General features: G+C 34.4%; 7 protein-coding genes and 1 pseudogene across 11 annotated transcripts; 3 read left to right on the top strand and 5 right to left on the bottom strand.

The window, feature by feature from the left end:
• The first annotated feature begins 8,281 nt into the window (after positions 1-8,281).
• Positions 8,282-14,758, top strand: LOC140835621 (ATP-dependent zinc metalloprotease FTSH 3, mitochondrial-like). Its single transcript, XM_073201050.1, has 8 exons — positions 8,282-8,466; positions 8,572-8,827; positions 8,923-8,994; positions 9,560-9,693; positions 10,798-11,292; positions 11,408-12,175; positions 13,676-13,903; positions 14,008-14,758. Exons 1-8 carry the CDS (start codon positions 8,416-8,418, stop codon positions 14,485-14,487), a joined length of 2,484 nt encoding a protein of 827 aa, XP_073057151.1. The 5' UTR covers positions 8,282-8,415; the 3' UTR covers positions 14,488-14,758.
• Positions 14,759-17,667: 2,909 nt separating this feature from the next.
• Positions 17,668-20,254, bottom strand: LOC140835541 (scarecrow-like protein 33). Its single transcript, XM_073201030.1, has one exon. The coding sequence runs from the start codon at positions 20,034-20,036 to the stop codon at positions 17,868-17,870; it is 2,169 nt and encodes a 722-aa protein (XP_073057131.1). The 5' UTR covers positions 20,037-20,254; the 3' UTR covers positions 17,668-17,867.
• An 8,035-nt stretch (positions 20,255-28,289) lies between these two features.
• LOC140835495 (scarecrow-like protein 14) lies at positions 28,290-31,652 on the bottom strand. 4 transcript variants are annotated; one of them, XM_073200999.1, is made up of 2 exons: positions 31,352-31,652; positions 28,290-30,834 (listed from the first exon to the last, which is right to left on the bottom strand). In XM_073200999.1, the coding sequence occupies exon 2, from the start codon at positions 30,813-30,815 to the stop codon at positions 28,575-28,577; it is 2,241 nt and encodes a 746-aa protein (XP_073057100.1). In that variant the 5' UTR covers positions 30,816-30,834; positions 31,352-31,652; the 3' UTR covers positions 28,290-28,574. The 4 variants fall into 4 exon arrangements, with proteins under 4 accessions (XP_073057100.1, XP_073057095.1, XP_073057090.1 ...); XM_073200994.1 differs by having other exon boundaries at positions 31,447-31,651; XM_073200989.1 differs by having other exon boundaries at positions 31,479-31,650.
• Positions 31,653-33,413: 1,761 nt separating this feature from the next.
• Positions 33,414-38,574, bottom strand: LOC140835557 (telomere repeat-binding protein 5-like). Its single transcript, XM_073201043.1, has 10 exons — positions 37,966-38,574; positions 36,632-36,729; positions 35,734-36,529; positions 35,443-35,649; positions 35,310-35,372; positions 35,135-35,214; positions 34,801-35,045; positions 34,392-34,709; positions 34,001-34,064; positions 33,414-33,791 (listed from the first exon to the last, which is right to left on the bottom strand). The coding sequence occupies exons 2-10, from the start codon at positions 36,710-36,712 to the stop codon at positions 33,597-33,599; spliced, it is 2,049 nt and encodes a 682-aa protein (XP_073057144.1). The 5' UTR covers positions 36,713-36,729; positions 37,966-38,574; the 3' UTR covers positions 33,414-33,596.
• Positions 38,575-40,287: 1,713 nt separating this feature from the next.
• LOC140835564 (oxysterol-binding protein-related protein 3C-like) lies at positions 40,288-46,868 on the bottom strand. The gene is made up of 10 exons (XM_073201046.1): positions 46,606-46,868; positions 45,463-45,556; positions 43,900-44,016; positions 43,739-43,811; positions 43,518-43,636; positions 43,162-43,283; positions 42,893-43,069; positions 42,314-42,458; positions 41,691-41,869; positions 40,288-40,722 (listed from the first exon to the last, which is right to left on the bottom strand). The coding sequence occupies exons 1-10, from the start codon at positions 46,704-46,706 to the stop codon at positions 40,476-40,478; spliced, it is 1,374 nt and encodes a 457-aa protein (XP_073057147.1). The 5' UTR covers positions 46,707-46,868; the 3' UTR covers positions 40,288-40,475.
• Positions 46,869-49,196: 2,328 nt separating this feature from the next.
• LOC140835605 (uncharacterized) lies at positions 49,197-52,266 on the top strand. Its single transcript, XM_073201049.1, has 4 exons — positions 49,197-49,595; positions 50,975-51,078; positions 51,645-51,774; positions 51,872-52,266. Exons 1-4 carry the CDS (start codon positions 49,473-49,475, stop codon positions 51,908-51,910), a joined length of 396 nt encoding a protein of 131 aa, XP_073057150.1. The 5' UTR covers positions 49,197-49,472; the 3' UTR covers positions 51,911-52,266.
• A 1,256-nt stretch (positions 52,267-53,522) lies between these two features.
• On the bottom strand, positions 53,523-54,234 carry LOC140809107 (probable xyloglucan galactosyltransferase GT11; annotated as a pseudogene).
• A 3,713-nt stretch (positions 54,235-57,947) lies between these two features.
• On the top strand, positions 57,948-60,195 carry LOC140835579 (RHOMBOID-like protein 1). Of its 2 annotated transcripts, none has more exons than XM_073201047.1 (6): positions 57,948-58,404; positions 58,849-59,012; positions 59,106-59,269; positions 59,355-59,614; positions 59,778-59,895; positions 60,024-60,195. In XM_073201047.1, the coding sequence occupies exons 1-6, from the start codon at positions 58,079-58,081 to the stop codon at positions 60,150-60,152; spliced, it is 1,161 nt and encodes a 386-aa protein (XP_073057148.1). In that variant the 5' UTR covers positions 57,948-58,078; the 3' UTR covers positions 60,153-60,195. The 2 variants fall into 2 exon arrangements, with proteins under 2 accessions (XP_073057148.1, XP_073057149.1); XM_073201048.1 differs by having other exon boundaries at positions 58,190-58,427.
• The last annotated feature ends 3,741 nt before the right edge of the window (positions 60,196-63,936 follow it).

The raw sequence follows: 63,936 nt of genomic DNA, 5'->3' as shown, positions 1-63,936 counted from the left end.
GTCTGGCCAATAACAAATTTATGGATTTGAGTTCCGACACATCACAATCTAAAGTGATAATATTATATTATTTATTTATGACAAAACTTGTTTAAGACGGTCTCACGGATTGTATTTCATTAGACAGATATCTTATTTATGTCATCCATATAAAAGTATTACTTTTTATGCTAAAGGTGTGTTTGGTTGAGTGGATTAAATAAGGATAGATTAACAGTCAAATATTTATCGTTAAAATTTTAAGATGTTTTAAAAATCATTTTGACCCGATTTAAGACGATATCACGGATTGTAATTTATTAGACAGATCTCTTATTTAGGTCATCCATATAAAAGTATTACTTTTTATGCTAAGGGTGTGTTTGGTTGAGTGGATTAAATAAGGATAGATTAATAGTCAAATATTTATCGTTAAAATTTTAAGATGTTTTAATAATCATTTTGACCCGATTTAAGATCTAATTTTATTAATCAAATAGTTATCCATAAAATTGGATCTTAAACCAGGTCAAAATGATTATTAAAACAACTTAAAATTTTAACGATAAATATTTGACTATTAATCTATCTTTATTTAAATAACTCAACCAAACACACCCTAAGAGTGTTATTTTTATTGTGAATATCGGTAAGTTTGACCTGTCTCACATATAAAAATTCGTACGACCGTCTCACAAGAAACCTACTCATTATTTAAATATATGAGTAATATATATGAGTAGTAATAGCGTCACGCAATTGTTAAATAATATGCGTCTTCAGGCCATCTCCAACTCATAAATCTATTTTGGCACCAAATATAACATTCATCTCTCACTCATTTACTTCAAATCTTACATTAAAAAATATATTTGTAGAATATTCTTTTTGTTTACTATTTATTTATAAATTTAACAATATAATTATAATTAATCTTAATATCAGTATTATAATTATAATTTTATTTTTATTAATAATTAAATTTATTTATTTGATTTTTATATATATTAAATCTAATATTTATAATACGAATTAATATAAATGTTTCATTATTAAAATAGACATAATTTTAATACAGATAAATTATTTTTAGAATTTAATATAAATATAATATTTATCTCCAACTCATCTATTTTTAATCTTATTTTAAAAAAAATATTATCAAAATATTCTTTTTAATTTGATTTATTTAATTATTTAAAGATATTATTGAATATATTATTATTTAAAAATATCTAATTATTAAAATAATATGTTATTATTATATAAATAATATTTATAATTTTTAATATTAATATTTTCCCACCTTGCACTAAAATGACTTTTCCAGGGTTGGAGACGCCCTCACAGTTCACATTAGGTGTGTTTATCCGCCGATTGATGCTCGACCGCCTCTTGCAGATCGGGTTTAGCCTCTGGAACCGACGTGAAAACCCGTCGGCGAGCAAGAAGGCAGTTGAATCCTACAGGTGGTGAAAATTCTCTCGACCCAAGTGAGTTCAGTTTCACACTGCGCCATTTGCACAGAAGCTGTCTCAATCGGATCCGAGGCCCGCGAAATTCCTTGCAAACATATTTATCATCCGGAGTGCATTCTCCCATGGCTGAGTTTCTGCAATTCCTGCCATTCTTCCAGTACCAGTTGCCCATGGATTGCCATGACGCAATTCCGAGTCACACGGTGGGGCTGATTATATGGAGGCTGCCCGATTGTGGTTTTGTGGTGAGGGAGGAGAAGTCGATATGCCGACGGGTTTTCCTAAAATGGACGGTAGTTTGAGTCTCAATGGTGGTGCACGGAGGGAAAATAAGCTAGGTCCGTGGATAAGGTGGCGGACAGAGGGTGGTAAAATTCGGAGGTTCTTCTATAACTAAGGAACCTTTTTTAGGAGGACAAGGTTCGATTCTTCATCGGGTTCGATTTCGGGTCCGGGTTATTCTATTTTAGAAGATAATTTTTGAGGAGGCGAAAATTGGTTTTCTTGGAGTAGAGTAGGGGTGTTCATCGGTCGGTTCGTTCGAATTTCGGTTTTCAGTTTTAGAAGTAAATAATCTGACATCCGAACCATTTTTCTTCGGTTCGGTTCGGTTCGGTTTTTTATCAAACCAGTTCGGTTATTTCGGTCGGTTATTTCGGTTTGGTACAATTATTTAAATTAATAATGTAAATATATTGTAAAATATAATATGTTAACTTTCTATATGTTTTCTTAGTAAAATATTTAAATATAATGTCTAAATTAATTAAACAATCAACCAAAAATTGTTCAAAATGTTTTTTCATTCACTAAATATCATATCAAAATATATAATATAAATAAAAATATAAAAAAAAGTTATTAATTTAATGAAATTTCGGTTTTTCGGTTTGTTCGTTTTGACATATATAATCCAAAACCGAACCAAATAAACTTCGGTTTTAACATTTATATCCGAATTACAAAATTCCGCTTTCGATTCGGTTTGGTGTTTGATTTTTTCGGTTGAATTTTCGATTTTTTTGATTTTATTCGAAATTTGAACATCCATAGAGTAGACAATTGTAGAATGGAAGGGCAAGATAATAATTGTACATGCTACTACTATTATAGTTATTGGAGTATTTTTTTTTTTATTTTCATTTTTTTAATACGGCTTTGTAACATATAGTTTAACGCAGTGTCTTCATAAACATATTAGTGATTGAATCAGACAAGGACATAACCACCTAATATATTCAAGATTTTAAGAAATTTTAACTAAAGATTCTAATATTATTTGTTGGTATCAGATACGACATCTTGAATATTAAAAATAAAAATAAAATTAGACACCGACTTAGATGAATTTTTTTTAAAATTATTTTAATAAAAATAATAGACAAAAGTTTAAAAAAATTATATTATAATATTTTGTAGATTATAATATGTAGTTGTGTTTCGATTATCATTCAAATAGTCAACTGTTCAAATCATAGATGGCTACGGTAGGTGGCTCCGAGTTGAAGGTGGATGGTGCTTTGTGGGTCCAAGAAGCAGCGTGGAAAAGTGCAGGGTCTGTGGGTCACAGATGACTGCAATTCAAATATATAGGCACGTAAAAATTGCCGCCTAAAGTTTACCCCTAATCTGACGGTTCCAATACTGCCAGATGTGCTCTGCACGTGGGACAATTCCCCTTCCATCCGAACACGTGGACTCAAAAGCCCCACCCATCTGTCTCCTCCATTATCCGCCACATATTCGAGGCACCTCCCAGAATAAACCCCCAGCTCCAATTCCTACCCTCTTTCACAGTGTCCATTTCAAACCACCCGGTCTCGGTGCTCTCTGTGTAACGCAGCTTTTTCCGAGAAACATACCAGAAAGCGAAGATGATTGTTGCCTGTGGTACTGAGATGGTGGCGGTTGAAGAAGGTTGCTGTACCCCGAAACGCAGGATCCCGTCGAGGAAAGAGCCTCCGCCTCCGCCGAGGAAAAAGTCTCCGAAGGTACTGTGCGCTGGGAAGAGACTAGAGCCTCCGAAGAACGGGTACTTTCACCCGCCGGAACTGGAGTTGCTCTTCTCTTTGTGGTCTCGGCGCGAGACTTGCGCTTAGACAAGAGTTGATGCAGATGGCTTTTGCTTAGTTCTTCTGCTCCCGCCATGTAACTGTAATTTTTGTTATATATTCTGTTCAAATTGTGGTGTGTTTTTGTAGCATTTTAAGGATTTTGCATACACAAATGGTGAACCACATTTAAAAGATTTATTAAATCACATTAATCTTACTCCCGGCATTCAAAATGGGACAAAAGAGTAAAAATTGTAGAAGAGAGAAACAGCTACACTGGCACCTTTCGCGGTGGAAGATCTATTATATTACTCACAACAGAATACTATTATGTTACCGTGCACAAATTTGTATTTGTGAGTTGATTAATTTTGTTATAATAAAAATAATTTCTGAAAAAAAATAATTATCTAATAAAATTGATCCATAAAATCATCTAATATAAAATTTTGTTTTTATCTCTAAGAGAGTGTTTGGTAGGGGTGATAAAGTGAGTTTATTTTTTTAACTCATTTTATCTTTCGTTTGGTACGTGTGATTATTTAACTAAGTCAATATCTCCTATGAATGATTAGGTTATATTAGGTGGGTTAAAATAATAACTCATCATCCCTAAGATTATTTATCTAACTCTTAATCATTCTTATTTTTTCAATTTTATCATTTTCTTATATCCAAACTCACCACCACTTTCCGTTACGACCGTCGTCACCGACCACAGACTGCCACCGTACGTTGCCGCCGCCGCGGGAGTGAAAGAAGAAAAAAAGAAAAAAAAACAATTTTTTTTTTTCATCAAAAAATTCAAAATTATCTTAACATACAAATCATACCAAACATAACATCATATATTATGTTTTTATATTAATCATTTTTTTATTATTTATTTATTAATAATTATTTATTTTATCCTTCAAATCAAACGCAACCTAAATGTAAAAAAATGACTAATTTTCTACCATAAAGAGAAGGGAGGGCCTACTACACGTGGTAATTTGGATTTGTATTGGATCGGTCTATTCTTCACGCAATTTAAATGGGTTGAGTTCAACTATTTAAAAGTGGGTCTAGGCATGTCAACTTGTGTTTATTGCGAGCTTAAGCGGGCCTAAGTGAGTCTAGAAAGAAAAGAAAATTTTTTATATTATGAATTTAGTGATATTTATATTTTAATTCAATGAAAGTTGTGGTTTTTTTTTATTAAGAATTATTTTATATTAAATTAGAAGTGTGAAATTAAAAATTAGAAAATTTATCGATATTTTTTTAGAGTAGGTCTCTTGTGAGACGATTTTATGAATCTTTCTGTGAGATGAGTTAACTTTACCGATATTCACAATAAAAAAATAATACTCTTATAATAAAAAGTAATACTTTTTCATGAATGACTTAAATAAAAATCTGTCTCATACAAGTTTTTTGTCATTTTTTAAACATTTATTTATGAAATGAAAATTTTAATTAACTATTATAGTTATTTATATAGTTTTTGTAGACCCACCCGTGCGTTGTTACAACTTACACCTAACTTGCAACTCCTCTTCTTTTGGGTCGAAGATTTTCAACGCGTTCCGCCAAAATTGTGGGTTTTTGATGGGTCGATCCGCAATTGTGGGTTTTGATGGGTCGATCCGCCCCTAGGGGCTTGACCCGTTTTATAGCTGTATATGTAATGCGGTATGTTATATTGCAGGCTATTAAATCCATGTGATTTTGTACGAGATCTTATTTAATTAATCACAAAAAGTAACATATGTACGTTAATTTCCATTTTCTCTATTTACTGTCACTTTGTAATATATAGTTTCTTTATTTATTTTTATTTTTAAAATCGAGTTTAATCACACTTTTTATTTTTATTATATGTTGATTTATATTATAAGGTTGAAACTGTATTTTTATTATATGTTGATTTATATGATAAGGTTGAAACTGGAAAGACGCGCTCTGTTGGCGATAAGTCGTCAAGCAGTCCGGGCTAGTCCGCTAGTGTTTTGACCAGTCAAATGTCGTGTTTCGCAAGCTCATTGGATCACACACAGTTTTCTAATACCGCCAACAGAAAATTAATAACAAATAAATAAAAAAAATATTAATTACTAGTATATAATTTCACATGCTAATCTTCTAAAAACTGAAGGTGCGATAATATACAGGTAAAAATTTGTGTGAGACAGTTTCACAGATATGAGACAGATCTCTTATTTGAGTCATCCATTAAACGTATTACTTTTTATACTAAAAGTATTAATTTTTATTGTGAATATCGGTAGCGTTGACCCGTATCACAGATAAAGATCCGTGATACCGTCTCACAAGAGACCTACTCTAATATATATTCGAGTTTGTTAATGAAACATACCTTCTGTTTTGCCATAAATTACAAATTTTCAGAGTTTAATATATTTAATTGAGCAGGTCTTTTGTGAGACGATTTCACGAATCTTTATCTGTGAGATGTCAGATGAGTCAGCATTATCGATATTCATAATAAAAAATAATACTCTTAGCATTAAAAGTAATAATTTTTCATGCGTGACCTAAATAAGAAATCTGTCTCACAAAATACGATACATGAGACTGTTTCACACAAATTTTTGTTTATTTAATTTAAAAACTAGTGAGTCGTGGTATACACTATACATGTGATCTGTAAAAAAAAATCCATATATTTTTTTAAAAAAAATTGAAGCTTATTAAATTTTTAAGTTGAAATGATATATTCAGTTTTTTTAAGTTGAAAAAAGAAAATAATAAATATGATGAAAATAAATGTTGTTGGAACATTTCATATATGCAATCTTAATTTTGATGTTAACAAAACTTGCTATTTTGTTTCTAATGATTTACTTTAGTGCACAGGTAGCTGATCAGACTTCTAACTGAGCAGTTAAGCGAGGTAAAGCTGAAGCTGTCGAAAGACGCCAACTAAAAGCATCAAGTGATCAATCAAACTGAACCAGTTCAACTGATGTATCGTAAAAGAGTTCAATTGATTGTTCAGTTAATAGGTGGTTCAGCAGAAGAACCTCAGAAGCCCGGCCAGCTGAAGTAGTGTTCAACTGATGAAGAACACAACTGAAGATCAGTTCAACTGAACAATAGTGAAATCAGTTCAACTGACGAGTCAACCGATTTCACTAGCCCAACTGAAGATCAGTTCAGAATATCAGTTTGGAGCAATCAGTTGCAGATCAAGACAATATGCTTTAAGTGGAATCCAGTTGTGCGTGAAGGTACAAAGCCATTGATCAGACAAAGTACATAAATGGTCGTTGCATCAGAGCTTTAAAGACAAAGCGCTTCAGAATGACAGTCAAAAAGACGCGACACAAAGTCCAAATAGTCGATTCAAATGCAACAGATACATTAAATGATTCTCACTGTACGATGAGTCTTCCCGCTTATAAATAAAAGACCAGTGAAGACTCAAACAGGGTGAAGAATACAACACAAATACAAAAGACACGCTTCAAAGTCATATCAGCTTAAGAGAGAAGCATTCAGCCCAGTTGTGAGGGAATACTTCAACGTGTTATCAGCTTAGATTAAAAGCTTATATTCCCTCAGTGTGTGAGAACACCTTTCAGATAGTTTTTTAGAGATCGGTTCTCTCACACACAGACACTCACCATCACTCAAATACAGTCTTGCACAAAGACAATAAACTTGTGTACGTAGTCTTTCTCACATAGACGTTAAAGAAGTGTTGACTGGAAGGTGATACCTTCAGTCTAGTCTAGGAGTTCCGTTAAGGCAGTGGGTAAGTCCTAAGTTGGGTGAGTTTGTACAAGTTGTTGTATAAATCAAAGTCTTCTAGTGAATCCTACCCGAGGTGTTAGAAGGGGTGACATAGGAACAGTTGAAGTCTCCGAACATCCATAAACATATCTTGTATATTTAACTAATTAACTATCGTTTTCAAACTGATTTAAATAGTCAGAGGATCCGTTGGTTCAGTTCTCATCATAACTGAACTAATGAATGCAAAAATTAATCTAGTCTTTTGGTTATTCAGTTACACGAGATATACAAATATATTAGTGTTTCAAAACGAAGGATTATTTCGAGTGTTTTCCGGTTGGTCTTATACCAAACTCGATCTAATTCATCGATGTAAAAATTTTTAGAACACGAGCTATTGCAACTGTTGGAGAATATTTAGTGTTCGGCAGAACATCCAACAAATGTACTAATAAAAGATAATATAATACAATCATGATTATGATTTATTATGATAAAGGGGACTCACAATTATACTATGACCACCTTTTGTTAATATTTCAAATTTAAAATTTTGAAAATTGTTTTTTATAATAAATTTTTACGTTATAGGTGATATTAATTTTTAAAAATTTTCAAATATATATACATATACATAAATATTTATCGAGATATGATAAATATAAATAAGATGTAACACAATGTTTTTGTAATTTGAGAAAATAAGTATTTATGTTTTATAAAAAAATATATAATGATATCAAAATTAGTTATTTTAAACCGTAAATTATAATAACTATTATCTCGTTGCACTCAATGGTTAGATTTTAATAAATTTTTAATTAGTTTGATTTATTCCATGAAGTAGAGATATAGTTGCCAAATTTTAAATAAACAATGGAAAAGAAAAGTCGCCTTTTAATATGTTCGACTTGGCTCCATATTTTGGACGGATCCGGTCTAACAAATAATAAAATAAAATAAAATAAAAAGATTAACTTAAATATTTTTTTTATTATCATTTTTACTGGAAAAAATAATTTTTTATCATTCAATTGATGCTGTTTGGGTTTCAATTGGCTTCGATGAAAAAATATCTGAACGATCGTAAATTACTCAATTAATTACAATAAATTATAAAATTCATCTCTACCACGGGAAATCGATCAGATTGCCCGATAATGATTTATTCCAGAATCGGTCGTTCCTTGTCGCGTGCCTCTCGTTCAAGAGTAAGCCACTTTCGAGCCTCCGCTTTGATCTATATCTTTTGGGTGAAGTTTATAGATGTTTTCATCGGAGTATTTTTATTATTTTGTTTTGTTTTGTGTTTGCAGCATGTGATTAATGGTGTAGATAACGGCGGGTCCTTGTTGTTGAACAAGGAAATTCTTGGAGCTCGGCATGTGTATCATTCGAATTATATTGTGAATAATACGTTTCATGGAAAACTAGGTTTTCTCAGGGGGTATTTAGCTACGAAAGGAGCTAAAAATGGGTTGATCTCTAGATCTTATTCATCAAATTCTAAGAACTTAATTGAAAACGCCCGGATACGTAGATTTTTCTCTAGTGAAGCGCCAAAGAAGAAAAGTAAGAGCTTTTATTTTTAGTTCTATGTTGAAAATTTGGAATTGTGTATCATAGATCGCGACTTTTAATTAGGTTGTTGTGTTTTGTGTTGCTAGACTACGAAAAATTTTATCCCAGACAGAAAAAGGAAATTCCGAAGCAAAATGAGCAGAAATCTGGTTCGAAAGGTTTGTTATTCTTTCCTTATTTTTTGCATAGAAGACAGTCGGTGGAATCAATGAGATGTTTAAAGCTATATTTGTTGCAAGTTAAGTCCTTGCGGAAATTATGACTCAGTTAAAATAAATTATGACAGTTAAAATGCATAAACCTGAGGGCTGAGTCACATGGTTGTTTGTCTTTTTATATTGAACCCTGTGTTGATTAATGAACAAATCTTCATTTGGTGTTTCTTCAAGCAGTATCATGCATCTAGGCATATCTTACTCAAGTTTTCTTCAGATATGTGATTCAATTGGTGCATCACTAAGAATTTTGCTACTGTTTGGAATATGTTTTCGTCAATTGGCTCCATCTGACTATGTTCTCCTTTGTTGTGATGGCTCCACAATAACGGTTGAGTGCTTGGCAAAGTGTCTTCTGTATAACTATACGAGTGCCGTTAAAGTTCCACAAAACGAAATTGAGTTTTGAGATTTTATCTTGGCGCAACATTTGAATGTTAAGACCTTTAGATGTTTTTAAGTTGCCATATCAAATATCTTTCTATGACCTTGGTTTATTCAATCTCAGAGGAAGGAAATACAGATGATCATGGCAATTTTCAAGACACTTTCGCCAAGAATTTGCTAAATATCGTCCCACCAATCTTGGCGCTTGCATTGGTTGTTTCATTATTTCCACACATGCCGCATGAAGAGAAACAGGTAATATTATGCGTACTTACTATTTTGAATACTAAAATGAAGAATTGCGGGACTCTATGCTCTTCTGGACTTTGGCTAGTTAATCTGTGTTGCTTTCTCTGTCTTAAAAATGTAGATGGATAAGTAGTCTATATAAATTTTACAGTGTTACAACTTTTAAAACCCCGTGGATTTATTTACAGCCTCTCTCTTGAATACTAATCCGTTGGTTTCTCCGGGAAAAATAATCATCGTGCTATTTTTTATGTATGCCACGAACTGGTTTGATTTTGTATTGGTATTGATTGCTCGAATTCCAATTCTCATATTCATGTAACTTCAAATGCCATTTGAGTATATATCTATAAGGTTTAGACTTCAAAAGTAATTGGGCAAGTTATAATGTTCTTTATGCTTCTTCCTTCTTGTGGTGGGAGAGCGTACCAGTTCTATAAGATTGTTAATGATAATATCCATTTAAAGGCCAAAAGGCCAATAATCAAATATTATATGCAGCGCAATTCAAATAATTTGACTTTCTGAATCAGCACTTGTTGGTACTTGGTAATTACTTGTTGAACTGTCACAATTTAATTTACTTTATGCAGTGGATGTTCACATTCATGGAATAAAAGAAGAGGAAAATGAGAAAATTAGTATAGATTGGTTTTCTGTTATGGATAGATACATAATGTCAGGTTTTAAGAAATAATTTTAAAGAGGAAAAAAGGCAAAAAAATTGCTACGCTTTAATGTGAGGAGTATTGGATTAAGCTATTGGATTAAGCAACAGTATACACATACTATTCCGGACGCCATTTATGAGGAACTTCCAAGAGCTTTAATTTCATCATATATTTAAATAACTCTGATATTAAGGTCATTTTAAAAAATGTCCTGGCACTGAAATGTTAAAACATATGTTTTTAGACTAATGTCTGCCTTGGATAACATTTGATTGCTTATTGACATAGCAAGATGGAAATTATTGTTTATGTGGTCGGGCCTGGTTGATTTGGGACTAAGGCTTGCAATGATATGGTGATGATTGTTGATGTCAATGACACTTGTATAATTTTTCTACTTTAGTCTTTTGAAATAAACTTATTGACTGTAACCTAGCAGATTAGTTTTCAAGAGTTCAAAAACAAGCTGCTGGAACCAGGTTTAGTGGACCAAATTGTTGTGTCTAATAAGTCAGTGGCTAAAATTTATGTAAGAAGCTCACCACGAAGTCAAAATAGCAATGATACAACTGAAGAATCTAAATTTGAAGATCCTGTTGGTGGCGCCCTTGCAAGTGAGAAAACAAGCCAATATAAATATTATTTTAATATTGGGAGTGTTGATTCGTTTGAAGAAAAGTTGGAGGAAGCCCAGGTAGCATTGGGGATTGACCGACATGATTATGTACCTGTTACTTATGTTTCTGAAATGGTTTGGTTCCAAGAATTAATGAGATTTGCTCCTACGGTTTTGTTATTGGGATTCCTCTTTTACATGGGTCGGAAAATGCAAGGGGGAATCGGTGTTGGAGGTACTGGTGGAAAGGGCGCACGTGGGATTTTCAACATCGGAAAAGCGCACATTACGAAGGTGGACAAAAATGCAAAAAATAAGGTTTGTCATCAAATCCCACCATCTTGAACCAAAATTTTTGAGCCATTTTCCATTCTATGGATATGAGTCTCCGAGGCTAAAGGTCTTTGTCCTCTCCCTTTTCCTTTTGTTTCAGATTTATTTTAAAGATGTTGCCGGCTGTGATGAAGCAAAGCAGGAGATTATGGAGTTTGTTCACTTCCTAAAGAACCCTAAGAAGTATGAGGAGCTGGGAGCCAAAATTCCTAAAGGTGCTCTGCTGGTCGGACCTCCAGGGACGGGTAAAACGCTTCTGGCAAAAGCGACTGCTGGTGAATCTGGTGTGCCTTTTTTGTCCATATCTGGTTCTGATTTCATGGAAATGTTTGTTGGTGTTGGGCCGTCAAGAGTTAGAAACTTGTTTCAAGAGGCAAGGCAATGTGCACCTAGTATCATATTCATTGATGAGATTGATGCAATTGGAAGAGCAAGAGGACGTGGGGGTTTTGCTGGTTCTAATGATGAGCGTGAAAGCACCCTTAACCAGTTGCTTGTAGAAATGGATGGATTTGGAACTACATCTGGTGTGGTTGTTATTGCTGGCACCAACAGACCTGATATTTTAGACAAGGCCTTGTTGAGGCCTGGTCGATTTGATCGTCAAATCAGCTTAGATAAACCGGATATCAAAGGCCGTGAACAGATATTTCAGATCTACTTGAAGAAGCTTAAACTAGATCATGAACCTCCTTATTATTCTCAGAGACTAGCGGCCCTCACTCCTGGATTTGCTGGTGCTGATATTGCAAATGTTTGCAATGAAGCTGCATTGATAGCTGCCAGATTTGATGAAACTCTAGTGAAAATGGAACATTTTGATGGAGCAATAGACAGAATCATAGGTGGTCTTGAGAAGAAAAATAAGGTATGTCATTATGAATTGGGATCTTCTTGTTTATTTGGGTATAATTGTTTCTAGTTTTTCTACTGCTTGCGGAAGCTCTGGTCCGAGGCAAATGAGTTTATTTTATGGGATTTTAGCCTCTCATCACCATGGCTAATTTTAAACAACTGTTTAGGAATTTAAGTCTTAAAGTTATATTTAACATAAGCAACAAATTGAGGACTGCTCGACACTCCTACTTTAGTGACCACTGATAAGTTGCTGCGATGTCAATCTTCATCTATTATGCACTGTTTTCAAAATCATGAGGCGGGAGTACAATTATTGATTGGGATGATGAAAATAAGAAGAAAATGCCAAATTCAGAATATACTGGTCTCCGTCTTTTCCTTTAAAAATTTAGTATATCTTAAATTTAATATATTGGTTGAGTATCATGTAAAACTTGAAGAAAGCATTCTCTGTTGTCACTGTTTGTACGTGTATTTGCTTCACATTTTCATCCAAACAAAATATTGGCAATATTATCTTCATGGCAATTTACAATCTAAATTTAGCTTAATATGACACAAGTTTTCTGGAGTTGGATGGTTGAGTGATGATTTTACAGTTTAGTTGGATGTCTTGGAGGGGTGACTTCATATATAGCCGAAGTTAGCATGTTCAAAAGTTGATAACAATGCAACATTCATTTCCAGACAGTTGAACGATGATATAAATCTTACATTTTCTCCAAGTAAAGTTGACAGTTGCCCACATCTAACTGCTTCTGGATTCCTTTCGAAGTTCTAAAATATGTTTGAATTTTGTCCCTTAATTTTCTAGCGATATTTCAATCACGTCAAACTTGTTGGCTAGGATTTTGGTTATTGGCTCATAAAACATGATGTGTAATTGACATTATATATGTTCTTATTTCTTTAGTTATGAATGCCACTTGCTTGCCACAATAAGTGGATTTCTATTCTTTCCTTTTCCCTCTCAAAGGTCTCTGATACAAGGGGCTGAGTTGCCAGTTGGATCTAGAGGGGATTATGCCTATTATCTTTTGCGACTTTCTGCAGTTTGTGATATAGAAATTGGTGTCCTTTTCCCTCTCAAAGGTCTGATATAAGGGGTTGAGTTGCGAGTTGGGCTTGTATCAAGAGATCTAGAGGGGCTTATGTCTATTATCTTTCTCGACTTTCTGCAGTTTGTGATATAGAAATGGGCGTCAGCACGGAAGTGCTTTTCTGAAGTCATTCTGTTTTTCTCTTTGATGGAACTTGGGATAAGTTCCCGGAGAAGTAGTTTCCATAGGTCTCATTATCATTTAAACAGTCTTTCATATGTGGTGCCATGTACTCATAGGAGTCAAACTCTATTCCCGATGATATATTACTGCATTTAAAATTATATTCTTTAGATCGACTGGTGCGTAATGTATTTATGATTTCATAGTAACGTAATTGATTTTCTGCAGACTTTGTGACCCCTTTCTTTTCAATTAAGCACTACATTTTTCTGCTTTTCTCTCAACAGGTTATAAGTAAACTCGAAAGGCGGACTGTAGCCTACCATGAATCAGGCCATGCTGTAGTCGGTTGGTTTCTGGAACATGCAGAACCCTTGTTGAAGGTGACTATCGTTCCTCGTGGTTCAGCAGCACTCGGCTTCGCCCAATATGTTCCCAGTGAGAACCTTCTCATGACTAAAGAACAGCTTTTTGATATGACTTGCATGACCCTTGGTGGGCGTGCTGCAGAACAGGTTGCTAAGTATTTTAATTGACTTTGAAAATGTCTTTGAAATTCTTAATTCCATCTTATCTATGTATAAAATCTTTCTTACGTTTATGCCATTTTTTGGTTCAGGTATTACTGGGGAAAATTTCAACTGGAGCTCAGAATGATTTGGAGAAAGTGACGAAAATGACTTATGCCCAGGTTGCGGTCTACGGTTTTAGCGAGAAAGTAGGCCTTCTCTCTTTTCCACAGAGGGATGATGGATTTGAGATGAGCAAACCCTACAGCAGCAAGACTGCAGCTATTATTGATACCGAAGTGCGAGACTGGGTTTCAAAAGCATACACACATACATTGCAACTCGTAGAGGAACACAAAGAACAAGTGGCACAGATTGCTGAGTTGTTGCTGGAAAAAGAAACTCTACATCAAGAGGATTTGGTCCAGGTACTTGGCGAGCGTCCTTTCAAATCAAGTGAGTTGACGAATTATGACAGATTTAAGCAAGGATTTGAGGAGGAAGAACAAAAGGTTGGGAAAACTTTAGACGATGGGATAACAGAAGATGACGGGTCTTCACCTCTTATTCCAGAAGTAGTTCCCGCATAAGTTTCCGTTGATCTTTGCTGATTTCTGATGTTTGTTTCGACATATCCAGAGTGCAAAGTTCTACCTGCACCTATGATGCGTCGGGGTGCTCTTGTACTCACTGGAAAAATTCGTCGATACATGCCATAAAAATGTATTATTACTAAAACTTTTTTGCATTTGATCATCGCTTCGTTTTAATCTAGCGGAGGATGTAATTAATTGGTTTGTAAATGTAACGTAGTGATAATAAAATCTTGGCGACAAAAGGGGTTTCATTGTTCTTTCTCCCTATCATTGTCCCAGTTTCGCTTGTTCGTTTAAGATTTCTTCTATCTAATGATCCTGTCCGTTTTATGGAATGACTGCATTTACGAAATCAAGTTTTATCTTGCTACCAATATTTTCATGATCGGATCGGTCTATTTTTTATGATCGGATCAGACCAATAATCGAATCGGTCTATTTTTTAAAAAAACATACCAATCCATTAACTAGAAATACTGTAATATTGAGACCGGGCTTCTAGCCCAATGGTCTCACCCGCCGGATTAGCTGGCCTCCCACTCCGGGTTCGATCCCCCTCCTCTGCGTGAGTTGTAATAAAAAAAAAAAGAAATACTGTAATATTATATAAAATATTAATATAATATAATGAATAATATATTTAAATTTAAAACCTAAAAATGTATATAAATAAACAAAAAAAATATATTTATCATAAGTTTAAAAACTGAATTATATATTTAAAGCATCAATTATAGTTATATATATTTAAAACGAAAAATAGATTAAATAAACTATAACAATGCTAAAGTAATATTCTTAACAAACTCTTAATTTCAAATAATCATATGTATAACAAAAGATTAAATTTAAGGTTTTTAAAAATAAGAAAATTATTTTTTTCAAAAAAAAAAAAAAAAACTGAAAACCTGTTGACAAGTATAATTATTAACTTGTATAAACTAATATTATTAACAATTAAAGGAGATTTCGGACATAACTCGAGAGAACACGCCTTAACGAAGGATGTAGCAAGTTAAAATAAATATTTGTACACATAAACAATTATGCTTCTGCTCACAAACCGTGACAATTTTTGTGTTCATCAATGAGATGACACTCAACTATTGGATATACAATTTTGATATGTCTCATCACATCTAATATGTGAACGACACCTCGTTGTGGACACAAAGATGTGCATGATTGGTTTGCAGCATAACAAAGCTGCACACATAAATATATAACTTATTTTTGTCCCTTCGGATTCGAAACAACACGAAGGGACACGAAACATCACGAAGGGATGCGTGCAGGCGCCCGCGCGCGTGCGCTGCCGAGCGCTCTCGGTAGCGCCTATCGAGATCTCTCGGCAGGCGCGCGCACCTGCGCGCCTGCTACTGTTCATCTCATTTCCTTTTAAATGAATCAAATGTGGAAACATATTCCTTGCTGTTTTTCATAATAGAATTGTATCTGTCGAATTTTGTCTTCGTGGAAGTGTTCAAGACACCATATTCTTTTGTGCAGCTTTGTGCATGGAAGATTACCTTATGAATGGCTAAAGCTCAATCACACATTAAGGAGTCTTCTGCATAGCTTATGTTACAGCCCAAATTGATGTTGGTATAAAGTGTGAGGAAGGAGAGATGGGTCAGGGTGGTCACTCGGTTATTTTTGTTTGTGTGAGTGAGACTAGCTTTGCCAGGGAAGGAAGTTTATTCCTTACAAGAAGGTCACCTCTGGGAACTTTATTTCCATGATATTTCATCACAATGGAATTTGAGGTTGTAACAGCTTACTGATAAGAAAAGTTGTAAGCTCTTCTCTTATTTTGATTCATTATTGCTGATAAACCGATAGAAATTTGAGGTTATAACAGTTTACCGATGAGAAAAGTTGTAAGTTCCTTTCTTTTAATATGCAGAAGTGAATACATTCAATTTAAGTGTCTGGACTTCGACAATGTCACTTGATAAAGATTTTTTCAAACGGAAATGACGCTCATGTTGCTCAAATTCTTAGCTGGCTAGGAACAGAGGATTGCTCTGATGATATTATATGTTTTGAGATGTTGAATCCTACAAACAAGGATGTAGTAGTCGATGATTTTGGTGATGAGTTGAACAGATTGAAGAGCATTTTGTAATTTGTCTGGCTTTATGCTTATATTTGACTATTTTCTTGATTTTCTCTTGTTCTAGGACTTCCCAAGTCCCCTTTTGTGTGCAAGCCATTTGAAAATGCCTTTGAACAAGCCTTTAAGGTCGCAGATATTAATCCTCACAAAACGGTAGGAGATGAAGCACACTATATTCCTAGTTTTTTCTATGCATCTCATACTGACCGATACATCCGTTTGCATACTTTACAATATAGCTTTAACAACATTTAGATCCTTCATAGGAAATACATCGTAAAACAGAAATGAATTAATTTGTTTTCCAGTTGTTCTTTGATGACTATTCAAAATCTAGAAACAGCAAAGCCCTTAGCCTACAAACCGTTCTTGTGTTTGAATCCACCACTCGTTCCCCAGGACAAAAACTAGACAAATGACGTATCACCCAAGTACTTGTATTTGGCAAACCTCATAAGCCAAAAAGGTGTAGATTATTCATTGAAGAGCATCCGCAATATGGAGGAGGCCTTGCCAGAGCTGTGGGAAGCCAGAGAGAAGATGGATACGCTCCATTCTGAGAAAGCTTCTCTTGAGACTTGAGTGAGAGCTTGAACTTGGGGCAAGTCTCACTAGATCGAGAACATACAAATTTGAACTCCTTGTTTTCGCTCATTTCTTTTTCCTGTGAGTATTGGAAATAACCATTGTTTTTACCATTCCTAACTGTATTGCTTGGCTTAATGGATGTGGATTTTTACCATATCCACCTAATCACTTTAATAACAGTAGCAATTTTCTCATGCATTTATCCTCCACCTTCCTTATATCAGTTACGTTGCATCCATATTATGATTAAATCTATTTTTATTGAGAATCCATAATTATCCAACCATCCAAGCCCTCGATAGTCATCTATGTACCATGGATAAAAAAAAATCAGTACTTGAAATGCAATATGGCTACAACTTTACGACCTGCTAGAATTTTTGATAGTTTTGGTCATCATCACACATTGTACATCTCTTGCATTGGATGATTAATTCTAAGAGACCAGAAAGATATCCCAACACAACTGAATGGTTGAAATTAATTATGGAAGTAACAAACGAGTAACATCAAAAGCAGGTGTGGCAAGAAGGGTCAATCATACGAAAGACGAAAAGTTCCATACAGACAAGAGCTATCCACAACTAAGGCAAGAGCTCTACAAACATGCTCCGTACATTATGCTCCACAAAAAATTCTATTTAATATAGCTTGTACCATCGTTAGATCACTTGCTGGTAGGCTTCCAATATGAGAGACCATATATGACACGACCTTTCCATCCTTGCAGCATCCACATCCCATCTTCATCCACTGAAAAGTCCTTGTGATATTCCTTCTTCACCTTGTTCTTCACATGTTTAACGATTTCTGGATCGAGCGGGAGCTGTCTAAATCCCGCTCTTATATTCCTGGCCTGCCACTGCTTATACGTCTCTGGCCTCTCGACCCTCTCACTGCCTTCACAAGCTACAATATTCATAATTTCCTTCCCAAAGATCTGTTCCTCGAAAAGAAGCCTTTCAGGGTCCTCCGGAGCTATGGAAGCCTCAAACATATCAAACATGGAGGAGAAGTGGAAGAGTGTTTCTCTAAATCGAGTAATAAAGAAAGGGGTATTGTACGTCCCATTGACGACTCCATGTATGAACAGATCAGGATTGATCTTCCTGATCAAATCTAAAACTGCGTCTCTCGGGCTGTTCACGGTTACAGTCTCGTCTGGCACATTTTGAAGCCGGTGCAAAGAATTGACCACAAGTAGCTCGTTTTTGTCAATCCTGAGATCTTCAAGTTTGATAGTTTCCCACTTTTGAGCTATGGCCGTAAACTTAAATGGGACGTTGAATCTATCACAGTAGTTTGCAAGACGGTGGCCAGTGTCCTTGACCCTCTCTGCTGGCCGAAAACCTGTCTGTGGAAAATCTATACCGGTTATTCGAAGCTTTGGAGGTCCTTCCGGTCGATCAGAAAGAGCCTGGATCAGGCAGGGCCACTGGAATCCATACAGAATTCCAAAGTCAATAATGTGAATTCTTGTAGCTCCAGTGGTTAGTTTCTTGATCGTCCTGTTTGCAAACACATTCGACATCTTCCTGTACGGACATGCTGAGATATAAGTCTTGTAAGCTTTCAAAATCATCGCAGCCGATATCCTCCTGGAAGAAAACACAGCGTATAATTCTGTCCCAGTCCCAGCCAAACGAGCCTCAAGGGCATTGGCAAAATGGTGAGCCAGCCTTTCCGAGCCATCACCATGAGGAGACGAGTGCTGCCTTATCCGGATTAAGAGATCATTGAAGGTCCTCCTGTCAAAACTTGCAACAGCTTGTGCACATTGTATTAATAGGCCCCTCAAATCCACCACTTCTTTCGCCTCGCCTCGCTTCTTGCCACCTTTCGAATTTCCTTTCTTTGAATCTTTCGATTTATCTTTTTTTCGGGATTTCTTTGTTGGTTCACTTTTCTTGACTTCGTCATGGGCGAGCATCAGGGGTTTTTTGGTATTTGAACAAAGCAACACATTATCATACATCTCCAGTGGCTCCACTTCACCTAGATCGTCAGCCACTTGTTTGCGACTCCGGTACTCCTCCCGAAAATCACCATCTCCTCTACCACGGTTCTTCTTATCTTTTGAACTATTTGGAGAACAGTCAAGTTTGTCTCTTCCCACGACTTCCGTACAATCATCATTTTTATCCTTAGTTTCTAAGGAATGGCTAACAAAGTTATCACTAAGCTTGAGTTCTGGGCTCTCACTCAATGGATTGGAAACCGAAAATTGACTCAACGGAGGGCAATCCAGTGTAAAACCACCATGACTAATGATCCTTTCCGAGGAACCAAAAAATGACTGTGAATCTAACTGCCTAGCCAACGAAGAAGAATTCAGAACTTCATATGAAGGGGTAACAACAAAGGACTCGAACTCCCATTGATTTTGATCATTCCAATTGGACTCAATGAAACTGGTGGTATCAGAGGAGCTTGCACTAACACTATCCCTGGTATTTTTCGTGAAATTATCACTCGGGCTTCCGGGACTTTCACCAAGATCATTATTAAGAACATCATACAAGGATTTTTCAGTGGCTTGGAGAGCCAAACAATCATGAAGCATACAAGGCTTATTTTCTAAGTCTATTTCTTCCATAAGCATATGGTTTATGAACTTAAGCATCGGATCAGAATGGTCAAATTCTGTAGGACTTTCCCCCTCAGATGAAGATTCATCAGCAGGGGGCGACCCTTTCGTGTTAACCGGGAATCCATCAAAATCATGGTTGAAGTTGTATTCATTTAATCCTTTTTCTTCCGGAAATTTTGGTTTTGCGTGGTGATTAAATTGAAAATCTTCCGTAGCAACCGGGTATTGATGGACTACAGTATTCATTCCAAACTCAAACTTAAATCGAGTTTTATACCAGCTAGTTAAAACAGAAAAATCTTGAAATTTGATACTTTTATATCAAAAAATAGCTAGCTACCTTATCCAAAAAACCAGGACAAGAAAGTGAAAAAAGGCCCAAACCCCTAAAATAGAATTAAAAAAATTCCTCGTAAATCAGAAGCAATTTCCCCTCAAAACAAAATAATGTTGTGTACCTTGGAGGAGAATATCAAAGATTGAATCTTGACGGGTTTCCAGCCATAGAAAAGAAAAAAGATGGAGACAACAAAAAGTTTGACCGAAAGTTTCCTAATAAAAGAAGGGATCGGGTTTTTATAGAAGTAAATGCTGATGAAAATGGCCAAGGGAAACAAAGAAGATTCGAGGAAATTCATGATGCTTAGAGCAGGGGCCAAAAGTAGTGGAGCCGGTAAACCATTAAAGTAGTCACCCACCCTTGACTTTTCACTCCCTGTGTAAAGATTCGAATATATTACAAAGATTCATACATGAACCTGTCTAGAAAGTCTCGTTGTCTTCGTCTCGACTGTTTGTTCTTGAAAGACATGCATTCTAAATTAACGAGTGGAGGATGAATCTTGATTACAAAATCGAATATTTGATTATATTATTATAATTAATTTGGAGGATTCTTTGACGATCTGTTCAAGTTGTAGAAGAAAGTTTCGAAGGAATAGTGTGCACTTGTTCAGCAAATGGAAAGTGTTGATCCAGTAAGGAAGATCACGTGTTCGATTTTTAACGATGGAAGATAATATCATTATGGAGAGATAGAATGTTGAAGTGAAATAATTACGTATACTAAGAAGACTATCTAAATCTACACATGATTCTTGATTTATTTATGAGGTTTAAAAGATTTGAGTTGTACTATTACCATCGAATATAACTTTTAATAAAAATACAAAAACTTAAATCTTATTAAGTAAATTTTATGAGGTTTGACCTTTTAATTAGGATTTTTTTATAATATGATGATATTATCTAAAATAGATTATATAAATTCAAAACACAATATTCTTAAGCTTATTCCCTAATTAGAGTAGGTCTCATGTGAAACCGTCTCACGGATCACAATCTGTGAGACAGGTCAACCCTACCTATATACAAAAATGTGTAGATGATATGATATATTTATTTCTTTAATTAATTCAATTTCTTGATCCATTTTTAGCAATATTAATTAAAATTATTATTTTTTAATTCTAACAAAAATATTGTAGATTACATGGGAAAAATATTTAACTAAATTAATGAAAGCAAAAACTTGTGTGAGACAGTCTCACAGATCGTATTTTGTGAGACAGATTTCTTATTTGGGCCATCCAATCCATGAAAAAGTATTACATTTTATACTAAGAATATTATTTTTTATTGTGAATATCGGTAGGGTTGACTCATCTCAAAGATAAAGATTCGTGAGATCGTCTCACAAGAAAATTTTGCACATATACGAAATTAATTGTTCCAAAAAAAAAAAAAGAGCCTTGTCTCCAACTCCTCGCATATCTTCAATAAATTCCACTGGGTGAATCCATCCATGTTTAGAGTAAAATTCAAGGTTGATCAAGTGTGGAGTCTCACTATAATGCGTTTACTTACTTTATGATGCAACTCCTAGCATGACTTTGATACTTTTATTATATTATACTATTATTTAATTGAATCATTATTAGAGAAATAAATATTATAAAATAAGAAAAGGATAAATAAGGACATCAATAATGATATAGATTAAGAAAACAAATATAGTATAAGAAGTCATATCAAGAAAAAATAATTATATTAAAATGACCACAAACTATTATTGTAGGCCTGGTGGCTAACTATTGTTTGACTATTATTAGATAGCAGATTATGACGATGTATATAATTTGTAGAAAATAATAAACAAGTATTTTTTAAAAAAATATTAATTTTTTTTTTTAAATAGAGATGTTGAGAAAGAAGTTATAATGAAAAAAATATATAAAATATAAAGTTGGTAGTTAAATGATATTTTTTTTGAAATATAAAAAAAATTATCCCACATATATATCAAAATTTAGTTATTATTGAAAGTTTAACTCAGAAAACAAGCTGTGGGCGATATATATGATGTATTTCAAATATACTTTGGGAGGTATTTTTGAAAAAAAATGTTTGAAGACAATGAAATATTGGGTACACATTTTATTTAGAGTAGGTCTCATGTGAGCAGAGGCGTAGGGACAGTATGGGCTGGGGTGGGCTCAAGCCCAGCAAAGATTTTGGATTTTTTTTTTTATATATATATATAACCATAAGATACAAAATAAAATAAAAGGAAAAAAAAAGAAGAGAAAATAAAAAGCTTCTCTCACAGCTTGCGTGGAAATTGAATTCATCTTTCAATTCTCCCAAGTCCCACCTTCGGTCACATCCCTCTTTGACCCTTATTCTCTTTTTTTCCCAATTTTCTCCTTCTTTTCTATAATCTTTTTATCGATCACTTTATTCTATATACTTGTCAGGTATCTCTCAATAATTTAATTTATCTTTTTTATGCATAATCTTTCTTGATTATTGTTAGGTTTCAAGTTTAGATTATTTGGGGTTGATTGGTTTATGTTTTCCCCAAAATTCTTGTAATTTCTAGTGTTTTTGAATCTAGGTTTGGTCTATTCTAGGTTCAAGATTAAAAACTTGTAATAAATTAATTATATTCTTTTATGGAATCCTATCACAATGAATTATCTATTTAGTCTTTGATGATGTTGGGAAGCAACCAAAATCCCACATTAGAAGATCTAGAAAGATCATGTGTTAATAAAGATGGAATGATATCCCCATTGAGACGAGGCCTTTTGGGCGGTTTCAAAAGCAAAATCATGAGCGTTAAAACCTAAAGTGGACAATATCATACCATTGTGGAGATATCCGGATTCCACTGGTCCTAACAAGTGGTATCAGAGCCGTGGTCTAGATCGAGCCGTGTGGGTAGAATCCTCGATACCTAAACAAAGGAGGTGAGGGCTCCCGGTAAAAATCCTTGATTAAACTCTCGGGGTGGTTTATGCTCCCAGTATTCATGTAAGGTGTGCGCTCCAACGCAGTGAAGTGGAGTAACCTCGATTGGAGGACAAATAAGGCTTGAGGGGAGGCTCGGACCCTGAGAATAATAGTGGAACTTCGTTTGAGGGGAGGATTGTTGGGATGCAACCAAAATCCCACATTGGAAGATCTAGAGAAATATCATAGGTTAATAGAGATGGAATGATATTTCCATTGGGACGATGTCTTTTGGGTAGTTCCAAAAGCAAAACCATGAGGGTTAAAACCTAAAGTGGACAATATCATACCAGTGTGGAGATATCCGGATTCCATTGATCCTAACAGATGATTATATTGTGAAAATCGTGGTTTGCACTTAATTTTTATTTCATGTGGAAATGTTGTATTGATTTCTAGATTAATTTTTTTTTTTACTTTCTAGCCCCCCATATTTTGAAATTCTGGCTACGCCCCTGCATGTGAGACAATCTCACATATCTTAATCTGTGAGACGGGTCAATCCTATCGATATTATCAATAAAAAGTAATATGTTTTGCATAACAAGTAATATTTTTTTCATGGATGACCCAAATAAAAATCCGTCTAACAAAATACAACCCGTGAAATCGTCTCACACAAAAATTTTTGCATTTTACTTACGTGCGTATTTAGGTGATTTAGATAAGAAATCATCACCAACATTGTATTAAAAAAGAAAAAGAGAGGAAAACTATAATTTAGATGGAAATGTGTAACATTTTGTCAAAGTTCATTAATTAAATGCACGTGTATATATGTGGATGTGGAAAGTAAACGGTCAAGGGATGACTATTTAATCCATGAATCCCTTTTCCCCATTAAAACACACACACACACACACACAACTAATTTATGTAATAATTATAAATACATTAATTTAATTTTAAATAATAATCGATTCGAATGATGGATCATGTGGATATAAGATTTAAACTATATAAATTAATTCGTTATCATAAATTCATAAAAAATTTCATTAGATCGTTTCATATATTAATTATTAGACAAAAACTTGTGTGAGATGGTCTCGTGGGTCGTATTTTGTGAGACATATCTCTTATTTGAGTCATCCATGAAAAAATATTATTTTTTATGCTAAGAGTATTACTTTTTATTATGAATATCGATAGGATTGACCCGTCTCACAGATAAAGATTCGTGAGACCGTCTCACAAGAGACATGCTCTAATTTTTATGATATGAATATTCGAAATTGACTCGATTCATGAAAAATTTCAAATATATTAATTTTTATGAAAAATTTGACTCGTAAAAACGATAATTACAAAAGAGTTTTAGTCTCTTTTGTTTTGTAGACATATCCATCTCGAGTAGAAGTCAAAGACAAATTGTAGACCTCAGCAATTAAGATTGAAAAGCAATTAATTAAATATTGGTAGGTTTTTCTCATTGAAAATGCGAATTTATCTTCTTTGGGAAAAAAAAGGATAATTATGAATATATCTCAATCTCATATATTTTTACATCTATCAAATATACAAGTCGGTTTATTTTTCACACATTTAAAATATCATTGAAAATATTGTAATAATTTTTTTTTATCTTTATAATATTAATCGTAATAATTTTTTTTATCTTTATAATATTAATTCAAGAAATGTTTTTACACATTTTCTCATAATTTAGTGAATAATTGTACACTATTAAAAAAGACAAAAATTTGTGTGAGACGGTCTCATAGATCATATTTTGTGATACAGATCTTTTATTTGAGTCATCCATGAAAAAAATATTAATTTTTATGCTAAGAGTATTATTTTTTATTATGAATATTGATAGGTTGACCCGTCTCATAGATAAAGATTCGTGAAACCGTCTCACAAAATATTTTAAATAACAGAAAACGTATATACGAAGTAAAATAATTCAATATATGTGCAATAATAATCAACCGGGAGCCACCGGTAAAAGGTTGCCAAAGTCAATAATTGGCATTGACTGGTCTCAGGCCCGCTTTTCGAAATTCTTTATTTAAGGTAAAAAATGAATATGAAATAATATAAATTGAAAAGAAACAAAAACTTTCACTAAAAATAGCCTCTAATGCAGCCATCGATTATCTATCTATCTATTATTATTATTATTATTATTGTAATAGATTAAAGAATAAAAAATGGTGTCTTGTTATGTTTTTTCTTCTTCAATTTTGCTCTTATATTATACTAAAATTATATTTTTTTATTTTTAATTTTAATTTCAACAATTCAAATAACACTTTAGTCCCTTGATAATTTATCAAATTTCACTTTAATCCCTCGATAATTTTAGAAAAAAAAAATACATAGGCGCACCGTGTGTGCAAAGTAGCTAGTTATTATTAAAAATCTCCATAAGAGAAACAAAAATGGTGTTTTAGTCTGTTTTTGATCTTCCAATTTTGCCATTATGTTGTACTATTATTACACTTTTGTTTTTTTATTTTTAATTTCAACAAACACTTTTGTTTTTATTTTTTTTAATTACAACTATTCAAATAACACTTTAATCTCTTAATAACTTGTCAAATTTCACTTTAATCTCTCGATAATAATAAAAAAACTGTATACATGCACCGTGTGTGCAAGGTAATTAGTATGATATAAAGACAAGCTACGTCTCAAGTATTTAGATTTTTATGATATTCGTATTATTTTTTTAAATTTGATCATTTGTTGGAATTGGAAGGAAATTATTGGCATTTTTGAATAACAATCTAATGGTTTTCAGAAAAATTTAAATATAAAAATATTTTTTTGTTGAATATCTTCAATTTATCAATAGCCCAAATTGATGTAAAGTCTGTGAAATGGGTTTGGAGACTATAATCAAGCCCAAATTTCTAATTCTTCAGCTACATTCGTTCAATTTGTCCAAAGTATAGAAGTCTCCCACAGATCATGAGCATTTTTAGTAGGATGCTTTTTGGGAAAAAAAAAATTCCAAATATTTTTCTTAACAAATAAATTTTGATCGATTAGAGAAAACACAATTATTACACTATTAAGAAGGAAAAAAAATTCAAAATTAGTACCATCCCACGTAGAACCAACGTGTACAAGCTGAACCACAAAATGAAACTAATTTATAAACATGTCCAATTTGGCGTGAGTCAACCTAACCTGCAACCCACCTTAGGTTGAGCTGGATTATGAATTTCTCAACTATGAGAGTTTTTGACGGGCTAACCCAACTCGTCATCCATGAGAAAATATTACTTTTTGTGTTAAAAGTATTATTTTTTATTATAAATATCGGTAGGATTGACCCGTCTCATAGAAAAAGATTCGTGAAACCGTCTCACAAGAAACATACTCTTGCATTTTTATAATACACATCACTCCGTCTTACATATCATTTAACCGTTTGGTGGGAATGACACATATTTTTCATCTCATTTTTGAATAAAACTAGTATTTCAATCTTGCAGTAAATAAGTATTTTAAAATTATTAATATAACATCATGAATATATTTAAATTCGAAATATTATTATAAAATATATGCTTATGAAATTTGAGACAACGTTCAAATAAGAATAACAATATTATGTTATTAAATTGATTTTTTATTTTGATTAAGCAAAACTGTTATTAATAAAAAAAATATAGAAAAAGATATTTAAAAATGATATATTATTTTGTTAGAGATATTTTTGTTTTTTAACCTTAGTCAACCAAAGTTATTTTCAAAATTTCTCCATTTTGTCATCAAAATTTTAAAAAATAAATAAATATCGTTCAAAAATCAAAATTTTATCATTTATTAGATTAATAAATTTTAGTATTTGTGATAATATATTAAAAATATTTATATTAAAGTTCTAATTAAGATAATAATAATAATAATAATAATAATAATAATAATAATAATAATAATAATAATAATGTGCGGACAATATATAAAAGAACGCAAATTTCAAAATTACAACCAAAATTAAATAAAATGATATAATTAATGCAGATAGTTAAATATAGTTTATATTTAAGGGATATCAAATTCAAATTTGGATTTAAAAAAATTGAAAAGACTTCACATTTAATTACATATTCAAGTGTATACTGTATACACTAATATTAATAAATATTTCTATTATATTATAAATCATTATGTTATCTATATATTATATATAATTTATTATCTATTCATTTGAACCAAACGATATCTTCATATATATATATATGATATTATTAAGGAGTAGAAGAGTGAAACTCGTTTATAGCTTTTCAAAAACTACAAAGTTCCTCCATGGCAGGAGGTAAATTATCAAGGAGTGAGTCTAATGTAAGAGAGGTGGATCTTAATCTGTGAGACGAGTCAACCCTACAAATATTCACAATAAAAAAGTAATACTAATAATTTTTCATGGATGACTCAAATAAAAGATCTGTCTCACAAATATGACTCGTGAGATCGTCTCACACAACTTTTTGCCATTATCGAATTATCCATTGTGCATGCTCTGTGATTCTTTAAATATTTCTACCATTCTAATAAATTCCATAAAAGCTAGTTTGTCAATCAAGTTTATCTTATTGATGCTGAGAAAAAAATCAAATTCATCCAACTTCAAAAAAAAAAAAAAAAACAGCTCGAAAACTACTCAAATCGAGCTCAAAAGTTAGTTGACTATTTGAAGTAATCCAACAACACACACTACATCATGCAACGTTTTCCGAGAAAGAATACGAGTTGAATTTGAAGACCAACTTTGGCGGCTCATTTAAAGTTGAATTTCGCCAAAAGTAATGGAATACATAATCTAATTGGATCGATGTATTAGTTCGGTTCTTATCCCATCTGTGGTAAGGGGAGAGGCCTACAAATCTGTTAGTTTGGTTAAAGTAATTTTTGCTCTATCCCAACTAGGAGCACAGCAAATCACATATTCAGTGCTACGGGGGAAGTCGCATATTCAGTACTAACGGGTCATGCGACACATTATTTCAAATAATGGCTTCTTTAACATTATGCCTGGTATAAATAAATGAATTCATGCATGGAATGGTTGAGCTCGTCTTAGCTCGACTCATATCGTAGTTAAGCTAAATATTTAAGCACAAGCTCGAATCATATCAAACGCAGCACTTTTTCGTGCTTTCGGTGCACCAAAATCGTGATATATACCAATATGTGTGTACCATGTACCTCATTGCACTCAAAGCTAAGCAAATTGGGATAGGATCTAAAGCTCAGCGAAAGCCACGGGCGACTAACAAAATTGATATTAGGATTCCATACTACAATATAATACAACATCAAACTGTCTGATCCAACAATGTATACTAAGATTACACGTCACCAGTTCAATTATATGTTCGCAATGGATTTTCGCTAAAATCACTTGAACAATACAAATCTAGTTAAAAAACACAACTAACTAGGCCATGTTAATGAAGTCTTAAACACCCTCATCATCTTGGCAAAGAGTAGAGAAGCAAGGACTCTCGCCTTTGAATTTTCTTGGAAATTCTAGGCAGGGATCCAGCACGAGATCGCGCACATGATCCGGCCTTTCCATCCCTGTAACATCCAATTTCCATCTTCATCACACAGGAAATCTTTGTGATAACCCGCTGCAATCTTATGCTTAAGTTTCTTCATAATCTCTTGATTCAAGGGGAGTGGTTTGAAACCAGCTCTTACATGGCGTACTTGCCATTGCTTGTACGTCTCAGGTCTCTCCACCCTCTCTGCTCCCTCGCATGCAATGACATTTATAATTTCACGACCAGAAAAATCTTGTTCGAAATTTATTCTCTGTGGATTATCCCGAGGTAAGGTAGAGTCAAACATATCGAATAGAGCAGAATAATGGAAGAAAGCCTCCCTGAAACGTGTGACAAAAAATGGGGAACTATATGATCCATTAGATACGGCATTAACAAAAATATTTGGTTTTAGATTCCTAATCAAGTTGAGAACCGCATCCCTTGGACTGTTGTCCACAACGGTTTCGTCAAGCAATCTACCAAACCGAAACAGACAATTCACTGCAAGAACCTCTCCACTCACAATTTTTAAGTCTTCGATTTTGATTTCCTCCCAATTCTGTACTGCTTTGGCTTGGTACTCAAACGGCACTCCAAAACGTTCACAATATTTTTTCAAGCGGGACCCTGTCTCTTCTATTAGTTCTTCTGGTCTGAAACCTGGTTGTGGAAGCTCGATTCCGGTTATGCGCAGCTTTGGAGGTCCACCAGGTCTCTGTGACAGATGTTGGATGAGAATAGGCCATTGAAAACCGTAAAGAATGCCAAAATCTATTATATGCAGCGTATTTGCTACTGATGCCACCGATCCAATCATCTTATTAGCTAAGATAATGCATGTTTTCTTGAATGGAGATGCTTCAAGATAAACCTGATAGGCTTTTAACTTATCAGCGGCAGTAATCTTCTTGCGAGCAAGGGAGGCATACAGCTCGGTCCCAGTGCCTGCCAGGCGTGCCTCGAGACCATAGGCGCATACAGTAGCCAACCTTTGATACACATCGCCCGTATTAGAAGAGTGATTCTTGATCTGTTTTAGAAGCTCGTATGCTGTCCTACGATCATCAGAAGCCACAGATTGAGCACAGTTGAACAAAAGGGTCCTCAAATCAACTGTTTCCCGTTTTTTCTCATTTTTCTTTGCACGAGTTCTTCCACCCGTCGATCCATTTGGCAGAAGAGCTTGTTGAATGGTTGTGTCCACCCGACTTGGCAAATTAGCATTGTCATCGCAACAAGCATCACGGAAAAGCAGAACTCTGTCGAACATGTCAGATAAATCAACATCTTCTTTGTAATTAGCTGATTGTTTTCTGCTTCTCTCCACATTTTCAGAATCACCATCCTCTCGATGGTGATGCTTACGTCCCCTTGAGCCATTACGAAACTGCTCAGTTTTGTCTTCTTCTACCTTCACCACAGCATCAAGTGAAATGATTTCTGTTTTTTGTGGTAACTCGTATTGCTCCAAATCAATTATCAACTGATTTTCAGTCGGTAGGAACTTACTAGCTTCTTCACATCCTCTCTTGAACTGCAAGATCAACTCGCTATCACTAATCACATTCGGAAATACACCAGTTTTTTCAGAAAGATTCGATTGAAAGCTTGCATTATCATTGAAACCGTCGAGCGTAGAATATGAGAGCTGTAATCCAACTTGCACGGATGAATTTGATAACGAATCAAGAAAATAACTCTGTTCAAATGACAAATTATATTCACCGCGATCAACAATGCATTGAGGGTCAATGGAAAAACTACCACCATTACTACTGCTTGTATTCTCACTAGAACTCCTGAAAAAGCTATCAGGGCTGTCCGAAGTTTGATCAACCACATTATCAAGCGGGTATTTCTGCCCAAGAATCTCATACAGGTTTTTCTCGGTAGCTTGTAGAGCTAGAGGATCATGAAACATGCTCGGTTTTTCTTCTATGTTCTCTTCTATCAGTATTTCTTCAAGGAACTTTAGGACCGGATCTGAATTTTGATCATCTGGAGACTCTGCCTCATAATTAGCAGTTGACGATGGAGCGAAGTTTAAAGAGTTTGGGCTTAATGGAAGGAAAGGAATATCCAGGACATCGAGATCTAAAGATTCATGTTTAAACCAATTGAATGGGTGTGCAGATTGCTGGTCACTAGTGGATAAGAAATCTTCATCCTCGAATATGAATCCATTTATAGGGTCGTTCAGTCCATTGAATTGGTATTCCATAAGTTAACCCTCGGAATTCCTATGTCAAATAGAACATCATCCCTAAATGAGTCAAACTAAAATAACTTGTTTTACAGGACAACAAAAGAGGAGGAAAATCAAATGGTTATCAAGTGAAATTGAAATTTTCAAAAAAATTTCCAAACTAAAATTCATATGGAACTAACTCACTTTATCCATCCATCTCAAAGGTAAATATATTTATGATTGATTACACGGTAAAAAAAAAAAAATTACTTTCCACACCATCAACCCCACAAGACATAGTCTTTATCCTACAAAAAAATAAAAAAAAAATCACCAAAATTCTTTAAAGAAAACCCCACAAGCACACGAAGAAAATTACCTCGCACACTTGGCACACGATCCAACTTGGAAAGAACCGTGAAATACATGTTTAAAACTCACATTTCCATGAACAAAAATCCTCTTATTCCAGTCTATTTGACAAAGAAGATAGCACAGGAGAATCAAATCACAAGGTATGATAATACAAAACCTAGACGAAAAGAAGAAAATTAAAGAACACAGCTCACCAAATTTTCTGTGCTTACAGATTATGAACAAACATAATCTTCAAAAAAGTTATTAAAAATTACATCAAAAGGTAAACAATGAAACCGAGACACACCCACAAAAAGGAGGAGGAATTGCAGTCTGTACCTTAGATTTCTTGATGAAATAAATGATCGAGGATAAAGTTAACAAATCTGGAGTAGGGGACAGTGAGCGATACTGACTCAGTTTATTTGGTAGAGTTGAGAAAATTGGTGGTGAAAATCTGTCTCAAAGGTTAATATATCGAGAATGAATAAATAAGAACCTGATAAAAAGAGAAGGGAAAATGTCGTTGAAACTTCCACGAAGGAGATTAGAGTCACCCAACCACTCAGACATCATTGATTTCCTTGGTCATGTAAGACGATCTACTAGATCTTATTTTGTGAATAAGATTTTTTATTTAGATCTATGAAAAATATTATTTTTTATTGTGAATATCGATAGGATTAACTCATCTCACAGATAAAAATTCATGAGACCGTCTAACAAAAAATATACTCCACTTTTTTTTATCCTCAATGTGACCATTGGGTCATATTTTTATTCAGATGATAGATGACTTTAGGGGTGATCAAATTTTTTTATTAACCGCCCGAACCGCCCGAACCGAATTGCACCGCACCATTTTTCATAATATTTAAAAAAACCACGATTAAAAATAGTAATCGTAAACCGCACCGCATACGTGGTTCGGTTATTTTTTTTGCCAAAAACCGCACCAAACCGCACCGCCTAAACCGCTTGCCATAATATTTGGCCTAGAATTATAATAATTTGTAAACACTATATTCAAATTAAGAAGTTGTCATTCATTAAATCTCAACTTTTTTCAAAATTATTATTTTTACAAATAAAACTTATCTTCTTCTTAATTATTCTTCATATTAATATTTTATTAGATTATTTATTTCTTTTGCTATAATATTTAGTTTGAAGTTTGAAAGTAGAAAAATGATAAAGTAGTATAAATGTCATTTTTGTTGTAAGTATGTTGTGTTGTTAAATTATTAACTTAGTTTTAAATCTTGATTATTGTTTTATCTATTTTTATCTTTATATGCTTTGAACTATAATTTATATTTGAAGACACTATATTGTTGTTGTTTTCAAATAAATTAAAATATATGTTCTAATATTTTTCATTAAAAAAACCGTAAACCGACCGCAACCGCTAAAAACCGCTAAAAACCGTAATACTAATTCTTCATGTAAAACCGCGATTATTTTTTCAAAATACTAACCGACCGCATATGGCAATTCGGTTTGAATTTTTTTAAAAAAACCGCAAAACCGCACCGTGATCACCCTTAAATGACTTTAGGTAGGCTGGCTCGCGTATAAAAGTTTCAAAATATAAAATTAATCGGAAATAATATGTAAGCAACAGACACAACAACGAGGGTGAAATAGGAGTGAGCCGAAGATTTCGTATTAATTTGATTTGACAAAGTAATCTAAAGTACCAAATCAGATTCCAAATATGAAATTTTTTCATCAGAATCATGATCAGCGCATTGAATTTCATTCAAATTTTCTTCTAAATCAGATTCTGGCTGACTTGAAATTTCACGAAACAAATTTATTAAATTTATTTTACTGTGTTTTCCTCCCGATTTGAGCTTCTTCAAGGCCTTTTTGCATTTATTTGCGTAATGGCCAAGTTTATTCTTATTAAATTCAATTCAGAAAAACGTGTCTTGTTACCCAAGATTAATCAATAATAATCCTTTTTTAAAAGATTCATCAATAATAATTAATTAAATATTCCAATTGCCATATGGTTTGCCGTCATGTCATAATTAGGGTAGTTTTTTTGTGATACAATCTCACTCATTTTTATTAACGAGCCATGTCACTAACGTAAGTTTTATATAATAATGATAATAATAAAAAATAACTTTATTTTTTGACCATGAACACAAGGATACTATGAATAAATATGCTGAGATTTGAATTTTTGTCTTCCTTTTTTTCCTTATTCTATTTTGTCAAAAATAAACCAAACAAATCGTATCCTCAAAAAAAAAAAAAAAAGAGTTAAACCAAACAAGTCGTGATTGGTTAAAATAAAACAGAAAAGTCCTCGATCCCAAGAATTGAGGACTTATTGCAGATGCTAAATTAATCACAAATGTTACAATGTAATAACAATATCTCGTTTCACCTAGTAAGACCTATATCTATAAGCTACAACCACTAATTCCACCTTCCCCGGTATACTTAGGGGTTTGTACAGCGACTATTTTCAGAGAAGAATGTGAGAATGGAGCTAGATTTTAGGTGTTGCTTGGCTTGCTGCTGCGACCAGTAAGCATGCGCAGTCAAGACTCGATCCAGCAGTTCCTGGGGCACAGGCTCGCCTCGCCTTTGTTGTGGTGATATTCTCGCCGTGTGAACCAGTGTTTTCCACTTGTCCTGAAATACAAGTGCAGTAGTAACTCGGAAAAGGGTGGAACATGACCACTTGAGGATTCAAACGGTAAATGTATATGTGTTTTATATAAAACCGCAACACAAAATATGATTTCCCTGTATTCTTGCATAGTTAGAAACCAGTAAATGCATCAAAATCAACACAAGAAAGAGAGAGAGATGAGAAAACTGTTGTGGATCGATATTCATACCTTCAAGTCTACGTATGTTCTATGTTTAGCGCTATCAAACGCTCTCAGCTTAACATCCCGCCATCTGCAGTAAAACTAAATGGGTGAGCCAACATATACGATCGACTACTTGCCACTATATTTATTTTTATCAAGCTATAACTAATGTGCAACTCAAAATCGTTCAAACTATAAAACAAGTACCATTACTCAATTGTTGAGTCACATAAGAAACTACATTCAAGTAAGGGGCAACTATGACCCCCCAACAAACAATATAGTTCAGGAAGCCAAAAAATTGATGTATTAGGTGAAACTATCGTCATAATCTAATGGTTACATAGGTTTCAGCAAGCATGTATCGCCATACCCTTTATCAAATAATTCTAGTATATAGTTTCAACAGACATACCGTCCCGTTCCAAGTTTCTCAACAGCCTGAACTAGAGCTTCCACTTCAGAAACAGTGAAAGGTCTGCGGATACGGCGCTGTGCAGAATCAGACCTCTTACATTTCCTCAGAGGAACCACGGCCAATGCATCTGGTTCCATCGAAGGGACGGGAACGAGTGCTCTTGATTGTGCACCAGGTACTTTTAATGACGAATCAGGAGCTGAATCATTATCACTTTCAACTAAATTATTGAAATTATTTTCCGAGAGATCTGGTGAAGTATCAAGATTCCGGTTTCGGACAGCACTTCGAGGGGCATTGGGACTCGAAGGGTACCTGGCAGAGCAGCAAGTTAAACCGTGAGACAAAAGACAAGACAGATGCAGAACAATAATCTTCAAGAATCCCCGTATACTGGAAAGAATACCTTGTCAGTGGTCGAGGATTGTTGTGCAGAAGCTGGCATGGATGATCATCCGGACAAAGCTGTGATGATGGGGCAAGGGGGCGGTTTGGCTCAAGAGTAAAACCCAATGTATCCATCTCGTTATCATGAGAAATTCCAGTCTGCAATAAAGTTTTGGTATCATCCCGAATCTTCTTACCCTGAAGAAGCACTCCAACTCGTAGCCCGCCACCTAATATCGCGTTCACTGCCTCCATTACGGTTTTCTGCGGGATATTAAAGCCGAAAAATAAACAATGAAGCTTATTGTAGCCAGAAGGATCAGCTAGACGAGTCTGACTTGAAGTTCAAATACCTTGAGGGAAGCAATGGTTGCCATTTCTGGGATTTCTATAAATAGCTCCGGGACCCTAAATGATTTGATCTTAAGTTTCACTGAGTCAAATAAGACCTTCCAAATGAGAACCTCTTCAAATACGAAGCTCAAGGCAAAAAAAAAAAACAATTTACCCCGTGAAAAGTTCTCATACCTTGGGGGCTCTGAGAGTGGAAAGATGCACGTTCGCTGGATGAGAAAGTCGGAGTTTTTCTCACTGCATATAGTGTTGATTCATTAATCTATCGCCAATCATATCCAACCGTAATCCACGATTAAATATTTACCTCCTTGAAGATTTGGACGAGAACCCAATGCACTATTACTTGTGCCATTTTCAGTAACGGCACACATTCTATCACAATTGATGCCTTCATCAGAATTAGACACCAAGTTAAAGTCATAGAACTTTCTCTTCTTGAAAGGATAATCCCTTAGGGACCTTTGGTGTTTAATAATTCTCTTCCGGTTAAGAAAATTGCATCTTTCCACATCTGCAGGCATGATGCACCAAATTCAATATACCGTACAATCATTATCACCATATAAAATAACAAAATGACATAGAAGCAGCTCACCAGCACTATATTGGTCATCATCCTTCACATTTGGTGTTACTTTACAAGGTTTAGATGTTATTAACTTTTGGCCTTCAATGTTGCTGACACGAAGTGAGTTCCTAAACTTTTTAATTCCGGTGCTTGTTTCAGTGCACGCGGAAGAATTTTCGTCATCATCTCTAGTATCTAACTTTACATTTTCCCGATTAACAGGGGCAGAACCAGTGGGAGAGTGGTCTCTGCACAAGAGAAACTTTACACTATCAACTGAACTAACTAATCCTGAGGTTAGATGCTGCGAATCAAGCATATCAGCCCGATTTGTTACTGAGAAATTCCTAGGTTTCCTACTTTCATCATCTGATCCACTATTAGAAGATAATCGACAACCAGATGATTCAAGATTTGCTGGAGTGAAAATTCCAAGTCGTAGCTTGCAATTGTCGTTAACCACATGTTCAGCAGAATCAACTGTTCCCGAGCAATTAGGCCTAGAGATTGCATCCTTTTGAGCACATTCAAGTTCGTTCGAATGGAAATCTGAAATGGGATTCTTTTTGACAATATCAGTGAATAGAAAGTTCCTCTCATAGCAATCTCGATCACAAGACTTTCCTTCCAACAGCTTCTCTTTGTTCTTTTCTTGTTTCCCAATAGAATCTTGCACAAGTGTCAGTTGCTCCTTTCGAGAAAAAGAATCCACAGATGGAGAAGAACTTTCCCCTTCAGAGAGTAACTTGCCAGCTACAGTAGCCAACAGATCAAAAGCACACATTTGGCTGCCATTGGCTTTTCTCTCAAATGTCCGCCTCCTCTAAAACAAAGGATGATGAAATAAATGAACATAAACCATTTTCCATAAGCTATGAAAATAAGAGGAAAAATGATAATAAAAGCGTGAAGAGCCAAAAATTACCCTGACTGACCGGGCAGCTCGAGGCATGGGAGGCACCTGATAGCCATTAAAACCATATTCTAACCTCTTTTGTAACACCATAACTCAAAAACCATAGCCTGGACAATTCATCATGCAATGAGTGCTGTTAGTTGTAACATTGTTGAAGTACAGCAAATTACAATAAACTTGCCAACACACCAACATCAGCAACCGGAACATTGCGGGTCAATATGAAAATCTGCGTCGTTTAACTCGGAATTGAGCAACAGAATCAATATGGGCGAATGACAACATCACGGTTTCCACGATTTTAAAACTAATGTGCTTCCATACCATAGCAAATAAAAAGGAAAAGCTAAAAAATGCGGGTAAGAATGTGAATTAATTTTTACATAAAAGATTAGGTCACAGTTATATCATCTTGGGATTTCTCTTTAAAACCTATTTTTGAGTATGGATGATCTTCATTAGAGAACACTGCAAGGGCTGAATAATGGCACGATTGATGAAGAAAAGAAAATAAATTTTCAACAAGAAATATAACCGCAAAACAGTAGTACCCAAAATTTCCCACAAATCTAACAGGATTCATGTACCTATTGAGATCCTTCTCAATATTAGTACGTATTAAGACCTTTCGGAAAAAAAAACGAAGCAAATAGGTAACTCCTCGAAATCACAACAAACATAGATAATCAAATTAATTTAAAGTTCAAACCTTTTGCATAGCAACACATCAGTTTGTCATCCACAAAGTAGACACAACGCATAAAATAGGCATCATTTTACTTGCAAATACTAAATTATTAACTCTTTCAACTATATAGCGGAAATACATTTCGTAGGACAGAACATAAATAGAAAAAGAGCCCTCAGAAAAACCATGGTAAAAAAGTTTTTTTGAAACAGCATTTTAAACCATGGATATACGACTATTTCATACATCAGTGAGTTTTCAAGAATTATCAAAAACAGAAAATAAACAATTGCGTGCAAGTGATTCAAAGATCAGCCCAAACCAACTATTTAGATTAAATTATTTTAAAATAATGTCAGTAACTTGTTAGTGAATGATGGATCTTAACCATCCTTCAAGATTTCGGCATCTTATCATCTAAACCGAGATAAAAGATACTTTGCATGAAAACAATCCCAGATCAAACTTAAAAGATGAAATTCAAAAAATTGAAAAATAATCAGGAAGAAAGAAGAATAAATGTATTGAATTGAAAGATAACAAGCCAGATAAGTTACAAACTTTCTTTCACTCTTAAAAGATTCCAATTTTGAACCAAAATTCGTCAACTTTACCGAACTACAGATCAAAGGCCCACAGAATTAGATCATCTCACCTTCAAAGAACCAATTTTTCTTTCATCCAACATAGATTTCCGCAAATTTCCTTCAGAAAAAAAAAACCCTTCAGGATTTTCCTGAAACCATACTCACAAAGATGCAAGATCAAACTTTCCCCCGAGATTACTAATCTAAACAGCAAAAGAATCCAAAATTCTCATTCTTATGACCCAAAACCTCTAAATCATTTCGCAATCTAAAGGTAAAAAAAACTCCTGAAAAGCCCGGATAATAAATTCCCTCGATTTCCTCCGTTTTATCCCCAAATTTTTTTTAACCACTGTGAGAAATGAGAAAAATAGATAACCCAAAACCCAGTGAAAACCAACCCCCCACACTATTGCTTAAACCCCAACTCTTATACGATGGACCCCTGTCACCGGACCTATCGGTAATTTCAGTGGCAACAGAAGGTTGCGGTAAAGAAACTGCCTGAAGACCTGTTCTTTTGGGGGACAAAAACGAATTGGGATTCTGCCACGTGGAGCGAGACGAGAATCTTGTGGCCTTGTCTCGTTTACACAACCGAGAAAAACGTTGGGTCACCAAGCGGGGGAATTTTAGTAAACTTCAAGGTTGGTTGGAAATCCGAGTTGTGAGGAGGTTTGTATATAATAATATTTTGCAAAAGGTTTGCCTTAAAACTCACCAAAATCAAGCTTAACCAACAGGTATCTGTGGTTTTACTCAAACTTAGCAGATAAATTCTCCATACCCAAAACCATAAAACACAAGTATATATTATTAAGTTCACCAAATAACTAACTGATTTTGCTCAAAACAAACTAAAAGGTTTTTGTTGTTTTTAAGACAAGAAATGTCTTGTCATCATGATACGTTTAAGATTTTCAAGAATTTTTTTATTCGAATTATACAAATAAAATTGTTCTTGATTTTAAACATGCTGAATAATTATGGTAGTCTACATTTCTGGCTTTCTTATTCATGCCATTATTTTTCTAAATGAAATAATTTGATATTATCCATAATTTATTTAAATTAACCTTATATATCATCTGCATATTTATTTTAATTCATTTATAATAAAGTTTCATATATATATATATATATATATATATATATATATATATATATATATATATATATATATATATATATACACACACACACATATTTGCACGTGCATAACATGTCGATAATAAGTAATAATATATATATATATACACACACACATATTTGCACGTGCATAACATGTCGATAATAAGTAATAACTAATCCACGCTATATGTTAAGAGACACATGTGAAAACCAACTTTTGTGTACTTGAATTTGTGAAGCTCAAGCGACTCGTATTTTAATGAGAAAAATATACTTAAAAAAAATCTAAAGTACATAATTAAATAGAAAAATTACTCAAATATAATTACACTTCATATAAACAATAATTGTGTATAGGATAATATTTTATAATATAAATTATCATACATGCATCATCCGTCAAAAAATAATATTATAGAATTAATTATTAAGAGAGACCATTCGATCAACCCTGATATTTTTAAAATTTAAAAAATAAGAGTACCATTCAACTGTTTTCACAAAAAGACGACAATTTTTGTATAATAAACTATTCAAACTTATTTTATGAATAAATACCATATAATTTATTTAAAAATAGTAAGTTATACGTTTGGTCATATAATTTATATATTTTCCGTTATTTACTTTATTGTAAGTCAATTCTCAGTTTTATTTCACTATTTTTTCTTCAAATTTAATCAATTTCTAACAAGTGTTGATGTGATGATACATCAATGATTTCGACATTACGCCAATAATTTTCAATATCACATCATCATTTTTCGATGTCATATCAATACTATGATGAAAAATCCTAATTTTTTTTTTTTTTAAAAAAGTGTTGCTTAGTGGACCAGAAATCAAAAATAAAATCCTAAATTAATAAATGAATTTTTTTTTAAAAAAAGTTTGCAAATTATCGGAAAGTGTAATTTTCTTTCTTACTAAATTATTTATTCATCTCTTACATCAATGTAACTCTCATTATTTAAATTTTGATAACTGGGTACGTTTATATTCAATGAGTTATATTACTCATTATTATGCTTCACACATTTTAAATAAAATATAGCTTTAAATAATTTCTCTACTGTTTCCACATTCAAATCAATAATATATAAACAATAAATTTTTGTTAAAAAAATATTTTCATCATCATAAATTCATACGGAGAAAAATTGTTTTAACTTAAAATTTTAAATGCTTAGTGGTAATATGCGAACCAAGCCAAACTCAAAAAAGAAACAGAAAACTGCTGGAAATAAAGATTATGGCACTAGAAAACCACTCGGTATAATACGAATATCTGAAACGGGAAACAAAATATAATAAAGTACAGTTTCTTAACACAACCTAACCAAGGCTTCAAAATTATTAAATAAAATTACAAGCCCACCAACATACATAAAATGTCATCAGGCACATGTAAAACCAATTGCATCTTTAACAAATGAGAATAAGTTCTTCATTCTTCGGATAAACTAGCATACTGCCATGGATTAAATTCCGTCAACTGGACATCACTTGTGTCGACGGCAATTGAATTCTCGATAGCATTCCGGTGCTCGGTGTACTTGCCATTGTAACGGTACACCTCGAGGTCTCCCCAGGGTGTCGGTGTAACTTCATCCGTTGGATCAAACCACTTCGGTGTGAATGGGTCACCTTTTGCTTCTCGGTTTCTTTTTTCAGCTCTCTGTCTCTCCTCCAGACTGAAAAGATGTGTTGTAAAAAAAATTCAGAGATAACAAAATTAAAAGAAACGATTACAAGTGACCATATATATCTAAATGGATAATCAAGGGATACATTTTTATAAAAATATCCCCTATCAAGAACTCAGAATAAAACACCGTAATCATACGCTTCTTAAAAGACCAATTTTATGATATCATACATTAAAGGACAACATTAGTTTTCCCAAGTGATGAAATAACAAAATCTAAAAAACTAGATTTGTGGTGTGCAAATGAGCAGAGATGATGAAAAGATCCATGGGAAGAAGTGGGAAACCGAAGGAAAGGAAACAAATCATATTAAAAAATTAGACTAAAATATAAATAAACAGAATAAGCAAATCAATGACATCAGCAAACTTAAATAAAAACGAGCAAACTCTCGAGAATCCAAGATGTCCGACAATCTACTTCAAATAATCGTGCATGATCTCATCCGAACATCTTTCTATCGAGAAAGAAAAATTTGGTAGGTGGACTAAACAGCTAAGGAGCCGGCTTAACCTGGCGGATCAGAAATTAATGACTATAAATGTCCTTTAAAAAGTATAAATATCTCCCCATGTCAGAAAGCTAATTTTAAAGTGACCTGTGAAATCTCCATATAAGCTTGTACATCATGGTCTCATACCAGGTGGCCGTATATAGGGGCTGCAAATTTTTCATTCATTCTAACCACAAAACTGAGTTGCGGAGGATGATTGTGCACCGAGTGACATCCAAAAACATGGGTAGGGAGCATACTCATTGTTTTAACAAGGGTTGAATGTGAAATTAAAACGTGAACTCCCATGAACATCAAGCGCTAGCGTAACTCACTTCACTACATATTGACTGCATAGTCTACCCTCTATTGGTAATTTCTGATAGTGATCAACAAGTTCACAAGCAAAAAGGTAGCAAAGAAATAAGGCAGTATATCCATTGAGAGATAAGGAACAAACTTGCTCTTCTCTGCACCGGCCTTGGAGAGGTCACCTTTCTCAAGTGCCCATCTATCAGGACGTAACCGAGAATCTGATGCCAACAACTTCTTGGGAGCAGTATCAAAACTGTTTATTTTATGTGCGAAGTGGGTGTACTGAAATTTGTCATTTGCTGGAGTTTCTGCAAGATGCCAAACCTGCACAAGCATTTCTTCTCAGCTATCAACCAGTCAGGCCACAACAAAGAAGAGGTCGTTGTTTTGCAAAGCATGCAAAGCAAATGGATTTTTCCAGGCCAGTATGCATCGAACAGTTCATAAAAACAAAAATTTGATCCACCAGTAATATCCTGTATGTACTAGGGGCAAAAATAACTTTAATAAATATCTCATTGCATCGGCAAATCCAAAGGGATTACAATGCTACAACAGATTTTCCAACATAAATTTGACCCACAAAGTTCATGCGAGAAGTCCCCAAGGAAAAAAATAACAGATAAAGCGAAATCCTATAATAGCATGCAACAAAGCATTCTTTAGCCCTTATTTGATGATAGTTTCATGTAACAGGTCATAAATCTCATTTTCACATTGTAATAGACAATAACAGAAAAAGGAATGAGAGAAATTCACAAAGTTAACCTCTTTCAGTTCTGAGCCAGGAAGAGGTTCTCCTTCCAAATCACATGGTTGATAACTCATTGACTCGCTCCATTTCCCAGTCATCAAAATTTTAGGCTCCTCATCAGCATTATATACGTATCCATCTACCTCATATCGATTAGCCCTGCAAAAAAAAGGTCAGCAAGCATCAGCAGCAGAACTGAAGAGATATTCGACAGCACAAAAAAAATCTACACACTTAAACATGAAAACCACATTCATCAGATATTTCAGGGAACACTTCAACAAAGCTTTAAATTGTTGTCTCCTATTATCAGGTGAAGAACTAAAAACATTTTCAAATTTTCTAATAAAATCATTTTGATTATGAAAAAGGGAAAGGAACATTCTGAAGTTGATGGAATAATATTTTAAGTAAAATCCATCTGAAAGATTCACCATTAGACTTGGTTATTACCTATAGCCAAAGTAATTAGAAAACTTTAACCGAATGTCACTTTCATTCGCACCACACACATCGATAAAAGTGTTTCTTGAACCATAAATGCTAAACTCTAAAGTAAAAGAGAGTAAATGATTATATACAAAGCAACATACCCAAACCAACCGCAGGGTTGAAAATAGAGGATGACTTTGTCCCCGGTGGTCAAGTTTGTCATGACCATTTCTCCAGGTGAATCCACCCATGTTCGTCCAAATATCAAATTATTAACTTTCGTTGGTGGAGGAACCAAATCCAAGACAACACCATCACGCTTGAGAGTTACACGTGTCCTGCATTAGAGAAACATGAGGATTTATAACGTCATCACAACCTTAATAAATGAAAGAGGCGTGACTGGTAAAAAAATAGGACACAAACTTACCTTCCAACAGGATAAACATCAAGAGAGTTCCCTAAAAATTTAGTTTTTAACTTAGATGTCACATCATATGTGAAGTGCTCATTTTCAGCATGCCCAGCACTCATAGGAGGATGATGGCTGATCTGCATAATGTTAAAACATCAATATAAAAAAAAAAACTCCAAAAAGACTAACAGAACATCAATTCCATCATGGTAAATCCGGTGTTTCAAGATTCAAGCACTGATGCAAATCATGCTCAGAATTCAATCATGAGGCGCAATCAGATTATGACGCACAAGTCTAAGGAGCACATCACGCTGAAAATTCAATGACACGAGGCTCAATCAGATTATAGCGCACAAGTCTAGCCTCACCTGCTCAGAGATGAACGTAATACCACCATGGTTAGCCATTTCATATGTCTCACCAAGAATTGGATTGAAAGGCTTCCAGGTGCGTTGATAGGCAAAATAAACGGAAATTGCCCATGATGCTGCATCAAATAAGGGAAGTTCATTTAATGAATTATTTAATTGTATCTCCAGTATCAAAATTAATGCACACAAAACGCCTTTGTTCATATCGAAGTACGCACCTGCATACACCAACCGCAAGTAGGGATCTTCACATTCATCTGCTTGATCTAAAAGATGTGAATATTCCATTAACTGTATGATAATGGTATAGTCAGCATTACTTTGCATGAAATGACATAATTAAAACAGCAGTAAAAGTATTTGATGAATATTCATGTACCTCTGCCACTTTCTGAATCATTGTCATTGGCTCAAATATAAGAACAGGGAGGGTCACCATTGATGTAACGTCTGCACCAATGTATTTTTGCATCATCTTCCAGTAACCGTCGCGTTCCTTTTAAGGAATTAATAGATATATCAGTACATACATCCACACACATGCACACAAAAAACAGTCACTAACAACACAACTTAAAGTTTCATAAACATAAATAAAAATGGAACCCCCACCAACACAATTAATAAAAATGGGATATATAGGCTCCTGCTGGGGAGACGTTGCGGGTTATAAAGCAGAGAAAAGTGCTTCAAACAAGTAATTTGTTTCTAGCACTCCTCACCAAACAAATGTTTTTGTGCATGGTTACCAGTTGGTACTGCCATCGAGAAATAGTACGGCTATAATCCCAAGTATATGCGAAGTTTTGGGTAGCCACCACCCATTCAATTAGATTTTTGGAGACAATGCTGTTTCCAACTGCATAAACGTTTCCTACAAAAACTTAAACATTCCTAAGGTGAAAGGTATTATCAGGATGGTGGTCTAGGAATGTTATCTAATGGAAAATAACTTTGGTTTATAGATTCTGATATTTCTCAAGACTTCTGACTAAGTGACATTAATTAAACTAAATATATCAGAGGTGCGTACACTCCTATTTCGACATTATTTCGCAAAAACTCTACGAAAATGGATTTGGATGTATATTGTTGTTATTGGTGATTTATTGTTTCCTTATCTGTCGGAATTCTATATTTGGTTATGTACTTCTGATGATATTCTGGATGATGTGTATGTCATGTGAGCCACCTCTTGGTTCATGCGGGTCAAAGTGCTGTATGTGGGAAAGCATGTGAGCCACCTCTTGTTTTCCTATGGTCAAAGTGTTGCATGAAAGGGTCTCATTGTGGATGTTGTTATGTTTTGTCTGTCATGTGAGCCACCTCTTGGTTCCTGAGGGTCAAAGTGCTGCATGTGGGGGGCATGTAAACCACCTCTTGTTTCCCTATAGTCAAAGTGCTGCAAGATAGCAATTCTGATATGGATTCTGTTATTTTATTCTTCTTGTTGCGGTCATCCTATCTACATGTGTATTATTATTTATTATTGTGAAAGCTTTTGTCGTTATCCTTGAGATCGAATTAGTGGTTGTATATAGGAGTGTACTGAATAAGTTTGGTTTCAGGTAATAATCTAGATAAGGAAGACGAGTATGTAGAATATATAGAAGAGATCATTGATGACGATTATGATGACCAGACATGGAAGATGTTTCGTAGAGTTTAGTGATTTGAGTTCTTTTAGGATTCGTGGATTATTTCCTTTTAAATATTTTGGTTAGTCTTTTGGAAGACTAATCTATTTACTCATTAATCTGATTGAGAGATTGACTCAGTGTTTCCTTCCAATAAATAAATTATGATTGTTTACAAACTTTAGGCTTTTGTGTTGGTTATATGGGTTATCGGTACATTATATGAGACTTAAAACTTTACAAATATTGCACGTGTTCATATGTGAGAAACATGGGCCTTACAATATAGCCACTAGAAAACTCACCTCCTGTTGCCATCTTCCTCTCTGTGCTTCCTCTTCTGCGTCTTCTTTGCCTCCTTCAGGATTTATAACTTCAACTCCTTCATACCCTAGCAATCTAGCAACAGGTAATGTGTTTCTCAGAGAAAAATATAAAAAAATTCCATGCATTGGAAAGATGGAAGAATCTATTCATGCAACAGAAAGATCTCATTCCTTGATCATCTTTATCAAGATGAACACGATAAATGTGTATCTGTATGTGTGCATTAATGAATTAAAGGCGCACACATTAGCATAATAGAGCATATAGCAAAGCTACTTATTATATACTTAGCCAATTTTTGGGCAATGAAAGCCCAATATGTACTCTTGCATCTCCAAAAATGGAAATTCATATCTCTTGCTCCAGAATTCAAGACCAACACAGAGTTCAACTGTTTACACATGATATATTCTAGATCTTCGTTAATCCTCAATTATAACAGTGTTTTCCATGTGATTGATTCATCACATCACTTTTACTACGAAAAATGTAAGCTTTGAGGTATTAAATCGCCAAACCAAAAATTCAAGTAGGAATTCTTGCAACAAATTACATTTTCATGCCATGCTCCTATAGAATGTCAAAAAGTTAAACTACAAATCAAAGAACTCAACTTATATTCTTGTTCGCTAGCCCATATTATCTTCCTCATTAATTCCCAAAACTGCGCAAACAATTGCCAAAAAATAGAGGAAACTAAATCATTTACCCAAAAATGACACTTAAAAGGAAAGACCTCATTCCCACCCTCTATATTTTTCGGATAATAAGAAACAGAGCAAGGGTAATATACTGAAATCATCTGGCACATCCTTTTTCTCGGAGATTTGCAAACATAACATTTATAGAGGCACGAAAAAATAAAGCAGGAAAAATCAAAAGCTCGTAAAAACTCATCAATCAGTAAATCGATTGGGAAATCATGAGCTCCACCTCACACGTATGTATTTCTAGCTTAGATCATCTAAATCCCACAGATGAACATATATCATCCGGGAATCCATCCAAAATATATGAACCAACATATTTCTGGAAATCAAATTGAGATTCAACAAATAGTGAATACATAATGCTCACTTCGTGTTTCGTAAACCTTAAAAATCACAAGCACGTTCATATACCCGTTGACAGATCTATGCATAGCGTTGCTGAACATCGACAATCCGGACGTCATCGCCGAGAAGAACCCCCCTTTGCTCTGATTTTTTTTGGGACTACCCATTTGCCTTACACCGGAATTAGAGAAAAACAATTACCTTATAAAAATCGAAAAACCAGAAACCAATCCGAAATCCCCAATCCAAAAACTCAGATAATTAGAATTTCCAACCCTGAATTGATCTGCACGAGGTAGGGAATATAAGAAGGTAGTACTTGCTATTCAAGATGATCGTTATAAAAATCAAGTTGTATGGCAATTCTTATATTATGTGAATCAACAGGGGTAAAAATGGAAGGAAGGGTCTAATATAGTTGGCGGTTCTTGTCCTATAACGTGACACATTGATGGTGCGTGCGGTACAACACGTTTATAATCCAACCGTTGATAACAAATGAGATGCAGTATAACCAGGTTCAGTGGATTTTGAGGAGTGATGCCGCGGGGTGGGAAAATATGTATTGTACCGAAAAAATGTCGAATTTATCGAATTTTCAGTATATCGAAGATTTCGAGATTTCAATACGGTGTGATACGATAAGAATACGGAATTTTTTCGTTACAGTAACGATATGCAATTTGAACATTTCGATATATATCGGAATACCGAAATACTCAAAAAATATTTAAAAAATTTAAAATATATAATATTTTAAAACAATAAATTTATAAAAAAATTAAATGTAATGTTTTTTTCGGTATAAAACGGTAGATACTGATACCGTACCGATCTCGGTATACCTTATAATTTCGGTATAATCGATATGCTAGTTATATTTACCGAAATTTTCGGTACGATATCGGTATGAAATTCTTATACCGAAATTTTCGGTATGATATACAGTATAAGAGTTTAGGTACGATATGGTAAGGTATACCACTCCTAATGCCGCTCGTTCAATCTTGTTTATATATTTTTTTTATAAGTTTTCTTGTTAAAAAAATAAACTTCTAAAAAAAATAAATTAAAATCAAAATTTCCGATATATATAGGTTTGTTTCCTTCTTATGTTCTGATATGATTATACATATAATCTTATGAATCTCATGTTTACGGGTTTTTTTTGAAAATAATTTAATTTAAAAAAAAAATCAAAAATGGTTTTAAAAAAAAATTTGTAAAACTACTGCAATCCGCGTTTGGTAAGCGTGGACGGTGCTCACGTGGAGGAGCGTCCGCGCTTGCTTTGCTCCACGTAGCAGCGGCCACTCCGACGGAATATTTTAGCGACGGAATATATACCAAAACCTTCGCTAAAATTAAATCAGCAATGGTTCAAAAAATCGTCGCTATAATATTAAATATGTCGCTAATTGTAGCGACTGTTTATAAATTGTCGCTAAATCCTACAGGGTATCTTGAATATCAAACAATAACAATTGCATATGTCTGACTGATGGGAGAGCTGCACGCTGCGGATAATTGTATTAACGATGTGTTGCGGATAATAGTATTAACAGCGTGCATATGTACGTCGCAGATAATCTTGAACTTTCAACGGCTTACATCTTTGCAGCGTGAAATGTGCGCTGCGAAAAAAGTGCTTACCAAACGCGGATTACAGTACTTTTGCAATTTTTTTAAAAAAATTATTTTTTTAAAAAACCCCATATTTAGTTGTTTTTTCACGGTTTGTACTAACTCATAAAATTCATCTATACTTACTTAATTTATGTTTAAAATTTGATTATTTATCACAAATAAAAGGTGTGATGTATAATAATGAACCCCAATCATTCACTTTTTTTTTTTAAATAATTTTGCATAAAGAGCTAGAGTTGTAAGTCTCAACCCATCACTAAAGTTATTTCGATTTTATTGGGGAGCCAGGGTTGTGAACTTCGGTCGGTCATTCAGTTATTTTTCCAATTTTATTAAAAGAGTTGAGGTTGTAAGTCTCGACCTTTCAATAATTTTTTCACATTTTATTGAGAAGCTCTTCAATTATTTTTTTCGATTTTATAAAAAGTTTCGGGATTGAGTGTTTGTGCCCTCCATAATTTTTATAGATTTTATTGTGGAGTCAGAATTGTGAAATCTAGTCTTAGTCTCGATCACTCGATATTATTTTCAAATTTATAAAAATAGGATATTTTAATAAATTTTTCGAATTTATCAAAAGAGTCGAGGTTTTGAGCATCAACTCCTCGATGGTTTTTTAAAATTTTATCAAGGAGTCTGACTTATGCACTCTAGACTGTTAATAATTTTTTTCGCTTTTATAAAAACATATGAGATTGTGAGCATAAATCTCTCAATATTTTTTAGATTTTATTGAGATCCAGAGTTTCTTCGATTTTAATTTAAAATGTGAGTTATGAATCAGGTTCATCAATTATTATTTTTATTTTATAAGAAACATATTGGGGATGTGAATCACTAGGCATCCATAATTTTTTAAAATTTTTTTATTAAGAAGATACAGTCTAAGACGGAGCATATACCCGAGAGTGATGATAAAATAAATACATTGTAATTGGTGTCCCGATAAAAAAAAAAAAAAAAAAAAAAAGATAGCAAATCTCCGGACGTCAATTAATTGTTTAAATTTTATTTAGAGTTCAGGTTGTGAAGCATTTAACTTCGCTGGGATTCTTCCTCCAATAGAATCCAAATCTCGTTAGGTCTCTGATTCCTTCGTTTCCAACTATTTATTTATTATATTTATTGCATCGTATTTGTTCCTCTTTGCAATCTCAGTTTCAAGCTCACAAATCTGCTTTGGGGATTCGAATTCGTCGAACAACTCGTAATTTTCTCTACATTGAGTTATTTTTGGGAGTTTGGAGGAGTTTACTGGATTTTAATTTTATTTTTTTACACCAAAGATGAAGCAAAGGAAATCGGAGAAATTGGATCTTCAACAGGAATCTCAGCTTCTGCATCATAATGATCACATATCGGCGTTTAAGATAACGAAGCTTTTGGATCCTGATGCTTCTTGGGATAAGGTTTTCATAATCTTCTTCTTTTTCTGTCATATCTTTTTTATTGTTGCTGTTGTTTTTCCTAGGTTTTATTTCGTACTATATGTCAAACTCTGAAAGAAAAAAGTCAACCTTTTGCCATGATTCTCGATTTTTTCTTTTGGTGATAATCGTTGATATTTTAAGGTCAGAAATCCAGAAGATATGGATGATAAATTTTGTGGATCATGCTGTTTTGAATGACGTATTTTTACTTCAAGGAAGTGCTTAAATTGAGATCGGTGATGGGACTTTTACAATTGCTTGATCTGGATATGGAAGAATTAATTAGCATTAACCTTAAAACAATGTTCACAAAATGTTACCATGTCGGCTCGGATGTGTGAGGTTGACTGTCGTGTTTAAGGTTATTCAGGGAACTTTACTAATTAGTATGGAATAATGTTCTTCTGGGAAGATTTTTTGGACTAGAATGGATTTGTTTTCCACACTATTATAAAATGCACTCTACAGTAGGAAGAGTGGAGACATTTTTCATCAATTTCCTGGCTTTTATAGACTCACATAGTGAGAAATTATTGCATATTTCATTCGTTGGAAATAACGAAGTTAATATCTAGGACAAGCTTCTAATGCTTTTTGGAAAATGAAACTGGTACAGATTTCTAATGCAAGGAAAAGGAGAGTGACACAATTATATAGGGAGATGGGGATAGAACGAATTATTGAATGGCATTGAGAATAATGCTGTGCTGTTATTTTCCATTTATTTGTTATGATAAGAAATTGTAAGCCTCCCTGTTTGTTCATTTGAACTACCCCAAGCAGTTGAATTCATCCACACAGAAATTTGTTTGGAGTGTGCCGTTGGGAGACCAAATATTTTGTTATCTTAAATTGGTGAGAAGAACATAAGCCAAACCCTCTCTTTCGGGTAAATTGTATTTCATCAAATCTTAAATTTTGTTTCTTAATGTCGATATAAGCAAATTTTGTCAAGGCTTAAACTGATCTCAACTGAGGTTCTAAACCATGCTCTAGTCTCCATATCTACCACTGTTATTTTCGTAGTATGGAGAAGGAGAAACCGGTATTGTCCTAGGGATTTAAGGATATCCTATACTAAGATTGCCGTGAAACACTTTATTTTTTAACTGGGGTGATAACCAGTGGGTATGTATTGCTTTTTTCATAAAGCTGAGTATTCAAAGGCTAATGTGGGTCATACTAGTGTCATTAGCATTCATATGCTTGCATTGAAATCATGTTTATGGAATAAACTGAAAGCTTGAGTGTCCATGATAATATTTATGAACACCTTTGACTCAGAAAATTTAATATGTTCTATGTCCTTGAGGTGTTGCCATCTAATTCTAAGTGATTTTATTATATATCTGGTACAGGATCAACTGGCTGACGTTTTACATTGGATTAGACAAGCATTAGCCCTCATATTCGGATTGATATGGGGTGCGATTCCCTTAGTTGGGGGCATCTGGTTTTTTCTGTAAGTTATTTTGCTCTTTAGCATTGTTTTTTTCTAAATTATTGTTGCTACTATTGTATGCATGAAGCTTTTGTAGATTGGAAGTGTGGTGGATAGTTTTATCTTTTTGGAAGTCTGACTCCTGATTAATAAATTGGGCAGCAGAAGGTACAGCCATTTGGGGAATGGAATTTTCTGATGTTCTCTTTACAGTAACAATCAACATGCACAGTTTTTAAGTTTAACCAAGTTTCGGCTGTTATTTGTGGAAGGAAATTAGCTGACATTCTTCCTCAGTGTCAATTCTATTTGATTATCTTCTGGTTGGAGATAATCTTAAATCAGTGAGTGAACATTCTCTACAGTAGTGAGTTTCATAGTGTAATTTTCAGTTAAATCTCTTGACAGAAAAAAGTTATTCCACCAAGTTAAAGATACCCTTGCAATTAGTTACTATGGTTAAGGTTATATACTCCAAAGTATTTTGCGAGGACTAACTTTATGTTAATGACTTGTTTTCATTTCACTTTGCTCTTAAAAACGGAGAAAGCTGCCTCAGCTATTTATGCTGCTATTTTGATATCCAGGTTTGTGGTGTTATCCACTGGGATCATCTATGCATATTATGCTATTCTTCTGAAAATTGACGAAGAAGATTTTGGCGGGCATGGAGCCCTTCTTCAGGAAGGGCTCTTTGCCTCGGTATCTCTGTTTCTGGTATGTTGAGCATTTTTTCTCCTTCATTACCAATGTTCATACTTACATATGGTTAGTTTATACTTTGTCACAATCTCATTTTCTGATTGTATCACAGCTAGCATGGATTTTAGTATACAGTTTGGCGCACTTTTGATTGGCTCTATTCATCCACTTGGACCATAGCTCCGCCCTCGCTTCCGCAAGATAGCAATAGGTCGATTTAAATTTTATGCTCAAAGGGTAAACTTCTGTACCACCGTTTCATCTGAAGAAACACATGATTCAATATTTTTTAGTGATCGTTTTTTAGCCTGAAAATAAGTATAGGCTAAGCTTCCTTGTTAGTTGAACCTTTTTTCTCAAGATTTTGTTTTTTTCTTTTTTTGTTGTATCATTATCAATTTTATTTTCTAGCTACATTTGTTTCATCAGCGTAGATGTGCATCTCGAATGAGACCCATCATTTTCCAACACAATAAAGTAATTATACCTCTCTTGTTTATTGGCAAATATCCTGAGTGACACATGTTTTATTGGATACATTTTATGCGGGAATACATATATGTGTGTGCTGCCAGACGGGGATGCATGATAGAAGACCTAAGCATTTTAATACATATTCGCAACTCAGGCACACAATAATTAGTGTGCATACATTTTTAACCTAATTATATTTTTTTTCCCTATTATATAAAGCAAGAGAGTCTCTTATTAACTTCTTTGATCCAATTTGATTATATCAATGTAATTATACATAAATATCCTCAAACATCAATATGAGAGGAGTCACATTTTCAAAGTGCGAAATGATAATAAAAGACTGTCTATTTTCTCTTTCTGCTCTTACAAATTGTAATGAAGTTTTTTTTTCATCAAACTTCTTCAACTAAATACCTCAAGGCTGTGCTTGGTAGGCCTGATTAGGTATGATTGTCTAATTTTATCCAGCCTAATCCATTGCTTGGTTCAATTATAAATAAACCAACCCAATCTGTTGTGCAATGGACAAAGTTGTACAAGCCTGATTAATTTTAACCCATGTCCAAGCCCATTATTATTAGTCCTGGTTTATATCACACGTGTATTTTACTATACTACCCTTCATTATCGATGCCAAAATCAAATTAGCGACGGTTTCTCAAAAAAGATCGGCGACGGTTTCTCAAAACAAGATCGACGACGGTTTCTCAAGATCTGCGACGGTTTCATGCACTAATAAACCGTCGCCAAATGTCAAATTAGCGACGGTTTCCTAAGATCGGCGACGGTTTCTCAAAAAACGTCGCTATTAGCGACGGGTTTTCAGAAGCCGTCGCAAAAGGGAAGGCATGATTCCCCCTCCGACCTTTTCCGGCAGTCCATTTCCGACCGGCCACCTGCCGCCGCCGCCACTATCGCCGTCGCGAAAGGGAAGGGCAATTTCGTCTTTTCATCAAAAAATTCAAAATTATCCTACACTTAAAAATCGTACCAAACATAATATTATTTTACACAATATATTACAATCATACCACAATCATTTTCTTTATCATTTACGTACTAATCATTATCCTATCCTATCCTTCCAACCAAACAGAGTAAATTGTAACTTAAACATGAAACGACTATCACATGTGAACAGCGTTCAAAACACGAGTCAAACTCAAATATTGTACCAATTTTTATGATCAAATGAAATGATCGATACCATGGTTTTCCATACACTCGTGCGATGACAACTTGTGAGCATGTAAACAAATAATTATAACACCTCGATCATAAAGCAATCATGCATACTGAAAGCTTATCCTAGTTCTATCAAATAAATCATCCCATTCATGCTCTTCTGTTTTCCCTAACGCGTGGTATTTCCAACTCTTTTCTTCATCAAAATCAATGGAACTTCTCCCTTCTCTCATATCTCTCCTCAAACCCTCCACTGTTTGAAGAACCCCTTCCCACCACCGTTAGATCGAATGCATCTTCTACTGTCTCCAATCTCGACCTTGGATCAGCATAAGTAACCTTTGCGATCGGTTTAATCACCTCTTCTCTCATGGACAACACCTTATTTTTCGGAATTCGAAATAGTACTCTCTCAATATTCACTTTCTTGTCCTTCGCGTCCTCCTCCGACATGAACACCGAATATTTCTCATAATTCTTAGGCAGATGCCACAGATATTGGATATAAGACGAGCCCGGATGGAGAAAAACTGGTATACAACCAGCAACGATCGAATCAGAAGTTGATCATCTGGTGAATGAGTCTCCTGGTGGCTGGAGGCAGAAGATGGAGCTTTGAACCAGCTTCATCACATTAACTGGCACTACAACAAAAATGGTTTTTCGCAGCGCGCATATGGGCTTTCCGCAGCGCGCATTGCACGCTGCAAAGTTGCAAGCGGTTAAAAGTTCAAGATTATCCGCGGCGTGCACTGTTAATACTATTATCAACGGCGTGCATATGTACGCTGTTAATACAACTTTCCGCAGCATGCATGTGTACACCGGTAATAATCATAAAAAAAAATATTAGCGACGGTTTTGGATAAACCGTCGTCTATCAGCGACGGTTCAGAAGTGACATACCGTCGCTAATATAGCGACGGTCTTAAAATAAAGCGACGGTTTAAAATTTCGCGAGCCCTTCGAAAATCGCACGTTATGCCCCTGTAACCAAGAAATGGTCCCTCCCTCCCATTCTGCTCCATTCAGGTTTTGCTTTCAACCATTTGATCAATCCCATGGTATCATAATCCTTGACAGATGTGTTGTAATGATCCCACAAGTATCTAGCAATATTCAGCCCTGGATAATATGGGACAAAGATTCCAGCAGCCTTTGATGAGTCATTTGTTCAGCATTCATATTGCTTCATTCTTGTGGAATATGACTTCTAAAGCGAATTGGTGTGTAGCATACCAACCGGAGCTCAAGAAAAGCCTCTGAACTCTGAAGGTTCCCGATTCATTGCCCAAGTTCGAGGTTGTCGAAATAAGGGCACATGTTGCGCCATTTGTTCAAAAACTTGCATTGATTTATCAGACCATCATTGAATCGAGTAGGTAGATCGTGTACGTATATATATATATATATATATATATATATATATATATATATATATATATATATATATATATATATACCCTGCACCCAAGGGTGAGCTGGCGCCCACATGTGCATTTTCTTTATTTTTTTTAAAAAAATTTAAAACAGCTGTGCTGGCGCCCATGTGGATGCAACGAAACAACGTTTAGCGACGGTTTTTAAGAATCTGTCGCCAATAACGACGTTTTGTAACAAACCGTCGCTAAATGTCTAATTTTTTTTTTAAAAAAAACCGGACAGAGGGGGACAGAGAGGCATTCACAAAATCGATTCTCCCGTCCAACCTACCGCCCCATAACACAAAAAAGTTTGAGAGAAACTCGATTTCACCCAAATTCTGGAGATCTCGTGCGCCTCAAATCCGAAGGTAACTCGATGTTGTTAGAAAATTTCTCACTTACGGTAGAATTTGTGCGTGAATGCTCCTAAAATCGATTCCTTTATGGCCTCTTCTCAACGAAGGTACTCCACGCCCACCTAATTATCGAGAAACTCGATTTTAACATGAATCTTATCGTGTGATTTAAAGATATATGTGGATGCTAGTTTTTATTTGCTGAGAAATTACTAATTTTGTTACTGATATAGCCGAAAACAAATTCCACAATTCTTAAATATTAAAAATCACATACCAACATGTCTTACGTCTTACACAATTACCAGTATGTAGAAAATGACAAAAACTTGATAATGTATTCTTCAGTTAAACAAAGGTAACAACTTCCAACAACATATTTAATCATGGTCACTAATTTGTAGAGATTTCAAATTCTCTACAATCGCTTCCAAATTCTTCTTTATCTCATCCAAGTTCTGTTCTATCCCTTGCAACTTCTTTATTTGTTCTGTCTGCGAAACTTTTCCCCTCGTATTTGAACTTGAAGATGTAGGTGAACTAGAACTTTCATTTGCACTAGAGTTGGAAGAAATGCCTGCAGCTTGTTTTACCATAAATGCGTGATAAGCTCTTTCTGCCTCATCTCTATTTTTGAAAGACTGGTGGACAGCACCCTTATGTCCGGTAACTTTAGAAGATGCTTCTCCCCACGTATCTTAAATACCTGGTTCACGTCCAACAAACACAACATATGTTTTCCCCTACAATGTACAAAAATGCACAAACCTTTTCAGCACGCAAACACAAAATATTATAACTACAAACATTTAATAATTTATAACTCATCATTGTCAAAACTCAACAAAAGAAGTACGGCAATGACGGTGAATTCTTCCTACAGGAAACTAGAGCCACGATGGGAAAACACCAGGGTAAGTTTACGAATACATAAATTGCATTCGAGCATGTAGAAGTAACGAACAAGAAGCTATTTTTTTAATCCTGCAAACATAGTTTGGGGGCACAACAGTCAACAAGAACAAGAGAAGTTAATCATGCAACCAATTTCCTGTACTTATATTCTCTTTCACTCAAAATAAGCAAAAGAAAACTATCAAATTACTCCCTTTTTGCCCATTAAAGATATCAATCACAGAGATTACTCACATATACATCAAACCTGGGATTTATTAACAAATTTTCACATTTAGAACTACATACTCCCAAACTTTCACAAAGATGACGCACTTTTTCCAGTTAACTATTCTTGAGCTTCATGTGGACGTCTTTCCCAAGTTAACAAACATACAGCAAGTTACTAACAAACAGTATATAATTTTTTCTCAAATCGGAGAAATGCGCAAACTATGATTGAACTCAGCAACTTCTATCGAATTAGTTGAAACTTGAACGTAAGTAAGGCTCCACATTAATGCAATTTTCCCTTAGCCCGACCTCGCATTTAGCCTAAACAATTATGCCTCTGCTGAATAGCAGAATGTTAATATTTAGGTTGCTCACATATAACATCAATATTTAGCCTAAACAATTATGCCACATTAATCACAGAGATTACTCACATATAACATCAAACCTACACTAAATGCCCCCAGATGCAGTGCAAATTCTTTTCAATCAGTTGCTACAATATTACGTTACCAACTCGTGATTCGGAGATTTAATTAGGTGGGCGTGGAGTACCTTCGTTGAGAAGAGGCCATAAAGGAATCGATTTTAGGAGCATTCATGCAAAAATTCTACCGAAAGTGAGAAATTTTCCAACAACATCGAGATACCTTCGGATTTGAGGCGCACGAGATATCCAGAATTTGGGTGAAATCGAGTTTCTCTCAAACTTTTCTGTGTTTTGGGGCGGTAGGTTGGACGAGAGAATCGATTTTGTGAACGCCCCTCTGTCCCCCTCTGTCCGTTTTTTTTTTAATTAGACATATAGCGACGGTTTGTTAAAAAACGTCGTTATTGGCGACGGATTCTTAAAAACCGTAGCTAAACGTTGTTTCGTTGCATCCATATGGACGCCAGCACAGCTGTTTTAAAACGTTTTAAAAAAAAAAAAGAAAATGCACATGTGGGCGCCAGCTCAGCTGTCACCCACTTGGGTGCAGGGTAACAACCATCATATATATATATATATATATATATATATATATATATATATATATATATATATATATATATATATATAATAGATATTAAAGAATTTGGTAGTTGATGGAAAGCTAGGTTTGTGAGAATGGAATGGTAGGTTAAAGTTCATAAAATATTGTTTCATATTTAGGTTTAAGGCGAACAATATGCACAGAATTTGGCCATTTTTCACTTCTTTTTTTTCTTTTTGAGTCTAGGTGATAAAAAAAATAGTGTTGATGAAAATTAGACTAAAATTTCGTTACATCATGTGTGTGTGTGTTTTATGTACGTATTGATGATGTATGTATGTATAATTTAGTTTTCATTTTGGTTGACGAAATATATTATATTTTTGGAAATGGAATCCAATTTGGTGGACGAAATATATTATATTTTTGGAAATGGAATCCAAAACTGGGCAAATATTTCCCAAAATAAAGGTGTAAACAAAGAAAATATAGTTCAAAGTTATAATCACAAAACAAGGAACTACAATCTGCATTGTGCAGTTTGATAAGTTAAAACACACACACGTAAATCACAAATTCCATGCAAAATATTGTACAAACACATATCCTAAAATTAGACTCTTACAACTCCCCATGATTCACGAATCATCCTCCGTCTCTCAACCATTTTCATGCTCCAAACCAACATCATTTTTTTATGGATCGAATTCCCTTCATCAATAATATTTCATCAATATAATAATTCTTCATCCTCACAGCTAATCTTGGCTCCGATATGGGGAGGACTCCGATCTACTCCACGCCAGATTCGGAGCTCGAGATCAAAGTCCAACCTCGCCAGACCGACTTTCAACCCCGGTTGCAACCCAAAAACCGCCCTCCGCCTCCTCCGCCTCAGCGGCCTTATCCACCTCTCTTTAAAAACTGGTTCCCATGGCTGGTGCCCACAATTGTTGTTATCAACATTGTGTTGTTTGTGATCGCAATGTACATAAATGATTGTCCTGCGAACTCCGATAAGTGCATTGGTGCTGCCAACCTAGGCCGGTTTGCCTTCCAAAGCACCCAAGAAAACCCTTTGCTCGGCCCCTCTGCCGCTACGTACGCCAGCTTTATTTTCTTAGGTTACTTGCGCACGTTTCGATTTTTCTACAATTAATTATTTATGGGTATTGTTCGATCGGAAACCGTTAATTTGTTTTAGACAAACGATTTTTTATGTATTTCAAAATCTAAAAAAATAAACTTTTGATGGTCATTTATTAATTTCTAGTGAATGTATTCTTAATATACATGTATATGAATGTGTGCGTCAACTTGTATTTTCATTTGCATCTGATAGGATCTCACAACCTCAATCTCTTTTCCACTCAAAATTTCTATGCAGAGTTTTCAGAAAACATAAGTAATAAATTCACCCCTCAGATATTTAAGTTGTTTTCCTTTTCTAAAATTAATCAATTGTTCAGCAAGCAAACGAACCCTCGAAACCTATTTGGTTTTTATGGGAAACTCTTAATTTTGTGATTAAAAATTTAATTTCAGGCTTCAAAAAATGGGGGCATTGGATGTGAAGAAAGTGGTGGAAGAACACCAAGTGTGGAGGCTAGCATCATGCATGTGGTTGCATGCTGGAGTGTTTCACGTTCTTGCAAATATGTTGAGTTTGTTATTTGTTGGCATTCGGCTTGAGCAAGAATTTGGGTTTGGTAACTAATTTGTTTTTGCATCAAATGCTACTAATTTCACAACTACCTATATATCATTAATTGTTGGTATAATATATATGTTGCTGCATGCAGTGCGAATCGGAGTGTTGTACGTGATAGCTGGAATCGGGGGGAGTCTGTTGTCGTCTTTGTTTGTTAGGACAACGATCTCGGTGGGTGCATCGGGAGCTTTGTTTGGATTGCTTGGTGCTATGCTTTCTGAACTACTTATCAATTGGACTATTTACGAGAACAAGGTTGGTTGATTAGTAAATGAGACATTATATTAAAGATGCATAACATGCATGCTCCTTCCTCTGAAAACTTGTTACATTTTTGCAGTTGGAAGCACTACTGACTCTTCTGCTCATCATTCTCGTCAATCTAGCGGTCGGAATCCTCCCTCATGTAGACAACTTCGCGCACTTTGGAGGATTCGTGAGTGGGTTTTTGCTTGGATTTGTGCTTTTGATTCGACCTCAGTATGGATGGGTCAGCCAAAAGAATGCTGTCTCCAACTATTTTGCATCAAAACCCAAACCCAAGTACAAGATTTATCAATACATCTTCTTGGTTCTTTCATTGATGCTACTCATATCTGGGTAAGCATGATCTATCGTCATATGAAATGGATTGATTTAATCATATGCATTTTGATACCAATAGTTTCTAAGTGACCGGTACTGATAGTCCTACGTAAAAACAGTTGAAATTCTGAATTATCACCTAATTATATATAATGTTTATTACAATTTTCTTGTGCAGGTTTAGTATTGGATTGGTATTGCTACTTGGAGGGGTTAATGGAAATGAGTATTGTTCTTGGTGTCATTTCTTGAGCTGCGTCCCCACACCATTTTGGAACTGCGAAGCGCGATGTTCGGTGAGTGATTCGTCGCTTTGATGATCGGCTACATTGCATCTGAACCATTTTAAATCGAAATTCAACTAAATCCCATGTTGAAAAATTAAATATTTCCTGGCTAATGAACTTATCTCTTTTATATGCAGTCAAGCCAAGAGGGCAATCACTTGTACTTAACGTGCATGCAGAACCACAGGAGCAAGTTCTACATGCTTGCAGATAATCGCAACACCACCGCAGAAATCCAGCAGCTCTGTGTGGATCTCTGCCGATGACTTCGTCCACGAAATGTAGTTTGTTTACACATTATTATCTCGTTAAACCAATTATAAATACTCTGTTCTATTTTGTCGGTCACTAAACGTTACATTAAAAGCTGTGTTGGACATATCGAACATTAATATAATTTGTTCATTCTCATTAAATGTAAGCATATATATGTAGATTTTAATTTTGAATTTAATAACGATTCGTTCATGAGTATTAACTAAATGAATTTAGATATATAATTAAATTGTTTGCGCAAAATTTCTTGATTGTGGGCGTGGTGCAAATGCACTAATTTGAATAAAAACCTAAAAAACTAACTTTAAAACAAAATGATTGTAAATCCATAATTTGATCTTCAGTTATGATCTCCTAGCTAATATGAATCAAGATAAAAGAAATTGATGGAAACGACGCTGGAAATTGAAGAAAACCCAACGTGCATGATTTTATTTTCATAAATTATTAGGAATCCATAATTCTGGAAATTATAATAAAACTTGCTGAAAAGTAGAATGAAAAAAAAAAATCGTAATATACTTGAAAATGACAAAAACTTGTGTGAAATGATTTCACGGGTCGTATTTTGTGAGACGAGTCTCTTATTTGAGTCATCCATGAAAAAGTATTACTTTTTATGATGAAAGTATAACTTTTTTATTTTGAATATGGGTAGGATTGATCCGTCTCACAGATAAATATTCGTGATATCGTCTCACAAAAGACATACTCATTGAAAATATACTAGAAAACTGAAAATATTTGATGATGAAAATTAGATATTTTGCATAGTGTTTGCAAATTGTTCTGAACTGATGGGCTTTCTTCATCTTTTGTCCGCTTCTTCATTCTTCTGGTCTTTGGCCTGCTTATTTGGGTTTGGCGAAAGAGTTTTTGCTCGAATCTTTCAATAATATCGTGCCAAAACATGGCTGTGTTACAATTTTTCATCCTCAAAAGAGACACTTTATGTTGTCGGAATCATCCGGATAAATGATTCCAATGCCCCATGCATCGCAATATTTTTCTTGCTTTTTATTTGACCCTTTATTGACTTTATAAAGGTTAATTAAAGTGGCTATGGGTAGTTGTTCTGCAATCAAAATAAAGTAATCGTGTACAAAAAAAGTTGTCTGATTCAAAACTTTGATTTTTTGAATAAAATTATAAAGAGAACAAAAAATTTCATCCATTCCAATAATTAATCGCGCTTTTTATTTTTATTTTTTTAAATAACGGTAGATTCTAAAATCGGGTGAAAATGGAACATTTTTAAAAAAAATTAAAAATCTGGGTTTTTAAATTTAAATAAAAGTTATTTTAGATAGATTTCGAGTTTCATGAAAGGTAAAAACTTGTGTGAGATGGGTTCAAGGGTCATATTTTGTGAGACGGGTCTCTTATTTGGGTCATCCATGAAAAAACATTATTTTTTATGCTAAGAGTATTACTTTTTATTGTGAATATCGGTAGAGTTAACTCATCTCACATATAAAAATTCGTGACACCGTCTCATAAAAACATACTCTATATGAAATTAGAATGGTTGCGTAATTTAAAATTTTTTAGATAAAAAAAGTGAAGTAACGAATTTATGGGGTTGCTTAAAGTGGAAGAAGACCAGTTCTGGCAAGGACGAAAATTTTAATAAAAGAGAGTGCATGCTTAGAAGCACAAATGGTCCCATTTTAATTCTCACAAATGACATAATTATTTGCTATGCACTCCAATTCCAAACACTAAATTATGGTCTATGTTACTCCAATAATTTGTCAAAAAAAAACATTGGCATTTGTAATATATTGACATTTAACTTTTAGTATTATTTCATGAACACTTAGGTATTTTTTTCGGAGGGAAAATTACAATTTGGTTCGGTATATGTTTGTTTATATAAGGTTTTGATTTCTCTGTATGTCAAATTTCAGTTTTAATTTTTCGACTTTTTTTTTAACAATTTTATTCTTTGGGAATATTTTTTTGACTTGTATGATTGTCTTTTTGTTATTTTGGTAATCTATATTGAATAAAAACTTGTGTGAGACGGTATCACGGGTCGTATTTTGTGAGACGGATCTTTTATTTGGGTCATCCATGAAAAATTATTACTTTTTATGCTAAGAATATTACTTTTTATTATAAATATCGATATGCTAAGAATATTACTTTTACTACATTTGCAAATAATCCGGGGAAAATATTGTACATGAGTTCACCATAATCTGGAAAATTGGTTTTGAAAATTTATTTATTATTTATTTATTATTAAATATAATTTATTTTGCAACTGAGCATTCATTATATTTTTAGTATAATATCTACTAAATTATTTACAACAGTGGTGGGACTCGCTAGATTTGACAGGTCAAAGTTATTATTATTGGTCCAAAAGGTGAAATCAACTTAGGTGCCTCTAATCCTCGGCCCGAAAGGAATGTGAGAGGAGGTAAATCATGGTGACTCTGGGTGCCTCTCATCCTCGGCCCGACAGGAATGTGAGAGGAGGTAAATCATGGTGACTCAGTCAACCAGCAGCAGCTAGACCTTATGCTACGTCGCGCACAAGGAGATCCCCCTCATTGGAGGGAATTTAACTCCCACACTGCCGCTTACGAGACTCGATCCCTAGTCATTGCTCCAAAATTCACTGGTGCTGACCAACTGAACTAAGTCCATGCAGGCTCAAAGTTATTATTATTATTATTATAAATGGAGGTGTGAGGCCAACGTGTCTGGTACTAGAAATCAAAGTTTTAATCAAAGATCTGTTTGTATCGATACTCCAAAAATTAGGGGCAAAAATTTGTGTGAGACGGTCTCACGGGTCGTATTTGTGAGACGGATCTCTTATTTGGATTATCCATGAAAAAATATTACTTTTTATGCTAAGAATATTATTTTTTATTGTGAATATGGATAGGGTTGACCCGTCTCACGGATCTAGTCTCAAAGATTAAGATCCGTGAGACGATTTCACATCAGATTTACTCAAAATTAGGGGAAAAGCACATTTGATGCTGCTCTACAATTCATTGATGCATCCGAACCACACACTGTCCTTGGTGGGCCGTCTCTAGATAAAATTTAATTTCAATAAGTTAGACTCATATTATAATTAGTTATTAAATGGAAAAATTGCACATTTGGCCCTTTAAATTGTACTCGTTAAGCTTTCGAGTTCTCTGGCTAGCTAGTGTTGTCCGATAATTATGATTCTTTTACGAGGTAAGCTTCTTTTTTTTTTGTAGCTAGTTTCTCACAAATCATGGAGATGTAAATTTTGTGATTACTCTGAATCTTAGAGATCGGAATAATGTGCAATCAGAAAAACAGTACACTACAAAAAAACGCTGCGGTTAGCGACGGTCAAAACCGTCGCTAAAACAGTCGCAAATTGCTTAAAGCGACGGTTCTAGCGTCGGTTCGGTTAGCCGTAACCGGTGGCCTCGTCGCCTCGCCAAACGACGGTAAATCAATAACCGTGACCATTATGGCGACGGTTTGATTTATGAACACCGTCGCTATTTTGGCGACGGTTCATTTAAACCCGTCGCTATTTTAAGCGACGGTTTATTTCGCACGTTCACTATATTAAGCGACGGTTATTGATAAACCGTTGCTCCCTATAGCAACGGTTTGTGATACACCCGTCGCTACATATAGCGACGGTGTACGTTTCAACCGTCGCTTATTATAGCGACGTTGCTTTAAAAACCGTCGCTAAATATAACGACGGTGTTCACAATACCGTCGCTATATTCGCTATTGACCTAATATTTTTTTAAAAAAAAA

Source organism: Primulina eburnea, chromosome 1 (genome assembly GCF_022965805.1).
Source record: "Primulina eburnea isolate SZY01 chromosome 1, ASM2296580v1, whole genome shotgun sequence".
NCBI classification, from domain to species: Eukaryota; Viridiplantae; Streptophyta; class Magnoliopsida; order Lamiales; family Gesneriaceae; genus Primulina; species Primulina eburnea.
The sequence above is the reverse complement of the archived record's forward strand: the minus strand, read 5'-3'. Positions and strand labels throughout refer to the sequence as shown.

Excerpts from the sequence above, each read along its gene's own strand:
- LOC140835621 (XM_073201050.1), top strand. The coding sequence starts at position 8,416 with ATGATTTATTCCAGAATCGGTCGTTCCTTGTCGCGTGCCTCTCGTTCA. Across the intron at positions 9,694-10,797 it reads TGCCGCATGAAGAGAAACAG|ATTAGTTTTCAAGAGTTCAA; the intron begins GTAATATTATGC and ends GTAACCTAGCAG. Across the intron at positions 11,293-11,407 it reads ACAAAAATGCAAAAAATAAG|ATTTATTTTAAAGATGTTGC; the intron begins GTTTGTCATCAA and ends CTTTTGTTTCAG.
- LOC140835541 (XM_073201030.1), bottom strand. The coding sequence starts at position 20,036 with ATGAATACTGTAGTCCATCAATACCCGGTTGCTACGGAAGATTTTCAA.
- LOC140835495 (XM_073200999.1), bottom strand. The coding sequence starts at position 30,815 with ATGGAATACCAATTCAATGGACTGAACGACCCTATAAATGGATTCATA.
- LOC140835557 (XM_073201043.1), bottom strand. The coding sequence starts at position 36,712 with ATGGTGTTACAAAAGAGGTTAGAATATGGTTTTAATGGCTATCAGGTG. Across the intron at positions 35,215-35,309 it reads CCACTCTCAGAGCCCCCAAG|TGAAACTTAAGATCAAATCA; the intron begins GTATGAGAACTT and ends TATTTGACTCAG. Across the intron at positions 33,792-34,000 it reads GAACATACGTAGACTTGAAG|GACAAGTGGAAAACACTGGT; the intron begins GTATGAATATCG and ends CTTGTATTTCAG.
- LOC140835564 (XM_073201046.1), bottom strand. The coding sequence starts at position 46,706 with ATGGGTAGTCCCAAAAAAAATCAGAGCAAAGGGGGGTTCTTCTCGGCG. Across the intron at positions 43,812-43,899 it reads TGATTCAGAAAGTGGCAGAG|TTAATGGAATATTCACATCT; the intron begins GTACATGAATAT and ends ATTATCATACAG. Across the intron at positions 43,284-43,517 it reads TTACGTTCATCTCTGAGCAG|ATCAGCCATCATCCTCCTAT; the intron begins GTGAGGCTAGAC and ends AACATTATGCAG.
- LOC140835605 (XM_073201049.1), top strand. The coding sequence starts at position 49,473 with ATGAAGCAAAGGAAATCGGAGAAATTGGATCTTCAACAGGAATCTCAG. Across the intron at positions 49,596-50,974 it reads CTGATGCTTCTTGGGATAAG|GATCAACTGGCTGACGTTTT; the intron begins GTTTTCATAATC and ends TATCTGGTACAG. Across the intron at positions 51,079-51,644 it reads GGGGGCATCTGGTTTTTTCT|GTTTGTGGTGTTATCCACTG; the intron begins GTAAGTTATTTT and ends TTTGATATCCAG.
- LOC140835579 (XM_073201047.1), top strand. The coding sequence starts at position 58,079 with ATGGGGAGGACTCCGATCTACTCCACGCCAGATTCGGAGCTCGAGATC. Across the intron at positions 59,270-59,354 it reads GGACTATTTACGAGAACAAG|TTGGAAGCACTACTGACTCT; the intron begins GTTGGTTGATTA and ends ACATTTTTGCAG. Across the intron at positions 59,615-59,777 it reads TTGATGCTACTCATATCTGG|GTTTAGTATTGGATTGGTAT; the intron begins GTAAGCATGATC and ends TTTCTTGTGCAG.